The 72089-nt window shown below is 44.7% G+C and overlaps 2 protein-coding genes and 1 long non-coding RNA gene across 4 annotated transcripts; 2 read left to right on the forward strand and 1 right to left on the reverse strand.

The window, feature by feature from the left end:
* Positions 1-1816: 1816 nt before the first annotated feature.
* On the forward strand, positions 1817-27180 carry mcf2a (MCF.2 cell line derived transforming sequence a). The gene is made up of 27 exons (XM_056296680.1): positions 1817-1970; positions 3045-3164; positions 3494-3610; positions 3880-4029; positions 4244-4359; positions 6602-6716; positions 6884-7003; positions 11963-12154; positions 12252-12443; positions 12757-12928; positions 14452-14528; positions 14773-14858; positions 15102-15168; positions 15393-15508; positions 16644-16713; positions 18644-18736; positions 19236-19328; positions 19661-19786; positions 20101-20322; positions 20655-20747; positions 21543-21621; positions 21745-21811; positions 23202-23302; positions 23858-23970; positions 24243-24355; positions 24768-24871; positions 24991-27180. The coding sequence occupies exons 1-27, from the start codon at positions 1905-1907 to the stop codon at positions 25029-25031; spliced, it is 3021 nt and encodes a 1006-aa protein (XP_056152655.1). The 5' UTR covers positions 1817-1904; the 3' UTR covers positions 25032-27180.
* A 2205-nt stretch (positions 27181-29385) lies between these two features.
* f9a (coagulation factor IXa) lies at positions 29386-32503 on the reverse strand. 2 transcript variants are annotated; one of them, XM_056289336.1, is made up of 8 exons: positions 32411-32503; positions 31989-32176; positions 31875-31899; positions 31463-31576; positions 30872-31006; positions 30476-30774; positions 30174-30297; positions 29386-30063 (listed from the first exon to the last, which is right to left on the reverse strand). In XM_056289336.1, exons 1-8 carry the CDS (start codon positions 32475-32477, stop codon positions 29474-29476), a joined length of 1542 nt encoding a protein of 513 aa, XP_056145311.1. In that variant the 5' UTR covers positions 32478-32503; the 3' UTR covers positions 29386-29473. The 2 variants fall into 2 exon arrangements, with proteins under 2 accessions (XP_056145311.1, XP_056145321.1); XM_056289346.1 differs by having other exon boundaries at positions 32294-32426.
* Positions 32504-36197: 3694 nt separating this feature from the next.
* Positions 36198-38564, forward strand: LOC130125889 (uncharacterized). Its single transcript, XR_008811693.1, has 3 exons — positions 36198-36428; positions 37613-37716; positions 38381-38564. It is a non-coding gene; the product is annotated as an uncharacterized LOC130125889 (long non-coding RNA).
* Positions 38565-72089: the final 33525 nt, after the last annotated feature.

A 72089-nucleotide genomic window follows, 5' to 3' on the forward strand; every position in this document is an offset into this window, starting at 1 on the left:
TCAGATTCCTTGTATTTGCAAACTTACTTGGCATCCAGTTAAAACTTGACCTTAAATCTGAATTAACGGTGTGCTAATAATCAGATAAACGGGCTGGATAATGATGTTTGGTGGGGAATAAACCTGCATATACATAAATCTCAATTGCCTTGGGTTTATGACGAGACATAGGAAAGCTGTTTATCTTTGCCTCACAAGTCGTGTCTGTGTTTGCAGGGGGTCGTGGAGAAGACTCCAGCGTGATCATCACCCTCCCAGAGTGTTCTGCTTTCACAGACATTCCCGAGGAATCTTTAGCCAAAGTCTTGACGTACCTTACCCTCATCCCTCGGTGTGTGCACCTAGACACATTTGTATTCCTGCCTCTCCTCCTCCTCTCCTCCTCTGCAGTGCAGGGTTTTACAGGCTGCAGTTTGTATTCTGAGCACAGCGGGCCTTAGAGACTCCTACACTTAAAAGTCCACTTATCGGCAACCTTTAGTGGTCAAAGAGCACATGATCCTGTCCATGTCCACATCTTCTTGCACACATGTCATTACTATGACATTTAAAACATGATATGGTGCTGGCGCTGTTGTTGTACGTGCTGTAACCTAAAAGTACCAACAAATGATGCAGCATTGCAGCCATTCATGCATCCCCTCTATCTCGTCTAGCCCGGTAACCCTTTGAAACTGACATTTTCTTAGCTGCAAGATTCAAAACATACACACACCTACAGAAAATATACTACTCTTATACGATTACCTCATTTATGCCTCCAGAACAAGGCAACCAGGAGTGAAATTTATCATCATTTTAGACCGAAGACTGGATACCTGGGCCTCTATCAAAACGGCACTTGCCAGAATAGCGGTGAGCAAGTTACACTTATTTGAGTTTTACAAAATTCTTTTTCTTTTCTATTCTTATTTTTCCCCATCTTTGTTGCTTCAGAGCATACAGCGTTCACAAAGCCATGGGATACCGAACGGGCCTACTGGGCACAAACCAAAGGGTCCCGGGGGTCCTAAGCCAGACCCTCTGCGTGAAGTTGATTGATTAACTTTCAGTTCTCGCTACAGAGTTGAAAGACTCAGTAGTTTCTGTCAGTTTACAATAGTTTACTGTTACTGCTTGTTTTTATTTTTTATTTTATTTTTAGGCTATTTTGTTGTTGATTTCAAAGGTGACTTTCACTGGGCTCATATTTGTGGTTAAAAGATGTAGTGCTGTTGGTTTTCAGTATGTGTGTGTGTGTGTGTGTTTGTGTGTGTGTTTCATGCAGATTCGTTTATTATGATTCCTATGTTGTCGTCGTACAGCTGACCTGGCAGATGATGCGGCGCTGTCCGTGGTGCTGAACCCCCCCCCCCCCAAACAGCTGTTATTATTGTTTGGAGGGCTCCACGTTGACAAAACAAGTCACAGAAGTTGAGCTTTTGTTACGCATAACCATATTGCTTCTGCGTATTTTATGTATTTATTTATTTATTTTTGCAATAAAGTCGTTGCGCCCTTGACAAAGTAAACGTCCCGTTTGTCTGAACCGCAACTCTGTAACTCCGCCCCCTTCCGTAGCGCTGCAACGCGAGCAGGCAACAAAATAAATAAATAAAAAATCAGTATGTGACGCAATACGTCGTGTATCGATGAGAAAGAGGACAAAATGAGAGAGAGAGCGAGAGAGGGAGGGGGGGTGGAGGTGGGCGGGTAGGTGAGAGGGGGGCGGGTAAAAATCGCAGTAAATCGCTGCCCCCTCCTCCAATTGCATCGACAATCGCATGCTGCGGCGGCGGCGGCGGCGGCGGCGGACGGGGGCGGACGGGGGCGGACGGGGGCGGCGGGAGGAAGTAAGCTCACCTCAGCCATCGGTACGCCGCCGGTCGAGGGGTTCGCCAGCCTACTTTCTAAGCACCTCCGAGATGGCGTCCAACATCATGGCTGAAAGTTTTCGACGCCCGGGATTGCCCAAGATGCGGAAGAGCCCGGTAACGAGCTGCTGGTTTACTCTTTAGTCTTTTTTATTCGGCGTCTGAAGAGTTGGAAGCTGAAGTTTGGGGTGAAATGCGGCGGCTGCTGCAGCAGCACTGCGGTGCCCCGCCGGTTCTGCTTAGTCATGCAATCTCTTCGTATGAGTCCTGGGCAGAAAACCTTGATAGTTTGTGCGCAGAGAGAAAAAAAATGGGGCTATTTCGGTGCATGTTCTTCGGAAATTTATTTGCTTACGTTATTGGATTCTTGGAGAATGACGGCCAACCAATGTCAAAAGTTGCATCCCATGCGAATGCGTTGCTGTTATGTATAAACGCATGACGTCCACGCAGCATTACAGTGTATAGTTTAACTGTTAGCATTTCATAGAAACCACTGCAGTATTAATAACAAGGTCTGTGGCATGATAGATAGATAGATAGATAGATAGATAGATAGATAGATAGATAGATAGATAGATAGATAGATGGATAGATGCTAATGCTTTTGGGTGCAAAATAGTTATAAATTAATATTTACTGATTATTTATCTACTTTATAACTATTTTCTTCGCCACAGTATTTGCTTTGCTCTTTTACTGCAACCTCGTCCCTCCTGTCTTTGGCTGGTGATGTACCACACCACAAATTCCCACATAGTCACACGTCATTTAAGTATCCTTGACTGTGTGACCTCACAGTGTACAGTAGTCTAATATGACATCTGTTCCAAAAAAGCGCGTGTAGTGACTGAACCCTGAATCCGTTAGTCTGACTGTAATCTGTTGAGTGACAGGCTGGAGGAGGTTTAAAGGCACTTTTATCGGATATAGAAGCTGGTAGCTTGTTAATTCTGTCTGTGGCAGATGCTTTTTTCTCCTTCGGCCATTCACGCAGTCCTGTCTCGGTGTGTATACAAGAAGGCACCTGTGCAAATGCAGATGCCCAAGTAGGAGGGCAGCTTCTGTGGAAAGATTATGTGACTTTTGACTGGTTCACAGTAAACTGAAGTGCAGTGTTTCACCATGGCGTGTGCCTTCCCTCATTAATGCCATCATGGATGCGACAGTGGTCTCCTCTTCCTTCTCTAGGCTTCTTTTCCCGGCAACCTCCACCTGGTCTTGGTGCTGCGGCCCACCAGCTTCTTCCAGCGCACTGTCACAGACATTGGCTTTCGCTTCAGCCAGGAGGACTTCATGCTAAAGATGCCAGTAAGGCAGCTCCTCCTCAGTTACCAAACATGTCGCACCTCACCTCAAGGTACACCCCATTTTTGTTACATAGCTTATCCATGCTGATGCCCCCGAGCCAAAAGCATTGTGGACTCAGGACACCCCCCTAGACTTTGATTTAAATGGATAAATCAAGCCTGAAAAGCAGCTGCAACAAGGAGGCAGTTTTGCATATGTAACTCGTGGTCTGACTATTGTAAAAGGGGATGATGTTGTTTTAGACATTTAGGTGAAAATCATTCATCATCCAAAGACCCCTGCAAAACATTTTTGAGACCTCAGTGTCTGTCTAATCCCCCCATCCTCAGGTGGTGATGCTGAGCTCTGTCACAGATCTGTTGCGCTACATTGATGAGAACCAACTTACCTCTGAGTTTGGTGGTACTTTGGACTACTGTCACAGTGACTGGATAGTCCTGCGAACGGTAGGCCACAGATCAATTCCGTGCCAGACTGGTGCAGGAAATACTTATCCCTTCACAATTCAACTCATTTAAACAGTTATTTCCACATTAATAACGCAGTAATTGTCTTAATAGTAATTTCACTTTTTTTCTTGCAAAATCACCCCCCCCCCGAGAGATGTAACTTACTGCATAATACACGTATAACTTGTTTCTCAACATCTCGGACGCTGTCACAGCGGTGACGTCATTGTGCTGCTGCTGTTGTGTGCTCCCTGCTCCCCCTGCAGGCTATTGAGGGTTTTGCTGTAACAGTCAAAGATATTGCTCAGATGCTGCAGGCCTTTGGCACAGAGCTGGCTGAGACAGATCTGCCTGATGATGCCAGCTCCATCGAGTACCTCCTCAAGGCTCACAGTGAAAAGTACAGGAAACTCAAGGTAATGTTTTATATTCTGTTTACGAAGGTACAGTTTTAGAATCGCCTAATATTGTGAGTTGTGAGTGTCGTATGGACTAGGAGGACTGACGCTTTTCCTGTGTCTTCAAGATGATTACTGCACTGCAGCATCGTTCATCTGCAGTGTTGTCTCTCTGGAACAGAAACACACCACTAAATGCACTCCTCATTTACAATCCACTTCTCTTTGGCAGGATGCTATCAGATCAGTGTCAAAGGAAGGTCGTCACCTCCTCTCCAGCCTGGAGACCTCATGGAAGGAGGACGACTCTCACTGGGATGTCAAACTGGACTGGGACACTGTGCAGAGGTACCAACTCTATATACTGTCTTCCACTATCTCATGGCTGTAACTCCACTTTATTGTAACGATAAGTAAATACTATCTTGTTATTGGAGTAAGAGCACATCAAATGCTTTATAAGGTGTAATTTTTAGAATAGAAATCAAAGCTACAATCCTGAAGATTTACATGCAAACAGACGTTTTTTTTATACTTAGACTACACAAAATCTAATTCACAAACATTCAAACTGTGAATGCCACTGTAGCCACTCATTTAATTAATTTAATTGACATATTGGCTATAGCTCACTGGATCATCACAATCACAGAACTTAGTGGTAAACTAATACTTTGATCAAACAATGGTCAATGATTACCTAAATGGAATTATAACCATAGACACAAATTAACTACAATATTATTATGAATTAGAAGTCAATATTTCATACACACACACGCACACACGCACACACACACACACACACACACACACACACACACACTTAGAAGCTATATATAAAAGGCTGCTGACTTACAATAGAAGAATATTTTGTCATTCTTGCTGTTTTGAGGTCTACAGATACTACCTGAGAACCATCAGCGCTAATACGAAGTATGTACTAAATAAAACCAGTGGGTAAAAAACATGGGATCAACTTGGAATTCTCTATTACACGGCAGGCATTTTTGTGTACTTTCTTGGGGTTATACTCACTGGATAGTCCCAATAATTGTGCTCAGCAGCAATCTGTTACTTCTTGGGGTTTTTTTTTTTTTTGGGGGGGGGGATTCCCCATTAATCTCCCCCAATTGTACTTGGCCAATTACCCCACTCTTCCGAGCCGTCCTGGTCGCTGCTCCACCCCCTCTGCCAATCTGGGGAGGGCTGCAGACTACCACATGCCTCCTCCGAAACATGTGGAGTCGCCAGCCACTTCTTTTCACCTGACAGTGAGGAGTTTCACCAGGGGGACGTAGCACATGGAAGGATCACGCTATTCCCCCGAGTCCCCCCCCCCCCCCCGAACAGGTGCCCTGACTGACCAAAGGAGGCACTAGTGCAGCGACTAGGACACATACCCATATCTGGCTTCCTACCCACAGGCATGGCCAATTGTGTCTGTAGGGATGCCCGACCAAGCCGGAGGTAACACGGGGATTCCAACCGGCAATCCTCATGTTGGTAGGCAATAGAATAGACTGCCATGCCACCCGGATGCCCATTACATCTTGTTTTTGAAGAGACAATGTCAGTGAGTACCTGAAATGAATTATTAGCATAGTTGGGTTCTAATCACAGTATTATTAGATTAAGATTAAGATTAGAAGTGAGTATTTCTCAGAAAAATCAACTGTTTGATATTTCCACCTACAATAAGGCCTTATATAAAAGGCTGCTGATTCACAGTAGAACCGTTTTCCCCCCCCTTTTTCACCTCAATTGTATCCGGCCAATTACCCCACTCTTCCGAGCTGTCTGAGTCGCTGCTCCACCCCCTCGGCTGATTCAGGGAGGGCTGCAGGCTACCACATGCCTCCTCCGATACACGTGGAGTCACCAGCTGCTTCTTTTCACCTGACAGTGAGGAGTTTCGCCAGGGGGATGTAGCGTGTGGTAGGATCATGCTATTCCCACCAGTTCCCCCTCCCCCCCAAATAGGCGCCCCGACCAACCAGATAAGGCGCTAGTGCAGTGACCAGGACACACACCCACATCTGGCTTCCCATCCACAGACACAGCCAATTGTGTCTGTGGGGACGCTCAACCAAGCCGGAGGTAACATGGGGATTCGAACTGACAATCTCCGTGTTGGTAAGCAATGGAATAGACCACCACACCACCCGGACGCCCATCAGTAGAGCCGTATTTTGAAAGTCTGATTGTAGACCATCAGTGAAAATATGATGTAAATACAACCAGTAGGTAGAAAATGACATGGCATTAATTTAGTACTGAATCATTTCATTTATGAATTTAAGGACGTTTGCAGTAAAACTAAAAATTATGAAGGGGACATGTCAAAGTTATATAAAAACGAGGTCATGTTTGTTCTACCCTGAGTAGGAGTATCTCAAAATTTTGTGGGTTTGGTTCCTTCTCTGAGGTTTTGCTGAGGATTTGACTGTGCAGCTTTGTCAAATTCTATCGACTCAAAAAATGTTAATTATTCGTTTTGAGTATAGAGAAAATTCCTAGTGGGGAAAAAAGCGAACGTACATGTCAAAGCTATCATACAAAGTCCTGAGCATCTCCTTGTGGTCTTTAGGCTTCTCACTCAGCTCCGAGACATGGAGTCAGCCTTTGACGGCTACTTTGAGAAGCATCATCTGAAACTGCATCAGTACCTGCAGTTGCTGAGATATGAGCAGAGCTTTCGGGAGGTAAAAATTTAATGATTCTTTTTTTTTGTGTGTGTGTTTGTATGAGTCTGTTTCCATGTGTCTTGATGTGTGCATGCAAATGTGTATATACTGAATGTGTCTTGTTTTTGCATTCATGCATTCACGAGAGTATTTCATTTGTGTGACCATGTGTGTTGGTGGTTTAGATAGACTTGATGCTGAAGCGCTTGCTGGCTCAGGAGAGAGACATGTCCCTGTCAGGAGAGACTCTGGCTCAGACAGAACAGGCTCTCAGAGACCTGGAGAATCTGGACTCACATGCTCAGGTCAGTGCTTCACAACTACAGTAGATGCTCATGCCATCTATGATACCATAAATGTGGCTCAGCTGGGTATCTTCCACACAGCAAAGACTATACAGTGGCTGTCACAAAGTTTAGACAACCACAGGAAACATTTTTTGAAACTGTTTAGCACAGTTTTCTGAGATTGACAACTGGCTGACACAATATTAACTGACCTGGAGTCTATATGGAGTGTATGCCCTGCCAATTTGCCAATCTGGGCAGACTTCAAATAATGCCGGCAGCCATACCAACATGTACCCTGGCTCTGCTGAATGACAGAAGCTAAGCAGGTGTGGGCTTGGCTAGTAAAAAGATAGTAGACCTCCTGGAAAAACTGAGTTGCTGCTGGAAGTGGTGTTGGTGGGCCGGTAGGAGGCAGTCTTCCCTCTGGTCCTAATAAATCAAAACAAAACAAAAAAGACCCAATGCTCCAGTGCAGTGACGGGGAGGTCCTGACTCACTGTGGACATTAAAGATCCTGTTGCATTTATCGCAAAGAGTTGGGGGTCCCCCAGTGTTCTGGCAAAATTCCCAACCTGGCTCTCGCCATCTGGCCACCTAAGCATCCTCCCATATAACTGGCTCAGTGATTCCTCCCTGTCCACCTTAAGCTGATGTTAGGTGAGCGTTCTGGTGCAAAATGGCTACCATGCATCACCCAGGTGGGTGCTACACGTTGGTGGTGGTTGAGGTGAGTTTCCCCCCCTTCATTATGAAGTGCTTCGGGTGTCTAGATAAAGTGTTACCCTTACATTACATTACAGTCATTTAGCTGACTCTTTTATCCAAAGCAACTTACAATAAGTGCATTTAACGTTGGAAATCAGGAGATCTACTAGTCATCAGAGGTAATAAATGCATCTTCTCTCTAAACAAGTTTTCCACCTGCGCTGAAAAATGGGCAGCGACTCCGCTGTCCTGACATCAGTGGGGAGTTCATTCCACCATTGTGGGGCCAGGACAGAAAAGAGCCGTGAAGGGGTCGATCGGCAGCAGGGGCCTCTGAGCGACGGGGCAACCAGGCGGCCCGAGGCAGCAGAGCGAAGTGGTCAGGCGGGGGTGTAGGGCTTGACCATGACGCCTGAGATAGGAAGGAGCTGTTCCTTTCACTGCCCTGTAGGCTAGCACCAGAGTCTTAAACTGGATGCGAGCAGCTACTGGGAGCCAGTGTAGGGACATGAGAAGGGGAGTTATGTGGGAGAACTTAGGGCAGTTGAACACCAGACAAGCTGCAGCTTTTTGAACAAGCTCCAGAGGTCTGATGGCTGACGCCAGGGTGCCAGCAAGGAGAGAGTTGCCGTAGTCCAGCCGGGAGATGACCAGAGCCTGGATGAGCACCTGTGACGTCTTGTCGATGAGGAATGGGCAAATCCTCCTGATGGTATAGAGGAGAAATCTGCAGGAGCGAGCAACTGATGCAACGTTTGCAGCAAACAACAGTTGGTCATCCAGGATCACATACATGAATACAATCCATTATTATTAATGTATTTCAAATGCAAATTTAAGATAAGCTTTGCCTTCATATGCTAATATGTGAGGCCAGTTCCTGAATCCTTTGCTGAAAACTTTATTGCGACGTTATCATAACATCTGTTTCTTACCGCCTCTCCTTATGTTTTGCAATCAGTGTCCCTGAGTGCAAGCGAAAAACGATTCTTCAAATGGAAATCGTGAGTTTGTGGTTTTAGCATGGGAAGTTAAGCATATGATATGTGTGGCTAAAGTCATGAGAACACCGTTGCTTGGCAAGTGGATGAACATTACATTGTGAAAAGATGGAGGCTAAAGGTTAGCTACCTAACAATTACAGTCAATCTCTTACATTTGAACAGGCAATGCAAAGCAAAGGCATAATGTCAAGGGAAAAGACAGGACCAATGGGAATATCAATATTGGGTGGCATGGTGGCCCATCGGTTAGTGCCGTCGCCTCACAGCAAGAAGGTCCTGGGTTCAAACCCCAGGGTTGTCCAACTTTGGGGGGCATCCCAGGTCGTCCTCTGTGTGGAGTTTGCATGTTCTCCCCAAGTCTGGTGGGTTTTCTCTGGGTGCGCCAGTTTCCCCCCCCCATCAAAAAGACATGCATGTTCGGGTTAATGCTGCTGTTTGTCCCCCTGACCAAGGTGTGGCAAGACGAACTGGAGTTGGTCCTCGGGTGCTGCATGGCGGCTGCCCACTGCTCCTAGCAACACAGCCGGGATGGGTTAAATGCAGAGCATAATTTTCCCACAGGGATCAATAACGTATCTCATTTGTAGCAGATTACAAATGCAGCACCCCACACATCAGCCATGACAGCACACTCCCCAACATGCTTAACCAGTTCTTTGCATGCTTTGAAATGCAGAACAGCAGAGTGAGGGCCCAAATGACCCTGCCCAAAGAAGAGCATGCACTCGTCCTACAGCACCTTCAGGTAAAATCCACTCTGAGGAGAATCGATACCTCCAAAGCGGCAGGACCAGACAGGGTGATGGGCCACACACTGAAGACATGCACTGACCAACTAACAGGGGTGTTCACTGACATCTTCCACCTGTCCTTACAACAGGCTGTAGTCCCCACCTGCCTTAAACCCACCACCATTGTACCAGTACCCAAGAAAACAGCAGTCAGATGCCTTAATGACTATCGCCCAGTTGCCCTGACCCCAGTTATTTTGAAGTGCTCTGAGAGGATTATACTCTCTCACATCAAGGACATCATCCCCACAGATCTGGACAGCCACCAATTTGTCTATCGGGGGAACAGATCTACAGAGGATGCAGTCTCAATTACACTTCATACAGTCCTGTCCCACCTGTAGCATCCAAACACATATATGTCAGGATGTTTTTTATTGACTTCAGCTCCACTTTCAATACGATAATCCCCCATAAACTGGTGCACAAACTCAGCAACCTAGGATTAACCACCTCACTGTGTTCATGGATTATGGACTTCCTCACTCACAGACCACAAAATGTCAGGATGGGTAACCATACATCTTCAACCCTCATCCTGGACACAAGTGTGCCGCAGGGCTGTGTGTTCAGTCCAGCCCTCTTTATCGTTTTGACCCACAATTGTACCCCATTCACTCCTCAACACTATAGTGAAGTTTGCTGATGATACCACTATAGTGGGACTCATAACCAGCAACAAGGAGACACACTACAGAGAGGAGGTCCAACATCTGGCTGGCTGGTGTTCGGACAGTAACCTGGTCCTGAACACCAGTAAAACAAAGGAGATCATTGTGGACTTCAGGAGATCAAGGAAGACCCCCCCCGCACATAAATGGTGAAGAGGTATATGGTATATATTGTGGATAACAACAAATTCCTGGGAATCCACATAACCAAAGAACTCACATGGTCACTCAACACCTCCCACCTGGTGAAGAAAGCAGAAGAGAGGCTTTTCTTCCTCAGAAAACATAAACAAGCCGCTCTCCCCTCTCAGCTGCTGGTCAACTTTTACAGAAGCACTATAGAAAGCATCCTCTGTCAATGTGTCACAGTGTGGTATGCCAGCTGCACAGCAGAGAATAGGAAAGACTTGGCCCAGGTGGTAAAGACAGCACAGAGGATTGTGGGAGCTGTGCTCCTGGATCTGGATGCTGTGTATGCTGGCTGCCTACAGAGGAAAGCCAGCCACATCAGCAAATACACAACACACACAGGTTACTGTCTGCTTGTTGCCTTGCCAACGGGGAAAAGATACCGCACCATCAAAACCCAGACTTAAAGGCTGAGGAACAGCTTCTTCCCCAGAGCTGTAGCCTCCATCACCCCCCCCCCACACACACACACACACACACACACCTGCCTATATAGCTGCTGAGGACTAACTGGTACTAAAGCCAATATGGACAACTATGTGCAATAATCCCATGCACTATTTTGAACTTTGTGTTCGTCACATGAATGCGTCTCTTCGTGTCGGAAAAAGCAGTGGTTCAGCCTGGATTCGCCTTGTCATGAAAGTGGCGAGGCGTCTCCTTCGAGACTGCCGGCTGGAGAGATGCAGTTGGCGAGCACATGCAGTATGAGGGTGGGAGTTTGAACTAAAATAGGGATCGATTGGCCACTAAATTGGGAAAAATCAGGGGAAAAAAGCTGCCGCTATCTTTTATTGTCTCATTATCATTTTTGCTACCTCACTTATTTTTACTACCTCACTTGTTTATACTAAATGTTGTTTGTCCTTGTTTTTATCATGTTTTTTTTTTTATCATTTACCTTGTCTAGTGTTGCTGGTCTGAGAGTCACCAAACAAAATTTCGTTGTATGTATACAATGACAATAAAGTATCTATCTTATCTTACCTTAAAATCAAAAAATCAAAAAAAAAAAAAATCAACATTTTCCTCAAATACGTTATTTAACTACTAAAGTAGACTTTATACGACTTGAACTACATTGTATTTAAACTTATCGCCCATTGCAAAATGGACGTCCATGAGTTCTGCTTTCTTTAAAAAAATGTAAGGATCGCCTTGCAACTCGTGAACATGGAGCTAACAGAAAATGTTCTCGCTTTGAAGCCAGTAAATACCAATACAGTGGTTGTTCATATGGACTGTTCTCGTAAACACGACCCCATTTGAGGGCACTGATAACCAGTACCACATCACCCTACTCGCTCAGATAGTTAATTACACTCATGTCGTGCCAGGCCTAAAAAAAAAAAAACATTGCTGGAATACCTGTCACAACAGATGAATGTAATTTACTACCTGGCAGAATAGAACACCAGCAGTACTGGGGGTCACCTTGAACTGGACTGAGAACCACCGTTACAGCATCCATATGTTATGCAGTCTTATAAGGATGTCAGATTTCTTCCAACAAACCATTTTTTGGATGTCCCACTGCCAATTTAATCACCCACGCACCATAAAACTGAAATGTCCTGTTTCCTGTTGTTTGTGGTTCCTCATCGCTGTTGTCAGGAGGTGATGGGTCATGCTCAGATCACCATCCTTCATGGGCACCAGCTGGCAGCCAGTCACCACTACGCCATGGCCCTTATTGTGCAGCGCTGCAATGAGCTTCGCCACCACTGTGACACACTCAGTGCAGCACTCAAGGCCAAGCAGGCGTATCTCACCCACACACATCAGCTGCTGCTGCGCCTCGGACAGGTATTGGGGACACATGTATGCAAAATATTGGACACTTCTTGACACATGGACAAATACATGTTTGAATTTTATTGTACATCCCTTCTTCACCCACCAGGCCCAGAGTTGGTGCGATGACGGGGCCTACCTGTTGGCTAACCAGCTGGTTGATAAGTTCCAGTCTAAGGAAGGGGCCCAGGCGGCTTTGAGGGAAATTGAAACGTTCCTGGAGGGGGCGCCATCTATGCTCAGCTCAGGCCCTGACATCCTGGTCATGGAGTATGAAGCTGTCATCACACCTCATTTACACGTACGCCAAAATAACGAGGAACATCAGTCTAAGTAAACACTGGTCTGTAGTGAAAATGTCTCGACAATATCCTTCCTCAGGCAAATTTGGCTGAGGAAGATCTAACTGATGGAAACATTGCTTAATAAAATTGCTTTTGGGAGTAATTTAGTGTGCAGATCTTACTTCTTCATTCTAGATTTGCTATTTTTGTCTTGCACCTTAATATTTTCTGGTTATATGCATACTTGGTTGTCGCGGTCCAGCCAACAAAAGTGAGAATCCCAACCCTACGTCTGATCCCTTGTTCCCCGCCTCCTTCTCTCCTCTTAAGGCTCAGATAGCTAAGGCATTTGAAAAGCATGGAACAGTGCAGCAGATGATTCAGAACCGACAGGCCTGTCTGAGGAAGCTGGCTGATAAACATGTTCGTCCCGTCCAACTGGTCACCCCAAGGCCTGAGAACCCGCCACGCTCTAAATCCCCACTGTTCTCCCCTAAGCATGGTAAACACACACACACACACACACACACACACACACACACACAAACACACACACACACACAAATGCACAGAAGGTTGAAACACAAACACATTTAAACACACTCTTATCCCTCCTGTTTATAAATTCTGCCCTTATTGTTGCAGTATCAGGGCATGTTAAAGTGCATTAGCCTTTCATTAGCTGCACTAGTTTGAAGCTTATATGCCTTTCGCCACCTTTGATAACTTTAAGACCAATGGGCTTCCATGCAGGCCTTCTCTGTTTACCACACACGGTAGGGTGTTCTTGTTTTGGCCCTGGCCTGGCAGCAGTCTTACTCCCCTGGGCAACCTCCCACTGCCTCCATGGTGACATTACCACATCACACGGCAGCAGCGAGTTAGCCCAAGGTGTTTCTGTATTGAACCCTGGGCTGAGCAGCCCACCTTTGCAAACTGTCTGCAACAAAAGTATGAGGTATAATCCGTCCATGGGGATGTATATCCCCTATTAGTCGGGATGTTAGCTGCACCAGAGCCATATGTGGTTCATATACATTAAAGGACCTTTCATCTCTCTCAGGTCCCCGGGGGACGTGGCATGAAGCTACTCATACAGCACCCAATTACTGTGTGTGTGTGTGTGTGTGTGTGTGTGTGTGTGTGTGTGTGTGTGTGTGCACATTGTGTGTTGCAAATATAAGGAATTCCACACTGGGTTTTTAGATGGGTGTAGACTTTTGGTGCCCTTACATATGTATTCATTAGTTTCATTCATCTGCATGTGAGCCTGTAAAAAAACACACACACATATCCCATTTGAAAGGAGAAAGGGGCTTTTTTTCTATCTTCTATTCAAAATGGTTTTGTTTCTCCATGGACGGGCTCAGCTCTGTGATGTCAGGCCACAGTGATGAGTGTAGTAATGAGAGTAGGTTTTTCTGTGAATCGTCCTCTGGCACCCCACATACTTGGGAGGAAAAGGCCATTTGAGAGAGGAGATAAAGGGTAACACATTTTCTTTGATATGACACTGAACTTGTGTATAGTACAGCACACACACACACACACACACACACACACACACATAGCGCAATATGGCACATGCAAGGGCCCGACACATGCTAGAGCTTGGACTGTATGAATTCCTTGGCTAGGATCAAACAGAAAGTCAGTCAGCCATGCATACTGGATCTTTTAATCCACATGATGGTTTCAGGAAGAACCTCTGTCACAGGCTGCTTATTATCTTTGATTGTGTCGAGTGTGCCTCTCTATACTGATTAGTGCCCTTTAAACATACGCCAGATCATGGAGGATCAGACCATATTTAAGAGTTATGAGCAGGGCAAGCTCATAACATCAGGTAGTGGCCATAGAGGACTAATTCTGTTCGATCCGCTGTACGGATCCCCCGTCTCGTCAGCAGCGTGGTTAAAAGACGAGCCTCATCAAAGCATATGGAAATGCACCGTACCGTACACGTGTTTGAGTCACCAGGCTGGATCATTTTTATCTTCTGCTGGCGGCTTTGTTCTTTTGCAGGGGACGGTTTGAAGTTCACCTTTGACCTGCCTCTGCCTGGGAAGAGGGCGTCCAGAAAGAGCCCCAACTCTAGAAAGGTGAAGCTACAAAGACAATGAGAAGGAAAGAGCTGTCCGAAAACCCTCCTTTCTTTTTTTGGACTATCACAGCTACAGCGAAAGCTAAATGTGCTAAATCAAAAATGTTATTATTTCATTATTACTTTATTCTGTGTGCAGGTTTTCCTAGGTGACTAAGTAGCTGTGATTGAACTGATGTGAAGTATTTGCCCCAACTCCCCACAGAAAATCAGTCTTGTCCTTCTGTGGTTGGTTTGTCCAGATCGAGGTGATGCACGACTACCAGGAGAACAGGAGCAGTATGTGGTACAGTCTGGAGGGAGAGGATAGCCCAGATCTACTGAAGCGGTGAGGAGGAGGCATCTGTCCATCCTCATTGTTCATGTCATTGTTTATTCTCTGATTCTCTTTGTTGAGTACTAATGATGCCCCCTGGCCCTCTCTTGCTCCTCTCTCTCTTATTTTGTTTCTCTCTCTCTCTCTCCCTCTCTCACCCTCTCTTTCACTCTCTCTCTCTCTGTCTTGCCCTCTCTCTCTCCCCCCTCTCTCTCGCCCTCCCCCCCTCGCCCTCTCTCTCTCTGGATTTTATAGTCATGTGATGAGGGAACTCATAGAGACAGAGAGAGTCTATGTAGAGGAGCTACTGTCAGTGTTACTGGTGAGAAAAACACATCTACATTTAATATCGTGTGTGTGTGTGTGTGTGTGTGTGTGCATGCTTGCATATGTGTGTGTGTGTGTGTGTGTGTGAGAGAGAGAGAGACTGTTCCCAATGTTATCACTCCCCTGGTTGTATGACCTTTCTTAATAACTCCCACTGACATACCTTGTTTTGCCTTCACTTCAGCCTTATAATGATGCTGTTGTGATTTAATCTTGCAGGGTTACAGGGCCGAGATGGACAACCCAGCTCTGTCAGGCCTCTTCCCTCCTATCCTGCGCAGCAAAAGAGACATTCTTTTTGGAAACATGCCTGAGATCTACAATTTCCACAGCAGGCAAGGACATTTGCCTTTCCTAACTGTGTGCTCATTAGAAATGCAGAAGCACACATGTAGCTGCACATCAATACAGTTGATATGGTGGTAAACCATTTGCTGAAGACGGAGGGACAATCTGCCTATCCAAAAACCAATTTTGCAATTGATTTTCTTTCACACTGGGTAATAATACAGTAAACTGAAAGTGGGAAACTTGAGCAACAAATAATAAATATGATGTCTGAAATGGCCACTTAAGGCAACAACTTGTGGTATTACATGTGTGGCTACAAATGGTGCTAAAAATACATTATGCACCCAGATCCAAAAAAACAGGAGCTTATTAAAATGCAGTCAGTGGCAGAAAATGATGGCAAACTCAAGTTAATGAGTTGACATTTGTTTTTCTGGTTGGTGTATGCTCATTTCAGCAAGTTTTTCCGAGGGAGAGCCAAAAGTTTGGGGAATTTAAGCATAGCCTGCCCATTTTTTTTTTCTTATTTTAATGATGCAATTCATACTTGGCCTCAATTCCGGGGGCTCGGATTCTGCCTATTTATTAATACAGGGTCAAAAGTTAACAAGAACTTTTTGCATTTATGACCACAGCCTGGCTGAACTACGGTTTAGTCAAGCCAGTTTGGCTTTTTTTCACATATAAACGTCTTACATTTAGCATTTTCTAAGTTGCAAAACTTTAAAACTATTCAACTAATAGTCTGTTGACTATGAAATTTTTACATCATCATGAGAAAAAAAAGGTGTCCCATTACAAAAACAGTTCTCGACTTTTTTCCCCTAACCATCTCCATGTGTCTTACTCCATCTGGATGTTTCTGACTGCGTCCTCATCAGCCTTTCCTGTGCAACTGTGCAGCGTAACACCTTCAAGAGTTTCTGCGTTGTATGCGTCCCCCACTGCACTGAATAGCTCTATGCGATGAGTGAGGATGGAAACCAATTACACATCTTAACTGGAGATAAATGCCACTTGCCTTAATAAGCTTTTAATAAGATAAAGATTGAAGAGACTGAAAAACCCACTGGGTGATGTAAGGAAAGTCTGTGTCTGTGTCAGTTGTTGCGCTAGGAAGCCACTCTGTTTGGATTTCTTGGAGTTAACTCTTGTCCTTTGACTTGTCTGGTGATCCAGGATGTTCCTTCAGGACCTGGAAGGATGCCTGGAGACCCCAGAGGCAGTAGGAGCTTGTTTTCTGGAGCGGGTGAGAGAATGCTTTTCCTTTTTTTTGATGAAGTTTGCAAATGGCTGCAATTTCCCAGTGCTTCTTTTGAGTGGTGCTAAACCAGCAAGGTTAATTCTAAGTCCAACAGAAGATAAATGAGTAAATGAGGTGAAGTGGCACTCTCATATTTTAAACCAGTACACAAAAATCTGTGCATGCTCCGATTGAGTTCAATAGACCAAAAAAAAATGTCTGATAACTTGGCTAAAATAAAGAGATAAACAGATGTTTTTTCTGCATTTTTATCTCAATCAAGTGGTAGCCTGGGGGCATCCAGGTGGTGTGGTGGTCTATTCCGTTGCCTACCAACACGGGGATCGCCGGTTCAAATCCCTGTGTTACCTCCGGCTTGGTCGGGCGTCCCTACAGACACAATTGGCCGTGTCTGCGGGTGGGAAGCCGGATGTGGGTATGTGTCCTGGTCGCTGACTAGCGCCTCCTCTGGTCGGTAGGGGCACCTGGTCGTTCGGGGGAAGGAGGAACTGAGGGGAATCGCGTGAGCCTCCTACGTGCTCCCTCCCCCTGGTGAAACTCCTCACTGTCAGGTGAAATGAAGTGGCTGGCGATTCCGCATGTATTGGAGGTGACGTGTGGTAGTCTGCAGCCCTCCCCGGATCAGCAGAGGGGGTGGAGCAAAGACCAGGATGGCTCAGAAGTGTGGGGTAATTAGCCGGATACAATTAGGGAGAAAGGGGGGGGGTAAAAAAAAAAGCGGTAGCCTGGAGCTGGGATTTGGTCACGTGTGTGTGTGTGTGTGTGTGTGTGTGTGTGTGTGTGTGTGTGTGTGTGTGTGTGTCTGTCCATGGCTAATGTCACAAACTACTGAACCTGTCGGCCCAAAATATTTGTGCAGTTATGAGTGTATGATGAACAGCCTCTCTTGGTTGCCGTGATTGAAAACCTTCGAAAAATGTTTGTTCTCGCTACCGCCACTCCCTCTCTTCATGCATTTTCTAGCTTGCTCAACCGATGTGTTTTCTGTTGCTGCTCGATCTGAGTCACCCTTGCGCATACGTCTACAGTTGACTCAGATCGGGCAGCGACAGTGTCAGAACTCCAAACATTATGTATTCGATTCGTGAACGTAAATGATAAGTCGGTCGTATTTCACAAGCCAGCAAATCATTCACCGCTGATCTCGGCCCAGGAGAACTGGAGGAACACTGGATGAACCAAAAATAATTCACCTTATTCACCTTGCCGCTGTGTGGAAGTGCCATAGTTTCCAATGTTAAAACTCCGCTCCAGAAATACGGTTTTAAGAGTAGGATTAGTCACAGTCACAGCTGGAAATCACCTCAGTACCTACAATAAAAAAAATTCCCACGGCTGAGCTACGTTTTCGAAGGAAAGTCAATCAGCACAGAAGCAATTTGCCTTCATTCATGTTATATTAGGAAAACCGCAACAGTTTAACACATTTGAAGACTTTTAATAAGGGCTTTTGAATTATGATAGCCTGATCTCTGTCATTTCATGTCAGACTTGGTCATATTTGTGCGAGGAGGCTGCACATCCACAGACTGACAGGCAAAACATTTTCATCAGGTAGATTTTTTAGTTTGAGTGCTGCATATTAACAACTTTTTTCCCCTGTATATTTCCCATTCAATTGAATTGGGCACTGCGCAAAAGTCTTATAATGGCAAGAAAAACACTGGTTTTTCTGTCCGTGTGTTTGCTTGTGTTTCCTGTCTCCCGGTAAGTGGGAAAAAGGGTTGGCTTGTCGCCAAGTTGGAACACCAGAGAAGAGGAGATACGTACGCCTGGCAGAGCTCTGCACTCTACTGAATGCACTCCTCTAGCTGTTTTTGTTAAACCACCAGTTTCTATTGTGACAGTCTGCACACCTCCGATTTGCAGTATCTCAATAAACAGACGCATGTGCATTGTGTTATCTCTTCTTCAGAAGGAGAATTTCAAGATGTATGAATGCTACTGCCAGAATAAACCTCGCTCTGAAGCCCTGTGGAGGCAGTTCTCAGACTGTGCCTTCTTCCAGGTATGGTTTTATTGCATGGCTTTACCTTCTCAATCATTAGTTCTGTTGAAGTCATTTACGATTTTGCTGATCTTTGAACTACTGTCCCTGATTTTCACACATTTAAAAGAAAAAATATTTTTCATGTATTGTCATGTATTTTATTTATTTATTTTATTTTATATATTGTATATTTTATATATTATTTTATTTTTAATTTATTTATATTTATTTTATTTATGTATTTTATTTTTTATGTATTTTTTATTTTTTCTATTTTTAATGAAATCAGTTATTGAGTACTTTAATGCCTTTCTGATGAACTCATACAGCTGAGAATATCTTCAGAAGATGTATTTATAATATTGATTGCCACCCCCCCAAAAAATAAAAATAAACAGAGAGCATTTTAGAAACGAATTCTTTAGTTATTGTTAAAGTGATGAACAAGTGATGATTGCGATGCACACAGAGCATTCATAACCGTTTGCATGTTATTTTTTCCCCCCTCCTTATTAAGGAGTGTCAAAAGAAGCTGGAGCATAAACTGGGCTTGGATTCCTATCTTTTGAAACCGGTCCAGCGACTCACCAAATATCAGCTTCTACTTAAGGTTGAACAAATGGCAACATCGAAAATACAACACAACACACACACACACACAATCGATCACTGATGCATGAGCACTTACGTTTTTGAACTTTTTCTTTTTAGTTTTTATGGCAAATTTCTGTTTCCAAAACTTGTAACACAGCCATTACAGTTATAACAGATAATGTAAATAGTTGTAAAATCCCATCTAAGGGATGATCCCCAGTCATTATACTGTTTTTGAAGGTTTGTGTATTGAGGTCTAAAGAGAGTAATTATCTGTATACTGTGGTGCACAATTTTAGCCATTGTGTTTGTGTATATCGCCAGTGTGTTGTGCATGTGTGTGTTCAGGAGTTGCTGAAATACAGTACAGGTTGCAGTGGGACCTCTGACCTGCAGGAAGCGCTATCAGCCATGTTGGACCTACTGAAATCAGTCAATGACTCCATGCACCAGATAGCCATCACTGGATATGAGGTGGGATCAGCATCTTATAATTGATGTTTATTTGAGATTCTGCAATTCTGTTTTGTATCCTTTAAGCCATTTTCCTGGAAAAGACTTCTTCAGAATCCATAAATCAGGGATGCTTTAGCATAGAGATTTATATATCAAACTTGTTGACATTTTTTTAAACTGAATGCTTTGTTGTTATTATTATTATTATTATTATTATTATTATTATATGAGCTGTAGTTTTAACTTGCATTTTGAAAAGAGCAAACTTGCGTTGAGTTTCCTGCTGGGTGTTATGCCCATCTCACTTTAAATGTTTTCTCCATCACACCCAGGGAGAGCTTTGTGAGCTGGGCCGTGTGTTGATGCAGGGCTCCTTCAGCGTGTGGATCAGTCATAAGAGAGGTCCCACCCGCATGAAGGAGCTGGCCCGCTTCAAGCCCATGCAAAGGCACCTGTTCCTGTACGATAGAGCTCTGCTTCTCTGCAAGCGCAGGGAGGAGCACGGAGAAGGCTCTGACAAGACCCCCTCCTATAGCTTCAAGCATTGCCTCAAGGTGTGTGTGTGTGTGTGTGTGTGTGTGTGTGTGTGTGCGTGCGTGATGCGTGCGTGCGTGTGTGTGTGCGCTGCATGCAGTTTTTGAAAGACTTGTTTCCCTGTTTCGTGATATTGTCACACCAACAGCTGCTACTGGTCTTGATATATTATTGAGTGTGTGGGGAGGAAGGAGTGACACAGCGGAGGTGTGTGTGTGTTTGTGTTCCGACGTAGCATATGTGTTACATGATGTAAGGCTGATGTACATCATGATGCTCTGCGCGTGTCTCTTGTCCCCATTAATGCCGGGTGGTGTGTGTTTGTAAACAGTGTGTGCGTCTCTTTTGGCAGATGACTGCTGTGGGGATCACAGAGAATGTCAAGGGAGATGTAAAGAAGTTTGAGATCTGGTACAGTGGCAGGGAGGAGGTGTATGTGGTTCAGGTGAGAACATAAGCATTTTTGAAGTTTGCTGCATGTCTCGGCACAGGGCTTACACTTTCTGGAGATAATTCACAACTTTCACTCAACTTGTGCTCATATCAAGGCCTTTTAGCATTATTTTGAGCATATAGAACAATACAATTTATCCATAAAAAATACACGTCCTCTCTTTTCCCCTTGTATTATCTACAATACAGTTCATTCACGTGATGCAGAACATTTTGATCCACTTGCCATTTGTGAGGTGGCATGGTGGCGCAGTGGTTAGCGCAGTCACCTCACAGCAAGAAAGCGCTGGGTTTGAGCCCCGGGGTAGTCCAAACTTGGGGGTTATCCCAGGTCGTCCTCTGTGTGGAGTTTGAATGTTCTCCCCATGTCTGCGTGGGTTTCTTCCCACAGTCCAAAGACATGTAGGTCAGGTGAACTGGCTGTACTAAAGTTGTCCCAAGGTGTGTGTGTGTGTGTGTGTGTGTGTGTGTGTGTGTGTGTGTGTGTGTGTGTGTGTGTGTGTGTGTGGGCCCTGTGATGGACTGGCGGCCTGCCCAGGGTGTCTCCCCACCTGCCCCCCAATGACTGCTAGTATAGGCTCCAGCATCCCGTGACCCTAACTAGGATAAGCAGCTTGGTTAATGGATGAATGGCTGGATGAATATATAGCTAACCTGATTTGCCACCATGGCCACTTACACAACGTTAAGCCTTAAACAATGCCCGTTTGTTTTCAGGCAACGTTGAAGCCCTCTGACTCCCTTGTTAATTCAGTTGTAAAGCAAGCTTCGTTTCTATCTCTCCAAGGCTCCTACAGTGGAGGTGAAGATGGCCTGGCTCAATGAGCTGCGCAGGATTCTTACAAACCAGCAGAAAGTACTGAAAGGTTTGCCGAGTGTGACTGATGTTGCTATTTAACTCGGAATGACAGCGTAATCTGAAATGAAACAGTTTTTTTCCCCTCTTCCTTTTATCCTCTTCCCTATTCTCCTCTTTTGTGCCGTTACAGATGAGGCATATCAGCAACATGGTCAGATGGTGGAACATGTGCCGCTTTCCCCGCCACTCTCTCAGAGGTCAGTGCCTGTTGTCATTACCTGTCATTACACACACGCACTTGTGCACGTGACACAGATGCATGCGTGTCACGTGCATCTGCGCACACTCAGATGCACTCACACAAAGTATCACACCTGGATCAAATTTCATAATTGCAGCTCCACCACCAACATTTGTGAAGTTTATTATATCCCGTCTCGTGGCTTGAGTTGGCAGGGATGTTTGATGGCGTGTAAGTAACAGGCAGTGTCTGTGTGTGGGAGTGTGTGAGAAAGAGCACTCTCTGCTCTGTTGGTTTGGTTGCCTATCCCCCCCCCGACCCCACCCCTCCTCCCCCTCCCACTCCCCTCCTCCCCCAACCTGCAGGGGTGTGCGGCCGTCCAGAGGGGTTCCCAGGGGCTGTCTGCCGGGGCTGGACTTTGTCTCGTTGTCCGCCGACGTGTTTCTGTGCCTGCGTTCACGGAGCCCTCGCCCCAGAAGTCCCCGGCAACGGCCCCGGCCACGCCCCCGCCACCGCCCCCAGCGCCACTGATGTGCCCTGACGCTCAGTGGTAAACTCAGCCTGGCCCGGCTCAGCTTGCCTCGCCTTTGGCATGGCCCACCCAGCCCTGCTTGGTGAATCAAACCCAGGGCTACTGTGTTTGCATACTGACCGTCATCGCCCCCCCCCCCCTTTATAGCCTCCATTGTGGCTCATTACATAAGCCCAATCACTAACCTCCCAACCCTGCCAGTCGCAACTGCTCTGAGTCCACCCTGGGAGGTCAGTGTCTCAACCGCGCTCCCACCTCATAGTGTCTTATGTATTTGCCCTTATCTGTATCCCCGATTTGCAATTTTGCATGTAATGCAAAGGGGGATAAAAGTAAACGAGGCAGTTTTTTGGTTTGATCCATGGATTTTCATTTCTTCATGGCAACTGCTTGTTTAGATGGGGCTCGTGTTTTGAGATCTGATCAAAATTAAATGCCTTAAGGACAAGCCATGTTGCTCAGAATCTAGTAGAACAATGACTAAGTTCTGTAAATTTGGATCTTGATAAATCGAGACCAGATCTTGCCTTGTGTTGACACATGCCTTTTCTGTGTTAACACTATCAGTCAGTGGGCCATGAGTCCCACTGCTGCCCTCTACAGGGAAGCTCGCACATGGCTGCTCTGTGCCGTGCCTGCTGTCTGTTGCCTGAACGGCCATGTGTTGCGTGAGATACAACAGGACAGAGTTGCTCCTCGACACTGATCTGGGACCAGCTTTATGGTCTCCTCACGTTAGGATTATTGACTGGACTTGACTTGAAAGCTGATCCAAGATTGTGTGGCTGTGGAGGATAATCTCGATCCTGAGCGTGTTTGCTAAATCCGCACAGTGTGTGTTGAGCTGTCACAATTCCTTCTGTTGTTCTCCCAGCAAGCAGCAGAGGGCCTCAGTAAGTTCAGATGACACCGAGTCGGGGCAGAGCAGTCCAGACCCCCAGTCCCACTCACCTCAACACCACCGCAACCGTAGGAGTGAGTACAGTGCATACATCTGCACCCTTCCATACCATGTCACCTTAATCAAATAGATACTTGGTAACTAAATGACTTGACATGGGTGATTAAGCAAGTTCACAGCCGTATCACCAGTCTATTGATTTTTTCATTCTGAAACCCAAACTGACGCAGATGTTTGACTTCTTCCTATTCAGCAGTACAAGTATATTTTGATCTGAAGCAGCACTGGGTGCACTGAGGAGTTTTGGGGAAAAAGGCCAAGCTTCTGAAATTAGTTTTTGATTCTTCCTTCCTGTTAATTACCCAGTAAGTGGTGTAGGTCTTTGCAATGTTTATGTAGTTACCAAGTATCTACACACTATCCCTTTCAGATCTGCGGCTCCAAACAATGTATTTTCTAATACCTGTAACTGTTAAAGAAACATGGCTCTTGTGTGTGTGTGTGTGTGTGTGTGTGTGTGTGTGTGTGTGTGTGTGTGTGTGTGTGTGTGTGTGTGTGTGTGTGTGTGTGTGTGTGTGTGTGTGTGTGTGTGTGTATGTGTGTGTGTGTGTGTTTGCCTGTGCTCCCAGGCTGGCCAGGCGCGCCTCACTCAGTAGACATCTGTGAGGGTTTAGAGGAGTGGTCTGCAGGCCGGTTCCCCTCCCATCCGTCAGACACTGATGAGGAGGGCATGGCCCAAATGGTGAGACAGGGTTATGCCTTAACTTCACCATCACCAATCACCATCCACACCTATCTAGCTTGTCTATCTCAGAATCAGAATCAGATTTATTGGCCATGTAAGTTTGCACACACGTGGAATTTGACTCCGGTTTCATAATCTTATCTATCGGCCCTTCTGTCTGTCTGTCACACGGTTGTGAAGCGTATGATATAATAGTTGCTTTAAGTGACAGGGAACCACAGTGGACGGGGGAGGTTTGGGATGTGCTGACAGTTTTCATCCTGTGCCAGTCTCCAGGCAGATACAGAGCTCTGGCTGACTGCCCAAGGAATGGACCAGACAGCATCACCATCAAATGTGGGGATGTCATTCAGCTGCAGCATGAAGATGGCCAGGGCCTCTGGTGAGTCTTTGGCCTTTCACCAGCACATGAACGGTAAACCGGGATGGCCTCATTCTTAGAGAAACTGCCCTGTAACAGAAAGATCTGTAGCCATGCAAACTGTCACAGTGTCCTTGAGCAAGGCACTGAACCAGCACCCTAACTTGTGCTCCATTTTATTTAATCTTTCCTATGTTACCGTCCTGCTGCTTTTGCGATATACTAACTGTGAAGAACGTTGCGAACATCACCTTAAAGAATTACTATATAGGGTTTTTGAGGGGCTGCAGTGAAGTGAACTGGAAACGGCTCCATTTCCCTGCTGGCTTTCAAACTGAGCTGGCAGTGATGTGAAAAGAATACTTAGGTATACTTATTCTCTCTCTTTCTCTCTGTCAGTCTCAACCCCCTCTCTCTACTCCTGATCCCTCAGGCTTGTGAAGAACCTCAGTCGGCGACAGGAGGGTCTCATCCCAGCAGCTAACCTCCAGCTGATTCTGGGAGACAGCAATCGTGGACACTCCTCCAGACTAGGGGGTAAAAAGAAACAACATTAGCCTCGTACATGCTAATGTCTTGCTAATGCTAATGTCTTATCTGAAATGGATATGAAAATTTTGCTGATGTTAATTTGAAAAGTGTGTTTTCTCTTGTAGACCCTGGGAACCTGAAAGCCAGAAAGCTCAGCTCTCCATAGGAAGAAAAGCACAGAATACAAAAGTAAGATTACCCTAAGAGCCGGCAAACACACCTGGAGACGTGCAAACAGACTGAGCCATTGCTGTCTCACATGTGACGGACTATCGGCCATCCAATGTTTACTCCTTGCCACAGTTGGACTTTGCTCAATACAGTCCAGTCATTCGGAAAAGAAAAAATACATGGGACTCTACAGATTGGACTGTTCCAAGTTTCTGACTGACAGTCTCCTGGGCCAATTCTTTCTCACTCTTCTGTCTCTGTCTATGGACACACTCATTGTATGTGTTAGCCGTTGCACAGAGGGACAACAAAAGATGGCCCCAGCACAAAGGCACAAAAACTATTAGCCCTCTTGGACAATCAGAGGCCTCCCCTGGATCCTCCATTTTTTTATTGGTGATGTATATCTTGCACTCCTCATGCAAAGTAAAAATAGTCAGGATGTGAGACAGGCCAGGCCATAGCTTTCAGAGTGGGACAATTCACTTATATTGACTCTTGACTGAAACATTATTCACTCCATCCTTAATTTGATAGGCGAGACTGCAGTGTGTGTGTGTGCGTGTGTGTGCATATGTGTGCACGCACGTGTGTGCATGCATGTGTGCATGCATGTGTGTATGCGTGTGTGCGCATGTGTTGGTATTTGTCAGGTTGTGTGTTGTATGGATGCTAACCCAGGAATCGCCTGAAACTTTTCTTAGAAGAGAATTTCGGTCATATGCAGTACCATCCATTTTTAATATGTACCTCTATATGTTTGTGAAACTGTGGACATTTTCCATTGATCTGTATGTGTATCTGGTTCTTACACTTCATTCCTCAAGGCACTTTCCCTCTTTACTCTGTATGAGTTAAAATGCCAAATGTGCCGTGCCATAAAGCCTTTTTTTTACCACTTTTTCGGGATTTAACCTCTCCTGTATGTACTGTTTGTTAGGAAATGGCAATTACTCTATTCTGGCTTCTACCTGATCTAACCAATATCAAACAGGCACTTTAATACGGTGGAAGGTCATTAGGGGGAAAACATCAACAATCAAATTATGGTATTGAATGGCGAGATGTTGTATGCTAACTGCTTTACCTCCAGGGCTGTATGTTTTTCCTTATTAATGCTATTATATCTGCTCCTGTAATTTTCTTTCTGGAATTGTTGTGGGTTAGTAGTGAAGACAGGTGAAACATGCCCCCCCACACACACACACACACTGCAGACAGCAGTCTACATGTCAGGGATGGCAATCTCTGATGAAGGCTCAGATGAAGATGAAGATTGATAGGAATGTATTCCACAGTGTAGGCTGTGCTGTAGATGTATGGGGAGGTGCTTGGCACAGAGCACCAGATGCTGTCACTCTATTCAGGATCTCATCCTGTCCCTGTTGGGGTCTGGCTGTCACTCACAGAGAGAGAGAAAGAGAGCGAGAGAGAGAGAGCATGCTGCCTGTGCCCCTCTGGTAGAGGTGGATTGCTTCCTCCTCTACATTACAGCAGAGTTAATCTTGGGTTTCCCATTAAAAGAGATCATACGGCAAACATAAGATATACCCAGTGTGTCAAACGCTTAATTTAATATTGATTGCAGGCTTTTATGAATTTACCATATCAAATCAAGCCCCCAGTTGCAGGGCTGCCTTTGATATGCCGCGTTTGATGTGGAAATGAGGCGGGGGGGGGGGGGAAACAGTGGGGGCCACTTCCCACTACACATTTCCTATTGTTGTTTATTTATTTATTTTGCTGACATGTTGTTCCTTCAGTGTGAGGTGCTGCAGCCCAGTCGAAATGATCTCTCTGTACATTTACAGGGAGAGATGCTTTAACTGCACAACCATGCATCAAGATTTTTTTTCCTTTTTTATTTTTGCTTAGGTGACAAGATTAGATAAGGTTTTCCTTTTGTACCTTCAATCCCAAATGCTGCAGATTTTTGCACTTTTTTCCAATATGGAAAGTAAAAAAAACAAAGAAGCTTGAATTGTGCGTATCCAGACAAGCCACGTATGCTTGTTGCTGAAAGTTTATTTTGGAAAAAAAATTGCATGGCAACTGGAGAATTTGTGCAGGTTTGTATTGTATTTTGAGACAGTCATTGTTATTGGCTGACCTCTTTTTTTGTAAAGCTTCAGTATGATACAGAAATAAAGTATTTATTGAAATAGTTGTGAAATTCTTTTCTTGATATAAATGTCATGTTTTCATGCAGTCATATATGGTTGGCTGGAGACAGAGGTGTCACTTGACCATTGAAAACGAGACCAAAATTCTGCAAATGCATCTGCAATTAATGTCTGTTCAAATAATACTTTAAAAAACTGATTTACTATAGCTGCATAGATGTAAAAATGTAGAGCACATAAGCCTGTCCAGGGTGTCTCCTCGCCTGCTGCCCAATGACTGCTGGGATAGGCTCCAACATCCCCGCGACCCTCAGCGCAGGATAAGCGGTGTGGATAATGGATGGATGGATGTGCATAGCCTTTTTGTATGACTACTGTTGATAAGTAATTATCACATGTAATGCATTTCTTTGTCAGCAGATGGAAGTGATTATGTTCTGAAATCCATCTAAAATCAGTTTCAGTGATTAATTACATGACTCTCTTCCTGACCAATTTCCCTTGTTAGTTATTTGTGTAAGACAAAATTTGTCATTGAACAACTTTAAATCTTGAAGTGACTTGAAGCATACAGTTATCTTTTACAACAGTTTATTCCTGGTAGAAAATCTTTGCAGGTAATAGATTTCTCTGTTTTGCTTAAAGAAAGGAGTAATATTCAAGGCTAACTGGTATTGTATAATCTCTCAGCTCTTCAATCACCATGTCATTCATAGTGTATAGGTTTGTTTGTTTTTGTTGTTTTTGCTCTGATATGCATGCATTTACACTTTTCACCAGCGTGATCTCCCAGGACCTAAGGTGTGCATCCAACATTAGACACAATCGTCAAAAAGGCCCAGCAGAGGATGTACTTTCTCTGCCAGCTCAAGAATTTCAACCTGCCTCAGAAACTGCTGATTCAGTTCTACACTGCAATAATTCAGTCTGTCCTCTGCACATCCATCACTGTCTGGTTTGGATCGGCCACCAAACAGGACAGGGACGGACTACAATGGACAGTTAGGTCTGCAGAGAAAATCATTGGTGCCAACCTGCCCTCCATCCAGGACTTATACACCTCCAGACTCAGGAAACAGGCAGGTAATATCACTGCAGACCCATCACACGCTGGTCACAACCCATTCCAACTCCTTCCCTCTGGTAGGCGCTACAGAGCACTGTACCTCAAAACAACCAAATATAAAAACAATTTCTTTCTGCAGGCTGTCCTTCAAATGAATGCTTAACACTGTCAATAAATCCAACCATTTTGTACATACTGTATGTATGCTGGTACGCTCTGTCATGTCCATCTATCTCAGGCATGTACGTAACCTGCTAACATCTATTTCAGCATCTCTGATATATTCTCTGCACCGTTGCACTTTATCACTGCTGATTTCGCCTGTATATAGTCAATCCTTGTGTATCTATCTGATAATTGTTGTGTTGTTATTCTATGTTAAGTACACAAAGAGAGCCATGAAACCGGAATCAAATTCTATGTATGTGCGAACCTACATGGCCAGTAAACATGGTTCCGATTCTGATCCAAATGCAGGGGAAGATGGGCACCATGCGTCTGGATAGAGAGGGATTCAGTGTCTTTCTCTGAGAAGCTTAAACAAGGAATAGACACCCTGAGTATTGCAGGGTTTGAAACCTGCACTGAGGTTAGGGTCTCACTATCCAGTACACCCATATAACCCCTGCCCCTGCACCATCATAATGTCTAGGGTGGTTAATTTTCTACCATCTACTTCTCAGTTTCCAACCAAATTCACTGGGCACGCATACTGGTTGGGCAGCATGGTGGCCCAGTGGTTAGTGCTGTCACCTCACAGCATGAAGGTCCCGGGTTTGTAACCCTGGGGTTGCCCATCCTTGGGGGTTATTCCAGGTCATTCTCTGTGTGGAGTTTGCATGTTCTACCCGTGTCTGCATGGGTTTTCTCCGGGTGCTCCAGTTTCCCTCCACCATCAAAAAGACATGCATGTTAGGGTTAATACTCCTGTCTGTGCCCCTGACTGAAGCATGGCAAGACAAACTGGAGTTGGTCCCCGGGTGCTGCACGGCGGCTGCCCACTGCTCCTAGCTACACAGCTAGGATGGGTTAAATGCAGGGAGGAATTTCCCCACAGGGATTAATAAAGTATACCAAAAGATTTTTAAAAAAAATTAAGAAATATAAAAAAAATTTCAAATTGTGCTGTGACTTGGAAAAAAATGACTGTGAAAGTCAGTCAACTGAAGAACATTTTATTTGTGATGCAATACATTTCATTTTCGGTTAAATTGTCAGTGTGTTAAAAATGTGTTTCGGTATTTTCACTTATAGATCAGGCTCGTCCACATCAGCTTCCAACCTGCGATTAGTGTCTCTGATAACATAGTGGATCCAGCGGTAGTAGTGGGACACCCTGGTGTACACACCGTACTTGCCGTCCTTGGCGCACTCCTCGCCCCAGCTCACGATGCCCGTCAGGAACCAGGTGTTGTGGTAGCGGTTGGTGTGGGGACCTCCGCTGTCCCCCTGGCACGCATCTTTGGCTTCACTGTCATATCCCGCGCAGAACATGTAGCGTGTGATCCTGTCGCTGCTGCTGTCCTTGCACTCTGTTCTGTCCGTGAACGGGACCTCGACCTTCAGCAGGGTGTCAGCCGTGAGCCCCAGGAAGCGGGTTCGCCCCCAGCCGCTGACTATGGCGGGGGAGGCCGCCTTCACCAGGGATTCGGTGAAGGATTTGGGCCCCAGGCAGATGGGACGGGCCATGTCGGAAAAGTTGATGGGGCTTTTGAGGCGCAGCAGGGCAATGTCATGGTTGTACCTGCTCACCGTGGTGTCGTAGCGTGGGTGTATGTGCTGCTCCAGCACCTCGTGGTCCTGCTCAGTGCCCTCATTTGTGAGGATGTTATGATCCCCTGCAACGAGACAGGGTATATAGATTCACTACACAATGCACAACCTGTGAATGAAAATTGCATATCACAAACTAGGTTTAACTATTGGCACTAAAATGAACAGCGGTTACCCGTTCTGATGAAGAAGGAGATCTGACCCTCGCCCAGGCAGTGGGCAGCGGTGATAACCCACAGCTCATTAAGAATGGAGCCCCCACAGAAAAAATGACTTGTGGGACGTGCTACCAAGGCCACCTGTCCGAGAGGGCAGAGGTGAACTGTGAAAAGCTTACAAATAATAACATAAAGAACAACTCCTCTTTCATTTCCCACATTCATTTGTGCCCATGCCCTTTCCCCCCTGAATTACCCTAGCCATCCTTGGCTTGCACGCGTTCACACCGAACACAGCATATCCGCTTTCATTCTGTACCTGCCATGGGATCTCTCCGGGGATTACGGCATCTCCTCCCACGATACGCTTGATACTTCGAGGTGGCTCCTGATTGTGCACCCACAGTAGCTGCTTGTTGAAAGAGTTGGCTACAACAGAGGCATTTGACGCAGGAGAGGACACTGCAGTACTCGCTGAAGGTAAGACAGGGGGTGCAGTAGTGCTGATGTTGGTGGGTGAGGCGAGGTCCTGCTGGTTTGCATTGACGTCGCTGAGTAGAGACCTCGAGGACCTCGAGAGGATCACAGTCAAGATGTTTCTACCACAGGGGAATTCAGCTGGTGTTGGAAGAGAATAATATTGATCTTTGTTCGGAAAATTCTGTCGAAAAAAACTCATTCCAATATTTAGAAAGGTACCCAGGTAGGATATTACCATTCGGTTCACAGGTCACCCCGTCCTGTGCCAACAAGTACCCATCAGCACAGGAGCACTTTGCTCCAAAGGTACCCATTACTTCACAGAAGTGCATGCAGTCCCCATTGTTCAAATCGCACCTTCTCACTGTCGCTGAGAAGAAAAATCACACATACAATTAAAACATACACTGTATGTTCATGAAATCCCTCTTCTATCTATCTATTCCAAAAGGTCTCAAAGGTACTCGTGCATTTAGCCTTCAGCAACACAATGCATCTCATCTTGGTTTTAATCAAATTATTTTACTCGTGTTTCAGCTGTAGTGTGGAAGCAAAAGTAAATCTGTCTCTGATATATTTTGTCTTTACTCCTGCAGAAGATATTTTTACCAAAGGGTGGCAATCTAATTTTGGAACCCGGGACCTGACTTGGGTTTGTTGTGTGCCACGCACTGAATTTACAAAGACGCAAACAGTATCTACAGTGTATTTATGTGTGACTGCCATCTTATGATCTGTGATCGGATTTTGTTCGAGACCAGATTAGATTGTTCTTGATGCCATTTTTTACTGCAGTCACACGTTGCTATTGCACATTTTTACTCACAGATCTCACAGTTCCTGCCAGTGAAGCCAGAGGGACATCTGCAAATGTAGAAGCCGTGGCTGTCCTGACATGTCCCCTCATTATGACATGGACTTGACTTACACTGGTCCCCATCTGATGTAGCAGGTACACACAGACACATAATATACTTAAAACATCGCCATCTGACAGAGACACAATTCCAACACAGTAAAAACAGACACGTTTGTTTTCCTATACTTGTGAGGACCCTCATTGACTACATTCATTCCCTTGCACCTAACACTTACACTTACCTTACACACACACACACACACACACACACACACACACACACACACACACACACACACACACAATCAGTTCTGAATCACCACCATTTCTGCCATTATCGGTTTTGTTATTGGAAGTAAATAATGACACATGGGCTTACCAACATATCCCGCCCAGAACGCCATCTGAAATTAACAAGGAGCGAAGCCTCAGGTGAATGCAACAACATTGATCGCTATCTACATTTGTAAAAACAAACTAAACACAAACACACTGTCTGCTCATCATTCTCAAAGGTCTCCCTGGCCTCTTCCAGGTCACATTTTTCCTCCCGACACTCTCTTTCCAAGTTGCCTTCAAAAAACTCCTCAAAAATCCCGCTGTTGTGGCGTTTCTGTCTCCGTAGGACGCTGTCTGCTTCCTGGTCAGACAGGAAAACCTGGCCCGGAGAAGTAGCCGGGGCTGGAGGAAAAGGGAAAAAAAACCACTCACTGATCCCATGTCGACAAATCTTTCTATGTTTCATGTATGTTTGTATGATAAAAAAAAAAGAAAGAAAGAAAAAGAAAAACCCCAAACCTCTCACATTCCACCTGTAACTTGTGCTGGGAGCATAAAAAGTTCAACAGTGGAAAGCAGATTCAACAGCCAGAATAAACTAAACTCAGTCAGTCATACGGTCCATTCACATTATACCTCCAGAGCCCAGTTGATGGTCCGATAGTAGTGCACACCATAGGAGAAACAACAAGAGCACAGCCATTCCTCTCTTCTCTCATATCTTGCCCCACACACACACACACACACACACACACACACACACACACACACACACACACACACTGGGCGACCATTCCAAAGTACAGCATTTTGTTTGCATTTATTCCTACACCAACGCACACAACCAGCTTTTTGTTTGCCAGAGGAAAAGATCCAGATAGTGTCACTGGGAAGTTGTGTGTCACCATACACCCCCGGGTTATTTCCTTTAGTTTGTCTCTGTGTTGTTATGATTCTGTATGTATGGTGCAATTTTACATTCAGGAGCGAGGGACAAATAAAAAATATGTGCACCTTAGAGTGTGTACCACAAGATGGCATGCATACGCCTCAAATGTATTTGCTGTGGTTGATATGTCTGTGTGCCAGAGAATCCATATAACTTTGACAACCTGTATCCGCTGTTATTTATTTGGGGTCAAACTTTGCAGATATATTTGATATCTTAAATGCAAATCTCCACTATGACCAGGAAAGCTCTCAAGCCTTTCCAGCTTTCCTAACTGATCCTAAATGGCGCCATGTATGTACACGTGTGTGAGACTACAGACTGTAAGGCAACCCAAAGGCATACCTGTCATTACCACCAATAGGAGTTGGTGCTGCATGCTCTCCATGCAATCCAGTGAAGATGTAACTATTCAAGAGTACTGAAAAAATGTGTTTTAATACTCAAAGTTTGTGCTATTCTCATAAATCACTGGTTTGACTGATGTGTGGGAATGTGCACCGTGCACGACTGCTTTTTTTTTTCCAATACTTTTTAATTCAGGATGAGTCAGAGTGGTGGAACTCCAGCAGCATAAGCAGGGACAGTAAGAGGGATGCAGAGGTTACTGATAAAAGGGATGCAACAGAATCCCCCCCCCCCCCGAACCGGTTTGGCATATTATGTTGAAATATCAATTGCCCATAAGAATAGACAAGGTGGGGGATGTCTCCCTGTAGTTTTTCACCCTTTGCAGGATGCCTCAAGCCAACAAGAAAGTAAACCTCTGGTATTATACAGAGTTTTGAATGAAGTGATATTTCACATTAAAACACTCCAGTCAGCAATGATTGCATGTGTGCTATAGCAATGGAACCTACACATTCCAGTATTTCTTGCCAAACTTTGAGAAAACAATCAGGGACAAATTGTGCCACAAACATTTAACTGTTAGTTCTGAAAAAGGAACTGAGTATCTACGTATGCACTGCATATCGGATGATAGGGTCATCTAAACACCCACTGAGGTATCAGATTTTAATTTTTATCATAATGACAAATATTGCAAGTTATGATTAGGATGCAGAGTAATATTTTTAATCAGTATATTTTTTCTTTCCCCTTAAACGACTGTCACCACCCACTGTGTGATGAGCACTTGGATCTCTTGGGGGACAAGCTACAGTTTAAAAGTACAACTTGTTCCCAAATTCAAATATATAATAAGCTTTGTTAGGTTGTCTTTCGTGTATTTTTAACACTTTTCAATTCCTCCCTGTCCATGCAGAGAAACATCATGGCCCAGTTCCTGGACTTCACAGCAGCAATAACGTGCCCTTCCAGCTTCCTGAAGACTGGCTGATGAAGCATGGCAGGAGAACGTTCCCAGAGGAATGAATGATACCTATAATAGCAATACTGCCACATCCATGAGCCATCACTTACTCTGATCATGTAAAATCAGGATATTTATAAGAACATCAGAAATAAATGAATCCTGCTCTTGTTATTGGACGCATGTGGATGTTAACAGAGGGCTTAATGAAAGTATCCTTCAGTCTCTATGCTGGTAAGACCACAATCCAGACCACCAAATGTAAAATGATACTTTAAGGCATTATGACATGGTAATATTTTTCTTTTGAGTTACAATATAACTATTAAATAGTGCATTCTATTTCCTTGTTCAGACCTGGAGACTGCAATAAAAATGAGCAATGTTGACTTCAAAGCATGAATCCTGCTTAATTCATCTGAACTTGACAGCCCACCCCGGCAGTAATAGACATTAGTCAGTAACAAGTAGTATTGATTATTCGGGGTGGGGGGGGGGGTGTTCGGCTCGATTTCGATTCAATTTTGGAAAGAAATGTTGATTTCGAGTTCACTTTTTACATTTATTTCGACCATGACAAGGGACACTTAAATGATGGTCCGTCAGTTTTAGTCAATATTTACAACCAATATGAATGTAAATCAAACATTTTCCTGATCCCTTCTCCCTCCCTCAGGTGTAACAAATCTTCAACATAGTTACACATAAAACGTTCATTTCTCTTATTTGCAGTTCCGCAAAGCCACGGACACTGGGTTGTGCAGTAACGCTTTGAGGAGAATGAGATGCGCTCTTCAAACCCGTTACCTTCGGCACGTGCCGCCGCGTGTCTACCGGAAAGACGGCTAGTGCGGCACGTAAACGAAGTACCACGGCTACCAAACGCATAGGAAACAATGGAGACTGGTAAAACACGCCTCTTTAACACAGCTTGGCATGGTTGACCACACCATTGTTTGGATAATCAGCTGATGAGCATTCAATGCATGCCGCCAGCACCGTACTTAAATAGTTCCTCCCGCCCTTACCGCAACGCAGAAGGACAGCATGGCGGCGACGCCAAATGGAGCGGAGTTTTCAATGACCAATAAGGTCATTGTCATTATTTTGACACTTCCATCCATCCATTATCCAAACCGCTTATCCGGCTCTCAGGGTCGCAGGGATGCTGGAGCCTATCCCAGCAGTCATTGGGGGGCAGGCGGGGAGACACCTTGGATAGGCCACCAGGCCATCAACCACACACACGCACACACACACCTAGGGACAATTTAGTGCGGCCATTCACCTGACTTGCAGGAAACCGGAGCACCCGGAGGAAACCCACGCAGACACGGGGAAAACATGTACACTCCACACAGAGGACGACCCTCGAGGTTTGACAACCCCGGGGCTCGAACCCAGGACTTTTTTAAATATTTTTTATTCGTTTTTATTTGACACTTAACTGTGGTAAATAGCCTACTTTTGAAACTACAACGCTCAACAGGCTAGGCGCTGCAAAGTGCGCGCCATCTACTTCCGGATCACTGAGCTAAAAAAAAAACCGAAAAAACCGATCTCGATCAAGTAATTACTTAAACACTGAAAATTAACCGAAATTTCGGTTAATCACTAAGCACTGGTAACAAGACATGGCTAGGACAATAAGGTGAAATAGCTAATGTTGACGTCAGATTCATAAACTGACTTGAATTCAATTTTTCATACCTGACAGTCTGGTAGGACCCCTGAGTTGACCTAGTCAGCAGGCAAACAGCAGCGTGATGGAGACGTACGGGCGGTACGCCCCAGCTCCAGAGAAGTTTTCTTTGAATATTTCTCCAGAGTGCTGTAGGGCTTCGAAGTTCATCCGACTGGCCTTTCAGTTGTAACGCCTTCACAGCATCCTTGCCATCTGGCTATTGGGCTGTTTTTGGCAATTCCCCAATCGCGGAACCCAGGCCAATATTTTGGGGCTTCCGGTGTAGCTGCTCGCTTCCGTTTCCTATGAAGACTTCCTTTTTCGTGCGCCCGTCATTGTTCACAGTCGAGCTGGCAGTTTGAGATTAGACCCTTTTACAGCCTACGTCATCAAAAATATGCGCGCGCATTTAGGCAACGGAAGTGAAATGTGAACCCCAAGTCTCCCGTTCATTCACGGATTCAGACGAGGAAGAGGAGATTACGAAGTTTATTCAGAAGTATAACCAGAACAAAATATCCGGTTGTTGTGTGTTTGGCTGTACGAATCGCTACTCTACCAACAGCGGACTGAAGTTTTACCGATTCCGACGGGATCACGGCCATTTCAGAGCAACCGGAGGTGCAAGCCATCAAACGTATTGATGAAAACTGGACTGAGGACACGATCCAAAATGCTGGCGTTTGCAGTGCCCATTTTATATCAGGTAAGTTATCTATCTACTCTTTGGTTTCACTGGAATGCCTGGTTTATCTAAAGTAACCGATAAGCAGCGTTAGCTGGTATTATTTGGCTAATGTGGTGTGTCTGGCTATTTACATGCGAGGCGTCACGGGACTCACACAATCCTGATTTTGTGCCCTCTGTGTTTAAGTACACAAAACAAAGTCAGAACCCGAGGCAAAGGTGGAAAGGTAAGAATAATTAGGCCTAACACTTCCTAATCGTTTTAGAATTACTTTCTCCCTCCTTCATTTCATGCTATTGTAAACTACTAATAAGACACGTTAGTCCTTAGCTAACGGGTCTGACCCTTTAGCCGAGCGGTTAGTGATGTCGCCTTGTGGTGCAGTACACCCCGTATCGAATCCCGCACCGGGCAAGAAAATAACCGGTTACATTGGTGGCAGCGGTGGGATCCGGAAGTGTGCAGATCCTCAGAAGTCTCTTCGGAGCGCGGGAATAACAAAGCGCGAGGGCGCGCTTCCGGGGAGGATTATGACTGTAAACTACTAATAAGACACGTTAGTCCCTAGCTAATGGGTATGGCGACAGGCATGGGCGCAAGTCCATGAATACTGGAATGGCATCCAGCGCTTTACCTGTGCCCCCGTCCATAGGGTTAGTGGTTGTGTCAGGAAACGTAAAATTTTGCCAAATCAATATGCAGATTGACAAGCCCATACCGGATCGAACAACGGTCAGCATTGGTGCTGTGCCCTCACAGGGTCCTGATGGAAACTGTAAAATCTGCTGTGGCGACCCCTGAAAAACAGGGAAAAAGCTGAATGAAGAAAAAAAAGTCCCTAGTTAAAGGGTCTGATCCTTTAGCCGAGCGGTTAGTGACGTCGCCTTGTGGCGCAGTACACTCCGTATCGAATCCCGCACCGGGCAAGAAAATAACCGGTTACACTATTCAGCGCACTTTGGATCTTGCAGCTGCTGGCTTTGAGAAAATGGGGCTGTATTACTAATATTTACCGTCTTAAGTCTAAAGTGAAGATAGGGATATCTAAGATAGGATTTTTCTCCAATTGGTATTAAGCAAATCATAACTTAATATCTAATCGTAACCAAACAGTTAAGATAGGATCTGCAAGTTAGGAATTTCCTGTAATATGGCCTCTGATCAGTATTTCTGTTCATTAATTTTAGTTTTTTTATGTTAAGGTACCATAGGAAAAGGAGACGAGATGAAAGGGTTTACACTCCACCAAATCAGCCTGCTCCTTCTGAAACTCCAGGACAAGTCATCAGCATGGATCACTGTCCTGGTAAGGATATATTTTTGTTGTGCAATTAACCAATTTGTTGTGAGCTTGTGCCGGCATATCCTAACTGCACCATTATCTTTGACTAGCTGTGTGCTAAAATAACAGACACTGTAGAAAGAATTAGCCAAAACCTCTCTCTACAGGATCATCTATTGGTTGTGCTAATGAAATTAAGGCTGGGCCTAACTAATACTGAGTTAGCCTATAGATTTAATGTATCAAAAACCACCTTATCAAATATTTGTCGGAGTTGGAAACCTGCTATGGCCATAGTCCTCAAGCCACTCATTAAATGTCCAAGTAAGGGAGCTATACTAAAGAACATGCCTAAAATCTTCAAGCAAAACTTTAAAAGATGCCGGTGCATAATAGATTGCACAGAGGTTTTCATTGCTAGACCCAGTAATCTGACAGCCAGGGCCCAGACATGGTCAAATTATAAACACACCAACACCATTTAATATTTGATTGGCATCACTCCAGCTGGAGCAATTTCATTTATGTCCCCTGGTTGGGGTGGGTGGGTTTCTGACAAGCAGATAACAAAGGAACCAGGGTTTTTGGAACTTTTGGAACATAACGACGAGATTCTGGCAGATAGGGGATTTCTAATCCAAGATGAACTTGCAGTTTATGGTGCCACCCTTCATATACCTCATTTCAGAAAAGGAAAAAAGCAACTCTGCACAGGAGGTGGACTCATCGAGACAACTGTCTCGTGTAAGGATACATGTGGAATGAGTAATTGGATGATGGAAGAACTTTAAGATTTTGCAAACAGTAATTCCAGTGTCACATGTTAACATTCTCGATGATGTTGTGATAGTGTGTGGCACTCCCACAAACCTCTGCAAAAGTGTTGTTTCCAAAAAATAAAAAAAATGAATGAATTCTAGCATTCATATGTTGCCATTTCACAAACAGCACTGCACTGTCAATTGTCAGAACATGTAACATTGTTTTTGTTTTCCTCTCCAAATAATTTAGAACTGCAACTACTAATTGAGAGCTGTTATTAAATATACATTTTGACAACACCTTGATCCTAGTCATTTATAAGAAAAAATGTGCAAATTATCTGCTTTTAGCCTCTTAAATGTGAATATTTCTCTGGTTTATTCCCTCTTCTGTGTCAGTAAACTGAATCTTTGTGTTGTGCACAAAACAAGACTTGGCAAGACTTCGGATTCAAGGACACAAAACTCAGAGTCTATGTCATGGTATTTTACATTTTGTACGTGACCACAGACAACATAGTTGTAAGCATCCAGTGACTTGTATGCCCGCAACTTCTCTCTTGTGTATACGCTCGGTTTCTCCACCAAACATGTACGTATATATATCTGGCCACTGGATATTAGGCCACTTAGTTACGTCTTCCACCCACTCGGTAATACCACACGGATCTGGAAGTCGGTTGCCGTTCGCCAAAGTTAATTTATTCAAGTAACTTTCACGATCTTTTGTCGTTAATCCCCTTGCATAGTTTGACAAACTAGCTAACTCTGCCATACTTCCGTTGCCTAAATGCACGCGCATCCACACCTACGTCATCACTGTTTACAAACAGTAAAAGGGTTTATAAACTTCTATTATAGTAGAACTACTGGTGTGACAGAGGAAGACGCAGAAGACAGGAAGAAATGGAAACGGATGATCCGCTGTGGCGACCCCTAACAGGAGCAGCGGAAAGTAGTAGTAGTAGTATAGTAGAACTACTATAAGACATCCATGCTTGAGACGCAAGAATGTAGATGGAGTTGAGAGACAACGTCTACGACCGGATTGTTTATCACGTAGTTGACATGAGTCGAACGTTTGTCCACACAGTACAAAAACATCAATACTTTTTTGTAGTTATTTTAGGTCCAGACGACATTTCGGCCAACGAGTTCCGCCTCGTTCGCTCCCCCATATGGACTGTTACACATGCAACCAAAGCATGTTCCTGTAGAAATCACCGCCTACTCAAACGTGATTGGTCAATACTACTCGAATTTACAGAAACGTAAACTAGAACGCTTCCATAGCAAAACCTTGGTCTGTGACTACAGATTTTACGGAGATTAGGCAAATTCCCAATTTCAGGGACCGCAGGATCACCATTTACTCCTCCATTCTGGATGACAAGGTGATTTATATCCAAAGGGTCACAACACTGTTCACTCCACTGGTCTTGAAGAGAGATTGCTGCCTTTGTTCACTTACAGGTCATGGTGGGTGAGACTGCTTTAATGTGTGAGCTCTTCCTGAGGGTTTTCCACCAAAGAGGTAAGACACTGTGCAGACATCATGAATGGCAGACTGACAACACTCAATTCTGCACTGTAGGAAATATCAGAAAAATGACGAATGTGTTATTGCGGGTTTCAATATTTCAAAAATCACAATGCCTTCTCTTCATTTTTAGCCTGAACCGGTTGTTGACTTGATCTTTGCTCACGTAGTGAATGAGGCTTTAACCTCCATGCTTTGCTCTAGTAAGAGTATGTCATTCATGACCCTTCTTCAGATTCTCTGCCTAGGAACTATAAAGGAGAACTTGAATGTTGGTGACAACAACCAAGAAAATTATGGCAAAACATCTTTAAGAAATTAGATTTGATCAAACCCAAATGGTCAGAGAATGAGGACACGTTGGGGTTTAAGTCTGGTGCCGATTTTTTTAAAAAAAATTTTATGATACTTCGGAGTGCAATAATATGTCAGTACAAATTCAAATCATCTTGTTTACATCTAGGTCAAGGTAATCTTTATTATCTCCGACGGACAATTTGTTGCACAGTCAGCAGTAAATACAATCAACGTCAATGATCAACACACACCGATCAACAAACAAGTCATACATCGAAACATACTAGAATTACACAGTGTTATTCAAAAGGCCAATAGCAGCAGGGACAAATGAATTCTTAAATATATTGGTCCTGCATCTTGGCAGATATCTGCAACCACATGGAAGCAACCTGAACTCACTGAACAAGGGGTGACTTAGGTCAGCAAGTATTGACTGAGCCTTTGTAGCTCTGAATTTGTACACATAGGAGAGGTCATTTAGATTTGTGCAATTTTTCCTGCACATCTTAACAATTCCTTCTACCCTGTTCCTGTTTTTTAAGGTAAGGACCCAAATGAGCAAATAAAAAAAGGTTAGAACAGACGCAATATAACAAGAGTAAAACCTTCTTATAAATGTGGATGTCAACATTAAAACTTCCGAGCTTCCGATAAAAACACATGTGCTAATGGGCCTTTGCACAAACAACATCAGTATTTGGTTCGAAGGTTAACTTACCATCAACGTTTGTCCCCAGATACTTATACTGTTGGACAACTTCAACAACCTGTCCATGAATAACAGCAGGAAGAATAGGGGGAAGGCTTCTCCCTTAAGTCAATTATCATTTCCTTTGTTTTGGATACATTTATATCCAAGAAGGAGCGTTTACACCAGTCACTAAAATCATCCGCCAGTGGACCACGGTCAGTTTCATCATTACTGAATAGGGACACAATGACGAAATCATCCGCAAACTTGATGATGTGTCTGCCCTTCATAATGACTCTAACTCATTTGTGTATAAAACAAATAAAAGTGGTGAGAGGACACACCCCTGGGGGGAATCGACAAAAGATAAAACGGTATCAGATAAAATACCACTGACTTTCACCTTTTGAGACCTATCAGTTAAAAAGTCAACCAGCCAACATATTAATCCAGAGTCAATTTTGTGGATGCTGGTAAGTCCACCTGCTAAAATATGAGGTTGTATGCAGTTAAAAGCTGAGGAGGAGTCAATAAAAAACAATCGTACAACATTCTTTGCACCATCCAGATGATCTAGGACCATGTTAAGTTGGGTGCCTGTGGCATCCTCAACACCCCTGCCTGCCCTGTAAGCAAATTGGAGTGGATCCGATTTTGTCTGAGTTGTACCAAGCATAGAAGTTAATCTTGAGTAAGTATGATAACAATCAGATTTAGTCAAACCACATAAGAATCTAAGTGTAAACAGACCCAAGATGCATTGAAGAATAATTTAAATCTGATTTCTCAACACATCTGAGAAATCAGATTTAAATCTTTCTTTGATGCATGTTGAAGTCTACCAGGAAGACGACCACACACAACTGGTGTCCTTGAGATAAAAAGAAAAAAGGAAAAAAAAGTATTTCTGTGTGTTACGTAGGTGTATTCAATCTGTGTTTACTTTTGCAGTTTTTTTTTAAATCCATGTCTTTCTGTCCTTTCATAATAATAAAATATGAATATGTTAGCCAACTATGTCAGCCAGTCAATAGCCAAACTGATGCTGTGGTTAAGAGTGATTTGAGTTTTGTGCTGATTCAGCATGGTAATGGAGTATCTGTCTCTATGCATCTTCCCCAGTGTCACTCTGTGGTCTGGACTATAGAGATCAACCTAACCCGGCCTCCAGAATATCCTCCGCAGAGGGAGTCCCAAGGCTGTTTGGATGGAGACAGTTATTGACTAGAGACATTTATATTTCATCACATCGTTAAAAGGCCTGAATAATTCATGATTGGGCAATTAACACCGCCTGTTCAATAAAAGCTCTTCTCAATCATTCCGCCTAGGATGAAAATGGGAGCAAATAATTTGTTCAGTAGTTATATTAAATTTTATAGCCATGGTTTTGTGTTGTGCGCAACAACAGAGGTCGATGATGAAAACATTTTATAGTGTTGCTATAGGTTTAGTGGCATGCTCAGATGATGACTGGCTCATCCATTACATCCAATACATTACCTTATATAGAAGTAATTAACTACTTCTATAAAATATTGGCTAATGTGGTATTGAGCTGTTATTTGTTTCGCCTTATGTTTTTAAATGACACAGGCTGTTGAGTTTGTGTATGTGAGCAAGCTGCCCAGCCACTGTGCAAGAAAAAGTGACGCGTGGATATGGCCGTAGTGTAATCAGTAAATTTGGGAGAAATAACTATTTGTATTATTAAGATTAATATTCATCCCTCAGCTTGTGTTACTAGAAAATAAAGCAGTTATGAGCGATATAGTTGTAAAGTCACAGGATGTTAAATATCATGTTAGGCCAACGGTAACGTTGATGATAGCAAGTGCTGGTTGACAACACTGCTGCAATAGTGGCTCACTAGTCAGCAACGTCATCCATTTGTCAGTCTGTTTGACTTGTTGAGTGACAACCAATTTTTATGCATGTGGTTAGCCTGGCATGCGCTGAAATGATTAAATCTATTGGAACAGTTAACGTGGAGACCCATTCGGCTGTGTTGATATGCAAAGCCTGTGTGCTATTCAGAGGCTCTGATTCATTCCCACGTGGTAATAGTGGAAATGGCAATGTCAGGTGCAGGAAAATAACTTTGTAGTTTCTGGTGACCATTCCACTGCTGTCGACAATCCATTATCTGCATACCGACTAAGGTCGGTCACTGGGCTGCTTAATGTCAATGGTCTCAAACGGCCCGTGTCAAATCCTTTTGTAATACACATATGAATAAGTTAATCGTTGTAAATCACATTTCGGTGGCCTTACGCATACAAAATAGGTAGTGATTGTACAGAAAACGGCTTGTGTTCTATTATAACAGGTGTCTGAAATTCAGATTTAACCAGAAATGTAAAGCGCGTTGAGTGGCTGTTGCAGCTAGAAAAGCGTTATGTAAAATGCAACTTGATTGATTGATCCCTTTGTAATCAGTAGCACCGTAGCCTCATGAAGCTGATGAAGCTGCTTTTCTGAGATGTGTGATTTTCACATATATTTAGTCTTAATCCAAGTTTAACTCTAAAATTGTGCAAGTTGAACTGCATATTGTTCTTGAAAACATTCTCTCTCTCTGTCTCATGATCCAAGCCACAAAAGAGACTAGCTGAAACAGTAGTCAGCATTAGCCTATGGTGACTGGTAGCTTTTCACATTCAGCACTCACCGGGCTAACAAGGCTGTGTTAGATGGACAGCATGGATGGATGGATGTTAGATGAATGAATGGATAAATGGACAGAGGAGAGAGCAATCTGTCTTTGACTGTGACTATTGATTCCGTAGATCTCCCTGACATCTCTCTCTCTCACTTTATGTTTTCTCACTTTTTGGCAGCAACCAGACTGCTGGGAATCTGTGCCGGTTCCAATTAGATTAGTCACTACAATGGGGGATCAAGCCATGGCCTGGCAGATAATAAAAACTCTGATGCTTGCTCAGTGCTATTGATTGTTACTGTCGAGTAACTCCTGGGCTGTGGAGGAGGTCCAGAGGCTTGTAGAGTCCTGGGAATCTCTAAGGCCCTGTAGTACTTTTATTGATCCCAAACACACACTCTTTCTGTGACCTTTCAGAAAGAAGGCTTTTATCACAAAAATAACGTCATCTGTGGAGGGCTTATGCTTTCTGTAAAACCTTCGCGTGGCCGAGGATGGAAATGTTTGCAGAGCAGAGCATAAAACAACACCAGTGAGATGTAGTCTAACCCATCTGAATGATTAGAATGAAAAGAAAAGCAATGCAGCAATGTTTTAGCAAACCCCATGTAGATGAGGATGCAGATGAGGATGCACTTTATTAGTGTACATTTTCAATAAGTTTGCATCTATGTACAGAGGTGGTATTTGCTTGTATTATCTCTGTTATTCTTGATATTCTTTTTAATAGACATGTTTGTCCAATACACATGCAAAAGTCATTCTAACGCCCCCCCAAAAGAAACAACAAAAAATAACAACAAAAAACAACGCAAAACCGCAGTAGCGACAATTAGGATGTCATTTGTGTTTAAGGCAGGATTTTTTTTATTTCTACCAAAAGAAAAAAAATATATATCAAAAAACAGTAAACTTAAGCAAGTCTCAGCTTTATATAAGTAATGGGGGAATGTATAAATGACCTATGAATCTAAAACTAGTAGAATTTAGCAACTCTTCTTCCCATAACACATTCCTCAAAAGTGAAAAAAAGAACACTTTCACTTGTTGTTTGCTAAACTTTCTCCATAAGAGGGCAGTATGGACACCCAACATCAATGTTGAATGGTGCTCCGCCACACCTCTCCTTTCCCATTCACTGTATTACTCATTTTTAAACATGTTTTTTTTTACCCGCTTTCATTTTTTCTACTAGATTCCATACACACCAATATACACTACATGGAAAGATTTGTGACACATATTGTTCAAGAACAAACATACCCATAAAATAGTGGGCTGACTAAGTTTTGTGTGTGTGTGTGTGTGTGTGTGTGTGTGTGTATGTGAGGGGCTGCAGTCAGAGCTGTCTTTCTCAAAAAAGCCCATGGAGACCTAGCAGTCCAGCATTACCCCCTGGCTGACTGTGTTGATAATGGCGGATCACTGCTGTCTCTAGGCCACTTTTATATAAACTATCAATTGAGTGAAAAGCCTTAGGAGCAAAGCGCTGCCTAATCCCTCACTGAGTTTAACCTGGCACATCAGTATGAGCCCTACCACACTCTGACTCTTACAGGTCTGATAGAATAGGAGTTTTCAGCTGCTGGCTACGCTGACCAATACTGTGCTATTTTATATTACATCTTCATGTCCGTAAAGAGGGGCATTAACTGGGTTATTCAGTCATCTTTATCTTAATTTTTCAATTTGAAACAGACTTTAACTATGGACCATTACCTTTGTCAAATTTGTGTGTTTTTGATTTTGATATGAGTGATACGAGATGATCCATTGTTAGATATTGAGGGTTAAAAGTGTCAAGTAGATAGATGCATGATCCCTCTGGGCAACAGTGTAAGGTATAAACTCGGGGTAGTATCTAGGCCATAGCATGTTAAGCATGATGATCTCATGTTTGCTTGCAAACACAAGCCATTTGTGCACATCACAGGCTAAACATTGTGAGCACTTTGCCAATCTAGGTTAGTTTATGATCACCTTTGAACCTCTCAGCTCGTCTTTATATAATCAGCCTGGTGGTGGATGATGAGCTGCTGTCACTGGATATTAAGGGAAGTGAGTGCTGAGAGACTGGAGGTAGCCTGACTTGCTTTGTTCATCAGTGTGTGTATATGCATGCATGTGTGCATGTTAGAGAGAGAGAGAGAGAGAGAGGGAGAGAGAGAGAGAGAGAAAGAGAGAGCGAGATATGTTATGGTATGTCATTAAATAAGTATAGCATATTCTTTGGGCAAAAACCAATTAATTTTCCTCAAGAGCAACCGAAACTGACAGTTTCTATCAGAAAACTGCACTTCTTTGCTCACAAACAGGAGAAGGCAGAGGTTCTGGGAAGGTGCTATAATCTTGTTCACTCAGGGTTGAAAATGACTGTTTGATGTGAAAATTCTTCAAAGTATGTAAGGTAGAAGCCAGTATGAATCACTAAGAATAGCAAGTATTTCTCAAACACCCTTGATGTTGGTGTATGTTTAATTTCTGCCTTTTTTGGGGAGTGCCAGTGATTTATTTGGAATTTCAACTCCGACTTAAATAAATGTTCGTTAAGTTGCTATCTTTCGCCGAATGAGGTGATACAATGATGATTCAGCCTATCAGATGCCGATGAAAGCTCTTACATTTGCGGTGATATGGAGAAGTGTGTCTGTGGTGACATTCCCACCAAGATTCCCAAGAGTCGCATAGTTAGAGACGCGATTTCCATCACCCAGCAGCGGTTGGTCCACCAGAGAGGATAGGTGGAACGAACACTCTGTGTTCTGGTGTTTCGGCAGATAAACTAGTTAGCGGTTTAACAGACATTCCCAGAAAGTGTCTGCCAAAAGAAGAACGCAACCGAAATCTTCAAGACTGCCCAAAGGAGGCATCAGCCATGTCTGTGTGAGCCATTTTGAGCAGGCCTGCTGAACGTCTTCCTTGGGGATGCCCCTGTCTGTAACCTGCAAACACCATTTGCTCTATTTTAGTGGAACTCAAGACTTCTTAGGCTATAGGAGCAGTGATGTGGTGGCGAAATCAGGAATCAGGAACACTGTATTTGTCATTTCACTTCATGTACTTGCGTACATTAAATGAAACGGAATATTGTTTCCCCCAGCCCACAGCAGTGCAACACAAAGACAAAAACACATATCCAAAAACTACAATGACACATATATCCAAACTAAGAATACGTATATTCAAACTAAGAACAGTGATTAAAGTGGGCCGGAGCTACCCGGATCCCGACACCGGCACTTCCCCTCCTCCCCCAAATCAACCGGAGCTGAGATCCGGCACTCTGTAGACGGGAGTAATTTCAACCTTTTTGTCACAGTAAAATTTAAAACAAAAAACATGATGCAGCCAATTCACAAGCATTACAAAATAAATCGCAAATAAAGTCGTTCTTCTATTTTTATACTACTTTACTTTTTCTAACAGTTTGAATGATATCGTGTCCTCACGTGACCCGCACCTGCCTGCTGTCTGGCTTCACCAGACTTGACATCAAAAGAGACTGGCTTCACACTCACGGGTCAGGGTCAGTTCACCACACCAGGCAGACAAGACTCGAGAGAGCGTCAACCTGCTACCTGCACTATTATCTTGGATTGGGGGGCATAAAGAGTGAGTATCTTCAGTGTATTTCCAATAGTATTTCCAATAGTTTTGTCTAGCTCTGCTTTGGTTTTCATTCAAGCAACTAACGTTAGCGAACGTAACGTTAGCTAGCTAGCTAACTAGCTATCTTCCACCCGGTAACGTTGCTAGCTAGTTGCTGACGTTGCTGGCTAGTTGTTTGAATGCTGCTAGGCAAGCTAACTATCGGTAGCGTCCGGTAACGTTACCGGTAGCTAGCTAGTTATGTTTGTCCAACCTTAGCTCTGACCATGCAATATTTTCATTCAAATAACTAACTAGCTAGCAAACGTTAGCTACCGGTAGCTATTATTAGCTAACAATGCTAACGTCGGGACTACTGGACCAGTGGTTAGCTAGCCTAACGTTAGCTAGCTACCTATCACTCCCGCACTTTTGCCCACCTCTCTAATACAGAGATCCCCACTTACCAAATCCCACTTTAACCCCTGACTAAGAACACATATATCCAAACTAAATGCATATATCCAAACTAAGCAACAAAAGAAATCACTGTCCAAGAAAACGAACGCCAGCCAGGATGACTGTTGGAACTGCCGGTCTACATGGGCTAGCAGTTAGCTTAGCCTGCCCCGCTTCTGCATCCTGTCAGACTGCCCTCGGTGTTTCCTCTTTGGGCGCAGCTCTGGGCAGGGCCGTGGTCCTTTGGCCCACCGGATGCAGCAGATCAGGCTCCCCCAGCTGATCCAATGCCAGCTCTCTCAGCCAGACACCTTTGACACACCTCCTTGCACTCCACATGATGACACCAAAAACACAGTCAATGCCAGGTCAAACCGCCCTCCATGTTATCGGAACTGCCGGTCTGCATGTGCTAACAGTTAGCTTAGCCTGCCTCGCTTCCACATCTTGTCAGACTGCCCTCGGTGTTTCCGGGCAGGGCCGTGGTCCCTGAGCCCACAGAACGCAGCAGACCAAGCTCTCCCAGCCAATCCAGCGCCAGTTCTCCCAGCCATCAACTGAAGACAAAAACGTAGATGCAGACGTGGACAAAGACACTGCATGGATGGTACTGGGTGAGGCCGCCGCACTGCCTTCTTCCTACACTGGGATGGGGTGAGGCCACTGCAAACGTGAGTTTGTGCCGCCATCTTCCCACACCGGAAGCAGAAGCGCGGAAGATGGATGAACTGCGAACTCGGATTGGTACAATATGACTTTTCTTTTCCTAGACTGAATGCGGGCTTCTGAATTAGACTGCATGGTTTTATGAGCTTGTAGTATCTACAGGGATCTCCTCCAAGCCATGAGCTCTAAAAAGAAGAAGCCCTGCAGGGCTCAAAGCAGTGAATCCCCTCAATGTACTCCACCAAATCCTCTGGACACCATCAATGTCATTCATGTGATATTTGAGGAAGTCCAGCTTGGTTAATTAGTCCAGCTATTCCTGTAATCTGAAAGCTGAAAGTTTCGAGCACACTCCCCTGCTTTCTCCGCATGTGTGTCCACCGAAGCAAATATTCTGACATTTCAACAATCGGCTTGATATTTTACAAGCTCACAAGACTTTGTTTCAGGCCAATAATCTTGATTTATACTCTGCTGGAGGCCATTCGGGTGAAATCCAATCAGGAAAAAAAATGTAAATGTGAGAAGATATTCAGATTCTATTGTGAATTTCTATTGGCTCAGAAAAAGTGTGAAAATGAAATTAAAAGTCTTGTGCAATATTTCTGCTCGTATTCATGCATTGTTAATTTAAGGAATGTTCATGTCTTAGCTCCAAAGGCAGCATCAATACAAGAAAAAATTGAAATATTCTAGCACTGCAGTGATGTTAGCAGTCATTCTTAACTTTATGTCAAAATAAAAGAAATATATAGTCAGCAGAGTAAGTAGGTATTTCTGCACTATTAAGGGTTCAACATTGTGTAGCCCTGGCTAAAATGCATTTAGACATTTGGTTAAAATTCATTTAGGATATAAATAGTTTTAAAAATGAAGTTCATAATGTTTAAATATGTTAAAATATATATAGGGAAGGATAAAATAGAGAAGTCATAATCTTTACAGTTAAAAGGTTAGAGTTTATGCAAATGAGCATAGTTTGCTTAATAATATAACGATCACGGATGAATAGGCTCGGTAGCCCTTGGTTAACGGGTCGAACTCTTTAGTCGACTGGTTAACGTTGTCGCCCGCTATTATGTTCAGTCAATGACCACACGGAGAGCCACGTTTACAACTTTTTCTTAACCAACATCAGCTCACGACACTTTTCACCTTGCCGTAAATCACACTGCTTCCTGCCCCTCTCAAGGCACAGTAACTGCTAGTACTCAACCATACAAGTCAGACTTGGGCATAACACCACCCAACCAGACACAACATTTTGTCCCCCCACCCCCCTTGAGAAAGTAACATAACATAACATAACATAACATAACATAACATAACATAACATAACATAACATAACATATCAGTCCCTACCCTAGATGTCCCTTAACCATTCATAACATAGTCTCTGTGCCACACAGGCGGAACCCTCACCCTCTGAGGGCGAGCAGGCTGGGGAGCAGGGCGTGGCAATGGCGGTGGGTTACCACCCACCTGGTTTGCTTCCGGTCTGGGCTGCCAACTGAGAGCAGCAGCTGGGGACAGGGATGATGCAGGGTTTGTAGGGGCTACAACCCTATGCAGGCGGTCTGAGTGCCAATGAGTCCCATTGTTAAGTCTGCAGGTAGCCGGTCCCAGCTGCTGAGTCACCTGATGGGGCTCCAACCAGTATGACCGCAGCTTGTTCTGGCAGTGAGCGTGTTTGATCCTGACCCAGTCCCCCACAGACAGAGAGGGAGTCTGTACTCGGCGGGAGGCATCGAACCTGTTTCATCCGGGCCTGTGAGCTTCGGACCCGAGTTCTGGCTTTCTGGAGCCCTGGGCTCTCGTGTGCAGTGGCTGGCTCCGCTCTCAAGCGGGCCAGTGGTTGCTTTAGTTCCCACCCGATCATGAGCAGAGCCGGTGTCACCCCCGTGGTGGAGTGCTTGGATGCCCGGATGGTCAGGAGAGTTTGGCTGAGTGCAGTGCTGAAGGTTTTCCCTTCCTCCAGACAGGCTCGAATTCCATTCTTGAGAGTTTTGTTCAGTCTTTCCACCCCTCCGTTACTCTCCGGGTGGTACACTGCTGTCCTGATGTGCTTGATGGACCACAGTGACAGGAACTCTGAGAACTCCGCCGATGCAAATTGGGGTCCTTTGTCTGTCGTGATGATACTGGGCAGGCCCCAGCGCCCAAACAGCTTGTCGAGTTAGTCGATGATGGTGTGTGAGATGATGGAGCCCAGTTCGATGGCCTCTGGCCACTTTGAATGAAGGTCATGCACGACCAGCAAGTAGCGGGCATTTGTGGGTGCCCCGTGGAGCTCTCCACAGAGGTCGATCTGGATGTGTTCCCATGGTGCGGATGGCCACGGGGTTGGAGTGAGGAGTGCTGTGGTAGGCTGGCCGGTTTTCCCACTCAGAAGGCAGCAGGTGCAGTTACGCACCAGCTCCTCTGCGTCAGAGTCTATGTGAGGCCACCACACGGTGTCTCTGCAGCACTGCTTCACCTTGACCACCCTCAGATGCCCATCATGCGCCATTTACAGCACTATGGCCCTTAAGAGTCTCTGATACAATGGCGTGGTGGCCACAGGAGAGGCATACCTTCCCCCCAGCAGGAGAGCTCACCACGGATGGTAGGGGAGCAGCCAATCATCCACCTTGGCAGGCCAGCCATCCTGGACGTAGGCATGAAGGGTTGTGAGTGTCTCATCCTCAGCCGTGGCCTGCTGCAGCTCAGCAAGGGTAATTACTGTGTTGAGGGGCCCATGCAGCATGTGGACACATTGTCGTCATTGTCATCATCCTCTGGCGTCGCCCCTCTTACCTCTTTGGTCAGAGAGATGGCTCGGGACAGGAGGTCGGCCACCGTATTGGTACGCCCCGGCATAAACTCGAGTCTGAAGTTGTACTGATTCAGCCTATCCGCCCATCTCAGTAGTCTCATGGGCCTGTGCCCCGAACCTCGGGTCGCCAGCAGAGCCATCAGCGCCTGATGATCTGTGAGGATAGTGAAAGCCCTGCCGCACAGGTAGACATGCCAGCGTTCGCATGCTCACAGGCAGGCAAGAGCTTCCCTCTCCCCCACTAAGTACTTCTGCTCTGCCGGAGTGAGTGCCTGTGAGGCAAAAGCCACTGGACGCTCTACTCCCTCATGGACCTGGGAGAGCACTGCACCAAGTGCCACCCCAGAGGCGTCACAGGTGACCATGGTGGGCGCAGTCAGGCTGAAATGGGCCAAAGTGGACGGGGATGTCAGCTGCTTTTTGATGATGCCTACAGCTTCCCAGCATGCTGGGGTCCAGTCCCATACAGCATCCTACCGTAGCAGCTGGCGCAGGGAGGCCGTTGAGTCGGAGTAGTGTGACATGAAACGGAGATAGTAGGCAGCCATCCCCAGAAAAGAGGACAGCTGGGACGGTGACTATGGGTCGGGCAGGGACAGAATGGCCTCCGTGTGGGACATGATTGGGGTGATACCCCCCTTGGAGAGCTGGAAACCCAGGAACTCGACCTCCTTGGCACTAAACACACACTTCTCAGTGTTCAGTGTGACGCCGTGTTGCTTGAAGCGCTGGAAGACCTGTTCCAGGCGAGCATCTTGCAGTGTGGCAGAGGGTGCATGTACCACCACATTGTCCAGGTAGATGGCGACCCCCTGAATGCCAGCTAGGATGAGTGACATTATTTTCTGAAAACAGCTTGGGCCTGATGACAGCCCGAAAGACATGCACTTGTATCTGAACATCCCTACATGTGAGACGAAAGCTGTGTGGTCCATGCTGGCAGGTGCCAGGGGAACCTGCAGTTAGCCGTGGCGTAAATCAATTTTGCTGAAAGCTGTGGAGCCATGGAAATGGTTAGTCAGCTCCTCAGCTGTGGGGAGGGGGTATTTGTCGGGGATAATGGCTTCGTTGACGTCCGTCAGATCCACGCAGAGGTGCAGTCCACCACCCTGCTTCTTGGCTATTACCAGGTTGGAAATCCAGGGTGAGGCATTGACTGGTTCGATGATGTCCTCCTTCACCAAATGGTGTATCTCCTCTTCCACCCCATCCCGGAGGGCCAGGGGAATGCGTCGTAGTGGCTGAATTACCGGGCGGACCGATGAGTCCACAGTAGGCTGGTGCACAAACCCAGATATGCAGCCCAGTCCTCTGAACAGTTCTGGGTAACGTTCGGGCCAGGAGGTGGAGACCTGCAGGACACACAGGCCTACAGCATCAGTCAGTGTAAAGCCAAGGGCATGGAACAAGTCTAGCCCCATGATGTTAGCCCCTTTCTGTGTGATGTAGAACCTGGTTTCAGGGACGTACTGGTGATTGTACTCCAAGGGAAGGCAGACTACTCCCAAAGTGGCGATGGGGGCATGGCCGTAGCCCGACAGGGAGTTGGCTGCAGTGGGTTTGTTCAGAAGTGACACTTTTGCCGCCGTGTCAACAAGGAGCGGTATGTAGGCTTCGCCCACAAGGCATGTGCAGTAGCTGTATGAGGCCCGCTGGCTCTGAACTGTGTTGATAGGAACTGCAGCAGCCTGTGGGTCTGCAGGGGGGGAGCGGCACCAGCGTGCAAAGTTTATTCATCTTGTTGCAGTTATGACTTGCCCAGGGCAGGACATGATTTGTCCCGAGATACATGCTTTGTGGAGCCACAGTTAGTACAACGCTTGGGCCCACTCTCCCTAGATCCCCTGTCTGTCACTCTTTGCACATCAAACCTGTCACTGTTCATGTCAGCCGCCCCTGCCGTCTCCTGGGCAACAGTAGGTACTTTCAGCAGAGACGCGTTTAAGCGGTGAACTGCCGGTAGCAGTGACGTCACGGGCTCCTGCACAGCGCGAGAGAACTTGTGCGCTTCCAGTAGAGCCATTTCCAACTGCTTCCCAATCACTATAGCCTCAGATAATGTCATGGAGTCTGGTTCGAGTAACACTCTTTCCCTCAGCTGAGCACAAGACGTTTTTTGTATTAGCTGATCAACAATAAGTCCATCCTCCAAAGCCCCGAAGTCACAATGTTTTGCTCGCCCACGTAAGGCAGAGATAAACTAGCCCACTGACTCACCAGACTTCTGGGCTCTCTGACGAAACTCAAACCAGTGCATGCGTCGGCTCCTTCCTGAGCTGAAACGGCACTGTAGTGCGTTGGTAGCTGCAGCGTAGGTGTCATCCGCCTCCAAGAGTGTAGCGAAAATACGTTGCCCCTCCTGACTGAGGCAGTGCCGTAGAAGTGCACACTTCCTAGCTGCTGCTAAATCCGAATGCCGCAGAGACAGTAAATAGTCATAAAACGACAATATCCATCGGTCCCAGGGAACAGCTGGGTCACCGGGAACGGGTAGGAAAGGTGGCGGTGGCGACAGAACGAAGCCATCCCATCCTCGTCGCCAAATATTATGTTCAGTCAATGACCACACCGAGTGCCACGTTTACAACTTTTTCTTAAACAACATCAACTCACAACACTTTTCCCCTTGCCGTAAATCACACTGCTTCTCACCCCTCTCAAGGCACAGTAACTGCTAGTGCTCAACCATACAAGTCAGGCATGGGCATTGTGGCGTTTTCATATGCGTAAATGAACTATATTAATGAATGACGGACGTAGACACACGTTGCTGATTTACTGACTTGTCTTGTTTTATTTCCTGCTTGTCCTCACGTGCCTGTATCGACTATGCGCGTGCACAGACGTGCCATTCAATATTATAACTTTATTGATTCACTTCACGTGACATCTCCCCCCTAAAGTAAAGAGTTCCCAATGTAAAAACTTCAATTTACAATTACAATTTTTGGCACAATTAAACTTCAAATAATAAGTAACTTTTCTTTCCCATAACTAAATAAACTTCTGTCAGTTAAACCCCCATTTTCTTTCTGTACTTATTATGAACACAATGAACTGTAAATAATATTATGCACACAACCTAACTAAAGGGTGTGGGTAGACTGCCACAGTCCCTTGTAAGAGAGGAGGCAGGGATTATTCTGCCCTATACGACATCCATCTCTGTCCCTAAGTATCGAAATGTCTGTTTGGTTTCACCGTTCTACCATTCCTGGTGACAACAGGACTTCCCCGGCCTGCCGTTGGGTGGCTACTGACAGGCTGTGTGACACTCAGCTCTGGGTGAACTGTCTCTGGGTGCACCGGCTCAGGCGGGACTGCCGGCAGCTCCGCAGGAGATTCTTTGTTGACCAGCTGGACGCACCTGCGGTTCCTCCTCGGTGTGTTACCTCGGTCTGTCTGCAGTGTGAAAGACCACGGCGCCGCTTCCTCATGCTGCACCACGGCTGTTGTCTTCCACGTTTTCTCTCCATCGATCTTGAGACGCACCTGGTCACCGCAGCTGAGAGGAGGGAGCAGCTTTGCAGAGTACCTGCGGTTGTAGTACTTCTCATAAGACTGCTTAGCTTGTTTGTCATATTCTTTAACTTTCTCCAGATCAGGCCAGGCAGGTCTCAGATTCTCTTTGAGGGTCGGTAGAGTTGTACGCAGGCTTCGTCCCATCATGAGTTTGGAAGGACTCTCCCTGGTTGGCTCTGTTGGTGTTGAGCGGTAGCTCAGAAGTGCCATGTGAGGGTTGGCCTGCTTGAGGATGGCTTTTGCTGTTTTGACTGCGCGCTCAGCCATCCCGTTCGACTGGGGAAAATGGGGACTGGAAGTGACATGCTGGAAGTCGTACTCTGCTGCAAAGTTCTTGAACAGTTCTGCAGAGAACTGTGGTCCATTGTCGATCCTAACTTCCTCAGGTATTCCCAAGCGGCTAAAGGTGCTTTTCATTTTTCCAATTACGGACTTGCTGGTCGTCTTTGGTAGATTTAGAATTTCTAGCCATCTAGAAAAGTAGTCGACAATGACAAGGCAGTTGTGGCCATTGTACTCACAGAGATCGGCTCCAATTTTCTGCCATGGCAGCTCTGGCAGCGGTGTTGTGAGTAAGGGCTCCTTATGTTGGCTAGGTCGGTTGATATTGCAGTGTTGACATGACTGTATGAGTTCTCTCACATCATTGCCATGCCAGGCCACCAAATGGCGTTCTTGTAGCGCTGTCCACATTTGGTCAGGCCCTGGTGACCCTGGTGTATTTTCTGGATCATGTCGTCACGCATGCTGTATGGGATCACAATCTGGTTGCCATGCCTCAGGACTCCGTTCAGCTCGCTCAGTGTCCCTCTCTCAGGAAAATACTGCTTGGCTGACATAGTCACGCTTTTGATGTGGTCGGGCCAACCATTTCTTGTGTAGTTAAGGACACGCTGCAGCTCGCTGTCCCTTTCTGTCTGTTCCTTAATCTGTCCCAGGACCGGCCTTCTCACTCCAACACTCTCCTCTATAGCATCCACGTGTGCCCGGACTTCCTGTTCCAGGTCACCCAGCTCTGTGCTCTGTAACGGGTGTCATGACAATGCATCGGCTGCGACAAGGTTCTTCCCTGGAACATATACAGCAACAGGGTTACATTTCATCAGTCTGATGAGGAGGCGCTGGCAGCGGAGGGGTGTTGTATCCAGATCTTTTGAATTGATTAATGGAACCAAAGGCTTGTGGTCTGTTTGGATTGTGTATGACTCTAAGCCACACAGGTACTGGTAGAAACGTTCTGACGCACAGATGGCGGCTAGACATACCTTCTCGATCTGCGCGTATCTTCGCTCCGCGTCAGATAGGGTGCAGGAACAGAATGCCATTGGCTTCAGGATCCCATCATGCTCCTGTAGCAGTAGGGCTACGAGGCCATAACTGCTGGCATCAGCACTAACTACTGTGGGTCTCTTTGGATCAAAATAGGCTAATGCTGGTGCTGAGGAGATCAGTGATTTCACATCAGTGAAGGCCTGTTCTTGTTGAGGGCCCCAGGCCCACAGTCTGTCTGACTTTAACAGGTCATTCAATAGCTGGAGATTGGTGGACAGATTTGGCAGGTAGCGGCCTACATAATTCAGCATTCCTGTGAACCGCCGTAGCTCCTCTACATTTGTGGGGGCGCTCATTTCTGTGATAGCGGCAACCCTTGCTGGGTTTGGCCTAATGCCGTCTTTGCTTACTATCTGACCCAAAAACTCCAATTTTGGCTGTGACAGTTTGCACTTCTCCTTATTCAGCTGAAGGCCAGACTGTTCAATGGACTCCATCACCTTTCTAAGTCTCATGTCGTGCTGCTGCTCTGTTTCGCCAAAACATAAAATGTTGTCCATATAGACAATAACGCCTTCATGCTATTGTAGTAGCTCTGACATTTTCCTCTGAAATATCTCAGGCGCGGAAGTGATGCCGAAAGGCAGCCTCTTGAAGCAGTATCTACCCTGTGGGGTGATAAACATGGTTAGAAGGACACTGCCCTCTTCTAAGGGAATCTGCCAGAATCCGCTGGCAGCGTCTAGGCATGAGAAGACTGTACTCCCTGCAAGCTTGTGAAGAAGATCATCTAGTGTGGGCAAAATGTACTTTTCTTGTTCTACTGTTTCACTCAGTTTCTTTAAGTCTACGCATATTCTGATTTTTCCGTTTTTCTTTATAATGGGAACCATCGGTGAGCACCATTGTGTAGGATGCGTGACTTTCTCTATTTATTCATATTTGGGATTTAGTCCTATTTGTCTTTATTCATGAATGTGATTTTGAGAAATTCTGTTTTTTTGTTGTTGTTTTTTTTTATAAATTTATTTCTAGTTTTTCCCCTTATCCCACCCGATTAACCCAATGGCATATGGCCGGAACTCTTGTTGAATAACTCCCCTGGCTCACGTTTCCACAGGAAGGAGATAGTCATAACACCAGGTTCCTTCAAACTCGTGGTGGCTTCTCTCGCCATTTTACACGCTGAAGCCTCGCATGGATTGCATTACCCTCAGGCCGCGAAGGAGACGTAGGGAGAATGCTTTCGGTTGCTTGGCTGCAGGCGCCCAGGTGGGCCAGAGGGGTCGCTGGAGAACGACGAGTCCCCGATAACGACACCGATCTACACCCACTACACTTGGGTAAGGGTGGCCTAATGAATGCCTTACCCCGTGGACGCTCTGGCCGTGACCAGTTACGGCGAGTCTGGGATACGAACCTCCCAGCCACATGACGAGCGGGTTGCAAGAACGGCGGGTTGTTCTGCTCGGCCGTCAGAGCGGCCCGAGAAATTCTGTTTTATATAAATAAATAGCCCACCATAATTTGGCATTACATTTAAAGAAACCTTGTGTCATAGCTCATAGGTAATTCATGTTTAATAACTGTTAAAAGGATAGATAAAATGAGGACAAGAGACAAAACTAAAATCTAAGTGATATATTTTTACTATATATACATTTATTTGGAGGCACCGCCAGTTATTTTAGTTCAAAAGAGAGTGCCATTAAAATAGTTTAAGAGCATATAGGTAATAGCGCCATTTATTTTGAAACCGTACCCAGGCCTTGCCCACAGTACTACTTACACATAGCAGATTTTTATATAGCTACATGGGACGGGTGTTACAATTGGGTGTACTGAACTCAGTTAGGTTAAGCTAAATGTGACAGTGGTCCCAGTCATGTTATTTTCAATGACTTCATCACGTGTTTCGAGAGAAAGAAGAAAGCCACTTTATTTTGTCATTGTATTCTTACAACAAATTGTATTCTTACAGTGATTTTGTTCTCTGCATTTAACCCATCCTGTAGTATAGGAGCAGTGAGCAGCTGCAGCGCCTGGGAACCAACTCCAGTTTTTCTTTCCATTGCCTTGGCCAAGGGCACAGACAGGAGTATTAGCCCTAATATGCATGTCTTTTTGATGGTGGGAGGAAACCGGAGTGCCCAGAGGAAACCCATGCAGACATGTGGAGAACATGCAAACTCCACACAGAAAGGACCTGGGATGACCTGGGGTTCAAACCCAGGACCTTCTTGCTGTTAGGCAACAGTGCTAAACACCGGGCCACCATGCCACCAGCAGAGTGTTAATACTAAATGTCAGTATCGCAGCATTTGTCTGAACTCTCCCACGCAAGACTTTTTTTTCAAATTTTACTGAAACTGCTGCTGTAAGATAAATAGAATAAGAAAGGAATTGTTTCCTTTTAAAATGTATTTTTTAGTAAAGGAGATTATTGAAAAGCAAAAAACAAAACAAAACTCTCAGGTAGAGTGTGGTAGTTGAATAGATGCTCTTATTTTACCCCTGCTCATGTTGTCCAGGATGACTCAAATAGAACCACAATGCTAAATATGACATTGGGAAAAGAAGTAGCTCAGACTCCTGTGCCTGGTGCTGCGAGCCGTGATGCAGCTGGACTGACAGACGCTGGTGGCCTGGAGATGTTCAGCCACCGTTAAACTGAAAGTGGAGCTCCCATCCCTCCCAGTCAGAGCTGCCCTCAAAGCTGCCCCCCCCGCTGAATGCCAACCCACAAATCGGCTAAGAACGAGTCGGCTAAGAGCAGCAGCGAACAGAGGTGAGGATGGAAGTGGGACACGTGATGCCAGGGAGTCTCAGTGGGGAAAAATGTATCCCACAGTGTGATGGATAATTTTTAACTTTATTTTTGAACAGATGTACTGAAACAGGTCTTTCTTTAATTTGAAGATCTCATATGGTTTATTGTGTGGAATATTCTAGTCAATGTTTGTGAGAGGAATTAAGAAAAAAGTTATCACTTACACTATTATTGTTTTGTGCTGTGCCAATTACCAACGTGGCACCAGTCAATCAGTTGTTGTTTGCAAACTACGTTGGTCTCGACTCCTTGTTTGAGGCAGTCTTATGACAGAGGTCACATTGAGAACATGGTGAATCCACTCAGGCGTCAATGTATGTCCTAAATTCAGGTCCAAGTAAGCCAGGGATGTTTATTGAGGACCTTACGGTGCAGGTGGTCATAACTCAGCCACCAGTAGACCGGCTGATGAAGACTTCATCGCCAGAGGTAAATGGTAGACTGTCAGCTGCTGTGATTTCTTCACACCAAATGCCTGTAGATCATCTATCTCAGAGCTAAAATATACCCCGACTCTGACATGAGAGGCATGAAAATGCAATCTGGGGACCTGCCAAAGCAATTAAGTGTCGTAGGATAGGGCCATGTGACAGAAATACATCGTGTCACACCCTTTGACTCTGGCCCACTAGCATAGAAACAACTAGAGAACCCCATACTAGCCTCTGGAACAAAGGTCACACTGCTGTGGCTCTGTCAGCCTTTTTTAGATTTTAGTTGTAGTGGTAATGAAAAAGTGGGTCACCTATAACCTGTTGTCAAGTCTCATAAAATAAGAATCTCCAGTATAAGTGAATATGTGTTTCTTTTATCCTATCCCTAATGATTTATATTGATTCTGATTGACCTTGATTCTGATTCTGATTGTATTTGCTTGATACCCCAGACTATGTGCATAGTAGGAATTTTTGTTTGTTTATTAGGAATTAATGTCAGATTAAAAAGGGAAATAATCTCTATTCCACAAATGAAAATGTGAGTAAATTGTGTTAAAGTGGACTTTTCCCCCACTGCATGTCTAATTGTAATAATACTTTATGATGGATTCTGACCTCTTTTGCATAATGACCCATTTTCCCCTCCCTAGTTCGTTGCTCAGCTTTCTAATTATGATTAAAAACTACTATTTTGATTTCTACTTTGACAAAAACACAAAAAAAAAACCTGACATGTGCTGTTGATAGTGGTTTTGTATGCCTGCAGTTCTCTGATAACTGGGTAAATGTCAACAGATGTAATAATTGGCATAACTTGGCACAGTGTGGACTGGAAGTTGTGCCTAAATTGTTCAGTATGCACAGAGACACAATAAACACCTACAGACCTGCGGGTTGTCTCCCCTGTCACTGGCACTCCTGTAACAGAACCATCCTGATTCCCTTATCAGCCACTTCCAGAGTTTTAGTCATGTATTATAGTCGGAAGCAGAGGGCTAAACCTCCTGCACATTATTGGTGCATAACTCACCCTTCGTCGTTGCTCAGCTTGTCACAGAAAATTATTTTAAGACGGATTCTTCACAGAACCTGCACTTGCTCTCCCCAAACATTACCTTGGGTGATTTTCAGTTCTGCCAAGTTACAAATCAGGCGTTTCCCTTGGGTCCAGACTCACTCTATTTTATCCTATCCCACTGATTTACAGCTCGGCTCCGAGTCCAGATGAGGTGCATGGCTGATTGTGAATTGATCACTATGGTCGCTTTGGTTCTCCACAGCTGTTGGTTATAATCCACTCTTAGTTTTAATCTTATATATAGATATATATATATGTATATCAAGATAGATGTAGGGAAAAAAACTTTTGATACATAGCGATACAAGCTTGTTTCATGCAACACACACGCCTCAGCTTCTCATTTGTCGAGCACTTTTATCAACACCATTGACAGTTAACGAAAGAAAACGGTATATATATCATCAGCTGTCAAATTACAACTGATGATTGCTTATGGCATGAAACAGGCTTGTACTGTTCATTAAAGAATTTACTTGAATTACTGGATTTTATATATATATAATTTATCCATCCATCCATTATCTGAACCGCTTATCCTGCTCTCAGGGTCGCGGGGATGCTGGAGCCTATTCCAGCAGTCATTAGGCGGCAGGCAGGGAGACACCCTGGACAGGCCGCCAGGCCATCACGGGGCCGACACACATTCATACCTAGGGACAATTTAGTATGGCCGATTCACCTGACCTACATGTCTTTAGACTGGGAGAAAACCGGAGCCCCAGCGGAAACCCACGCAGACACGGGGAGAACATGCATACTCCACACAGAGGACGACCCGGGATGACCCACCAAGATTGGACTACTCTGGGGCTCGAACCCAGGACCTTCTTGCTGTGAGGCGACCGCGCTAACCTCTGTGCCACCGTAAAACCCAAATTAAGATGAGCATGATTAAAAGCATGACACAACAAAGGTAAGGGTCTTTTTGCGTACTGTGAATTATTTAGCTGGGGTCAAAGGTGAGGGAAAGGTGGGAATGCGTGTCAGTACAGTAATGCTTTCAGCACTTTGGTGTCTGGTGATTATAGGTTGTCTGTAATCCTTGCATACTCTATTCACACGTAAAGGGATTCTGTGTGCGTTTGCTCCTGTGTGTATGCCCGTTTATGTGCATGTTCATGGAAACGCTATTGATAAAATCAGGACATTGATGTTGTTTGCAGATTCATCCTCAGTTGCACCGGAGTAATACACTGTGAACAGGTCGCCAGTCTTGCAGGACCAACACATACCCTTTGGCAATGATGGGCTATTCACCTGCTGTAACATAGACATGTATTTGGACTGCGATTATTAAGAAACCGGAGTACCTGAATGCAAATGCAAAGACTGGGATTGAACATGAGACCCTTTTCTATGTATGAGGTATGAGACAGTGGCTACCACTTAGCCACCATACCGCCCCAGTGCATATTCTAAGAAGCAAAAATCCTGAAATCAGCAGGTAAGCAAAGGCTTTTCTGGGATTAAATTGTGGGTTTGGTGGATACAGCCTGTGACGTCGGAGGATAGAGAATATAACAGTGACTTGGAGTGGGCTGCAGGGCAATGCTTTCAGCAAGCTAGGGGAGGGGGATGTCACACTATGTAGTATGGTGCCATACCGGAAAGGTCAAAGGCAGCTACAGGCTAAGGACACAGTGGGAGCACCATCTACTAATATTTATTTTCTCTTTCTCTCTCGCTCGCTACCTCAAACACATGCTTAGAAGGTGGCAGGGGCTGGGCTACCTCATTTTTGACCACAACATTGCTGGCTAACACCATCATGCATGAGCTCCTTTTTTTGCGATGTCATAGTATTACCGATCTCTTTAACCTCCTGTTCTTGAATTCATTCTTGAGGGATAAGCATTGAAATACAGTGGCATTAATTGTTTATTACAGTATTGTTGCTAACAGGAATTGATATCATGCTTAGTTGTTGTGATCACTCCAAATAAAAGGCAGAACTGCTAGAACAACACAAAGAAAACAATTATAAAAAGCAGTATTTCCTACTACAATGACATTACTGATTGTTCGATAAACCTCTGCTCCACATGTTTGCTGTTCAGGTACTAATTAGTAATGGCCAAAGAGTGGTACACAGTCCAGTGGGAAATATGCTTGAATATAGATTTACACGTTGGTGCCGTAATTCACAACACTTCCTAGCATCACACATACACACTCATTTGACTGTTATAAAATCGCGAAAAAGTGACAGATACTCATACATATCATATCACGATATCATATCAGAATAATTTAAAAGCAAGACAGATCTCAGGTATTTTGCAGGTGGAAGACAGATCTCAGGTATTTTGCAGGTGGAAATGAGTTTTGTTTTGTGCTGTTATTTTAGATAGAATTGGGTTGTACGGTTAGTTTTAGATGTGATGGAGTCACACTAATTTCCACTGCAGTGTTGGGCCAACATGATTAATACTTGAATATTCCTTTCATTTCTGCATCTACATCAACTGTAATACTGTAGCTATATGCTAGGGTTAGGTGGACAACAATTTGCTGAAACAAACGTGCGCACGATGGGTCACGAGAAATGTCAATATTCCTCAATCCATGACCTGTGTGTAAACATGTCTTTGTCTCTGTATATGTGTGTGTGTGTGTGTGTGTGAGAGAGAGAGAGCACATATTTTGTGTGTGTGTGCGTGTGTGTGTGTGTGTGTGTATGAGAGCACTTGTAATGCATACAGTATGAAAGTAAGTGTTATGTAACAAGCGTGTGCACTAATGCCAGGATCTGTATAGGCGTGGTGAGTGATGGCGTCTCGCGACAACTGACCACATTCAGTTGTCGACCCCCACGCCTCGTGTGTTATTTATCAGGGCCAATGTAACCTTGTTGCCCCCAAGCTCTGGAGTGTGATCAGCTTCTATTGATTCCCAGTCGTCTCAGTTCTGCGTTGCTAAAATAACCTCTTTCATTTAAAAATAACACCCTCTTTGAAATGTAATGATGATCAATTGCATCTCGTAACCTGTTGAAGAGTTTTGAGGTTTTTTTTTAAAGTTTCCAAATAAAATATCCACCAACTACCAGAAAGAAATGCATGAAAATACCACCATTTTTTCTCACATTAAGCGATTACACAAGGTTCAAACTAATTAAACTGGCTTGCAAGTTGGTTGTAAGTAGCTTGAGTCATTTAGCATTTAGCATGCTAACATTTTGCTAACAGATTCTCCTCCACTGCCGCCTGTCAATTATGTCACAATGTAAGGCCAATAACATGTACTTCATATCAAACTGATGACAAAATCGACATTTTAACAACTAAATACAGCTCATGATGATATTTCCGCCAGAATTCAACTTGTTTTGCAATTATAAAATGATAATTTCTCTGTGTAGCTACAGCACAAAAGTTAAGCCAACACACAGACAGACACACACACACACACATACACACACACACACACACCCACGTATGTATGAAGTACGCTGTGGTCATGTACCACCCATTAGGCCCCCTTGGTGAGTTTCTGGGGGAGCTTGACACACTTGTCTCACACTTCCCTGTTGATGACACTGCACTTATCCTTCTCGGTGACTTCAACATCCACACTGGCAAGCTAGATCCTCTTCTCTCTTTCCTCTCCCCCTTTGACCTTCACCTCTCACCCTCCCCTCCTACCCACAAGGCCGGCAACCAGATGGACCTTATCTTTACTCGACACTGTCCTATTTCCAATATCTCTTGTTATTCCTCTCCAGCTCTCTGACCACAATTTCATGTCCTACTCTCTCTCCCTCTCTTCTCCCTCCTCAGCCCCTCCCCCTACCCACATGGTTTCCACCCGTAGACACCTCTGCTCTCTCTCTGCTACTGATCTTTCTTCCTCTGTTACCTCTATCCTCCCTACACCTAAATCTTTCTCTCTCCTACCCCCAACACTGCTACTGATCTTCTCTCTACCCTGTCTTCTTCTCTGGACAATCTTTGTCCCCTCACCTCCAGGCCTGCATGCCAAACTCCACCTGCCCCTTGGCTGTCCGACTCAGTGCATACTGACAGACGGAGCCTAAGAGTGGCAGAGCGCAAATGGAGAAAAGGCAAACTCCCAGAGGACCTTCTCAACTTCCAATCTCTTCTTTCCACTTTCTCCTCCTCTCATTCTGCTGCTACAGCTGCCTTTTATCACTCTAAAATCCTATCCTCTGCCTCTAATCCTAAGAAACTCTTTGAAACCTTCTCTACACTTCTTCAACCCCCACCTCCTCCTCCTACTTCCTCCCTTCTCCTTGATGACTTCACTAACTTCTTTGACAAGAAGGTAAAAGACATCAGATCCTCCTTTTCTCACCACTCGGTTAGTGCTCCTTGCACTAGCCCACCCTCTGCACCCTCCCTCACCTGTCCACATCCCATCCTATCCCTCTTTGCTCCCCTCTCCACCGACGAGGTCCTCAACCTCATCACATCCAGTCGCCCCACCACATGCTCCTTTGACCCGGTCCCCTCCCCTCTTCTTCAGTATATAGCACCTGAACTCCTTTCCTTTCTAACCCACCTCATCAACACCTCTCTCCAGGCAGGATGCTTTCCATCTGCCTTCAAGACTGCTAGAGTTACCCCCCTTCTCAAGAAACCATCACTTAACCCCTCTAACGTCAAAAACTACAGACCGGTTTCCCTTCTACCCTTTCTATCCAAAACTCTCAAACGTGCTGTCTTTAACGAACTTTCTTTGTACATCCACCAGAATAACCTGCTGGACCCCAACCAGTCTGGGTTCAGGGTGGGTCACTCGACAGAGATGGCCCTCCTTGAAGTGACAGAATTGCTGCATGCTGTGAGAGCAAACTCTCACTCCTCTGTCCTGATACTCCTGGACCTGTCAGCTGTGTTCGACACAGTGAACCACCAGTTCCTCCTCTCTACCCTCGAGGGGCTGGGTGTCACTGGCTCTGCACACCCAGTGTTTGCATCCCACCTGACGGGTCGCTCCTACCAGGTGACATGGAGGGGATCTGTGTCGGAACCTTGCAGACTGACTACAGGCATTCCACAAGGTTCGGTTCTGGGTCCTCTCCTTTTCTCCCTGTACACGGCATCCCTGGGTTCTGTTATTCGCTCGCATGACTTCTCTTACCATTGTTATGCCGATGACACCCAGCTGATCTTGTCCTTTCCTCCCTCTGACATACAGGTAGAGGCATGCATTGCTGCGTGCTTGACTGACATCTCAGACTGGATGGTGACACACCACCTGAAGCTCAATCTGGACAAGACAGAGCTGATGTTCCTCCAAGGGAAATGTTGCCTGCACCAAGACCTGGCCATCACCATTGACAACACCGGGCTGACACCAACTTGGACTGCGAGGAGTCTGGGTGTGATCCTGGACGACCAACTGTCATTTGCTGCAAACATTGCATCGGTTGCTCACTCCTGCAGATTTCTCCTCTATAACATCAGGAGGATTCCTGGATTCCTCACCGACAAAATGGCACAGGTGCTCATCCAGGCTCTGGTCATTTCCCGGCTGGACTACGGCAACTCCCTCCTTGCTGGCGCCCCGGCGTCGGCCATCAGACCTCTGGAGCTTGTTTAGAAAGTTGCAGCTCGTCTGGTGTTCAATCGTCTGGTGTTCTAAGTTCTCCCAAACAACTCCCCTTCTCATGTCCCTACTTTGGCTCCCGGTAGCTGCTCACATCCAGTTTAAGACTCTGGTGCTAGCCTACAGGGCAGTGAAAGGAACAGCTCCTTCCTATCTCCAGGCCATGGTCAAGCCCTACACCTCTGCCCGACTAGTTCGCTCTGCTGCCTTGGGATGCCTGGTTGCCCTGTCGCTCAGAGGCCCCTGCTGCCGATCGACCCGGTCACGGCTCTTTTCTGTCCTGGCCCCACAGTGGTGGAATGAACTCCCCACTGAGGTCAGGACAGCGGAGTCGCTGCCCATTTATCGGCGCAGGTTGAAAACTCAACTCTTCAAGAACTACTGCCCTGTTACTTGCTCTTAGCACTTATTGTATTCACTCATTTAAAAAAAAGTCTTTCTTGCGCTTTTACGTTAGCACTGGTTTTGCTCTTAGATGCTTGTTTAGAGAGAAGCTGCACTTATGACCTCTGGTGATTAGTAGTTCTCCTGATTTCCTACGTTAAATGGACTTATTGTAAGTCGCTTTGGATAAAAGCGTCGGCTAAATGACTGTAATGTAATGTAATGTAATGTAATACATATATTATACTATATCTCCAGTTAGTCAAGTACATTTTCTATGAGACAGTTATGTCTCATAGAAAATTTATGATTTTTGCCTAAATGGGTGAGGAAGAAGAGAGACGACTTAGCCAAGTGTTGCCAGCATCTAGCCTTTATTATTGTCAGATCACCACCCTCTGCCATGTTTTCCTGCTAGCTGATGGATGGGACGGGAGCTGAGTAGATAACGTCATTCTCCTTGGACACTGAAGACAAGTTGGTCACCATCACCTACTTCTGTTCTCAGGTCACTTGAGTATCAGAGAAAATATTTCTTTGATAACAAGTGCTATAATATATATATTTTTTTGGGTACCTAACTTTTGTTTTGTTTCAGCTGTTTGTTTGCAGTGTTTTCACATGGATCGAGGAGTGTATAATTAAGGATAAAGACATTCTTCCTTTGTAGGAAGTTTAGTTGTCCATTGGTTTACAACAGGAAAAAAAATCACTTTTGATTAAGATTGAAAAAAAATAGTGAACAAGAATTTTATTTTTTTTATTTTCTTAATAGCTAAACTAACTCTTTAATGTCATTCATTCATGCTTGCTTTATTGTCATTCATTCATGTCATTCGTTCTCTTTCATTTATAAGTCATAACTTACAAATTACAGCAGAAGATTTTTTTTAGTGTTATTATTTTATTTATTTATTTTTGTGCGTTTACTTAAAACAAAGGGTTGACTTTTTTTTGTAGGGGGGATACGTTCCAGTCCATTAGTTAGTTATCTGGTCTTAAGTAGCAAACTATTACCAGACCCTGGAATACATTTCCTGTTACAGTACAATATAAATCTGGACAGCTGATGATTGCTTATAGCATGTAACAGGCTTGTACTGTCTCAGAAAAGTTACTTGACTAACTGGATTATTTTGCTCCTTATTTGTTGAGCACTATCCCTACCATTGAGTGTTTCTTTTAACAGTTTTATATACACTACCGTTCAAAAGTTTGGGATCACCCAAACAATTTCGTGTTTTCCATGAAAAGTCACACTTATTCACCACCATATGTTGTGAAATGAATAGAAAATAGAGTCAAGACATTGACAAGGTTAGAAATAATGATTTGTATTTGAAATAAGATTTTTTTTACATCAAACTTTGCTTTCGTCAAAGAATCCTCCATTTGCAGCAATTACAGCATTGCAGACCTTTGGCATTCTAGCTGTTAATTTGTTGAGGTAATCTGGAGAAATTGCACCCCACGCTTCCAGAAGCAGCTCCCACAAGTTGGATTGGTTGGATGGGCACTTCTTTGAGCAGATTGAGTTTCTGGAGCATCACATTTGTGGGGTCAATTAAACGCTCAAAATGGCCAGAAAAAGAGAACTTTCATCTGAAACTCGACAGTCTATTCTTGTTCTTAGAAATGAAGGCTATTCCATGCGAGAAATTGCTAAGAAATTGAAGATTTCCTACACCGGTGTGTACTACTCCCTTCAGAGGACAGCACAAACAGGCTCTAACAGGTACTATTTAATGAAGATGCCAGTTGGGGACCTGTGAGGCGTCTGTTTCTCAAACTAGAGACTCTAATGTACTTATCTTCTTGCTCAGTTGTGCAACGCGGCCTCCCACTTCTTTTTCTACTCTGGTTAGAGCCTGTTTGTGCTGTCCTCTGAAGGGAGTAGTACACACCGGGGTAGGAAATCTTCAATTTCTTAGCAATTTCTCGCATGGAATAGCCTTCATTTCTAAGAACAAGAATAGACTGTCGAGTTTCAGATGAAAGTTCTCTTTTTCTGGCCATTTTGAGCGTTTAATTGACCCCACAAATGTGATGCTCCAGAAACTCAATCTGCTCAAAGAAGTGCCCATCCAACCAATCCAACTTGTGGGAGCTGCTTCTGGAAGCGTGGGGTGCAATTTCTCCAGATTACCTCAACAAATTAACAGCTAGAATGCCAAAGATCTGCAATGCTGTAATTGCTGCAAATGGAGGATTCTTTGACGAAAGCAAAGTTTGATGTAAAAAAATCTTATTTCAAATACAAATCATTATTTCTAACCTTGTCAATGTCTTGACTCTATTTTCTATTCATTTCACAACATATGGTGGTGAATAAGTGTGACTTTTCATGGAAAACACAAAATTGTTTGGGTGATCCCAAACTTTTGAACGGTAGTGTATATATATATATATATATATATATATATATATATATATATATATATACTTAGCACAAAAAGTAAGGACATTTGTGTTTGGTAGATTATTTATTTGTTGTAACAATGCTTCTTGGCAATAAATCTTATACCGTTGGAAAGCCTGTTTATTTCCCTTTTAAATGGTGCCAAATTTGTAAGGAACATGCATTTGTGGGATGAGCAGCAGAGCTAAGTATGTGGGTTGCGCCCATGAAAAATATGCCAAATCTCTGCCAATGCCAAACAGCTTATTTTGCTGTTTTTATTGACTCTTGTTTTGAGCTTCTGGTACCCCAGGTGCTGACAATCAGGTGCCTGATAGAAGATTTATTACCAAGAAGCATTGTTACAACAAAGAAATAATCTACCAAACAAACATTTCCTTACTTTTTGTGCTAAGTTTATATATATATATATATATATATATATATATATATATAGCGTTTTTTTCCCCGGAAACCATCAGTGGTGTTGATAAAAGTGCTGAACAAGCGAGCGGAATATGAAGATAGATGTAGGAAAAAAAACATACATTGCAGTACAAGTAGCTTTATTGACAGCTGATGATTGCTTGTGGCATGAAACAGGCTTGTACTGTCTCATAAAGAATTTACTTGACTCACTGGATTAATTTGTTCCTTACTTGTTGAGCACTTTGTTAAGAGGAGTGGTGACGATTAGCTAGCAGCAGTATGGTTTCATGCCACGAAAGAGCACCACAGATGCAATGTTTGCTTTGAGAATGTTGATTGAGAAGTATAGAGAAGGCCAGAACGAGTTGCATTGTGTCATTGTAGATTTAGAGAAAGCATACGACAGGGTGCCAAGAGAGGTGATGTGGTATTGTATGAGGAAGTCGGGAGTTGCAGAGAAGTATGTAGGAGTCGTGCAGATATGTATGAGGGAAGTGTGACAATGGTGAGGTGTGCGGTTGGAATGACAGATGGGTTCAAGGTGGAGGTGGGATTACGTCAAGGATCGGCTCTGAGCCCTTTCTTGTTTGCAATGGTGATGGACAGGTTGACGGACAACATCAGGCAGGAGTCTCCATGGATGATGATGTTCGCGGATGACATTGTGATCTAGCAAGAGTAGGGTGCAGATTGTGGAGAGCCTGGAAAGGTGAAGGTATGCACTGGAGAGAAGAGGAATGAAAGTCAGTAGGAGCAGGACAGAATATCTATGCGTGAATGAGAGAGAGGACAATGGAATGGTCAGGATGCAAGGAGTGGAGGTGACGAAGGCATATGAGTTTAAATACTTGGGGTCAACTGTCCAAAGTAATGGGGAGTGCAGTAGAGAGGTGAAGAAGAGAGTGCAGGCAGGGTGGAGTGAATGGAGAAGAGTGTCAGGAGTGATTTGCGACAGAAGGGTACCAGCAAGAGTTAAAGGGAAGGTTTACAAGATGGTTGTGAGACCAGCTATGTTATATGGTTTGGAGACAGTGGCACTGAAGAAAAGACAGTAGGCAGAGCTGGAGGTGGCAGAGTTGAAGATGCTAAGATTTTCACTGGGAGTGACGAAGAAGGACAGGATTAGGAATGATTATATTAGAGGGACCGCTCAAGTTGGATGGTTTTGAGACAAAGTAAGAGAGGCAAGATTGAGATGGCTTGGACATGTGTGGAGGAGAGATGCTGGGTATATTGGGAGAAGGATACTGAATATGGAGCTGCCAGGAAAGAGGAAAAGAGGAAGGCCAAAGAGGAGATTTATGGATGTGGTGAGGGAGGACATGCAGGTGACTGGTGAGACAGAGGAAGACACAGAAGACCGGAAGAAATGGAAACGGACGATCCGCTGTGGCGACCCTTAACGGGAGCAGCCGAAAGTAGTAGTAGTAGTAGTAGTAGTAGTAGTAGTAGTAGTAGATTTGTTGAGCACTTTGCCTGCTTTGAGTGTTTCTTTTAACAAAGTTTTATATTTATATATTTTGTATTTTATTTATTTATTTTAAAAATTTCCCCCCTTTTCTCCCCAGTTGTATCCGGCCAATTACCCCACTCTAACGATCCGTCCCAGTCGCTGCTCCACCCCCTCTGCTGATTCGGGGAGGGCTGCAGACTACCACATGCCTCCTCCAATACATGTGGAATCTCCAGCCGCTTCTTTTCACCTGACAGTGAGGAGTTTCACCAGGGAGATATAGGGCATTGAAAGATCTATTCCCCCCAGTTTCCCCTCCCCCCTGAACAGATGCCCCTACCCACCAGAGGAGGCACTAGGGCAGCGACCAGGACACATACCCAGCTGGAAGCAACATGAGGGTGTGAACCGACGATTGTTTGTAGGCAACAGAATAGACCGCCACACCACCCGGACGCCCACCACCAGGGCCGGATCTAGGCATAGGCAAACTAGGCAGCTGACTAGGGTCTAACTGCTACAGGGGGACCCAGACAGACAGATAAAAACATTACTTTTGGTCTAAATTAAAAATATTTTACAAAAAATATTTTAAACTATAAATAGATAATAATAAACAAAAATATATACCTAACTAATTAACCATAATAACCATGTGGCAGTTAAAAGTAATATTGTTTGTTTACAAAGTATCAAAATGTGCTTGTTTGGGGGCCCAAGAAAAATGCTCTGCCTATTGTAATCTACCCATTTAATCCGGCCCTGCCCACCACCCAACATATTTTTGAGGACTGATGATTTTCTCACTTGGAAATCCCCCGCCCCCCCCCTCAAAAGGCTTTTTACAAATTGTATTACAGTTAAAGCAAAACTAACGCAACTGAATCACAAATGCCATACAAGGAGGAAAAGTAGCGCTATGATTTCAGTGATATCATTGACTCATGTTTGAAACACCCGCCACAACACTCCCACCATTCACGGTTTCTTCGCACCATCAAAAAGATATGTCTGTTAGGGTTAGTACCCCTGTCTGTGCCCCTTGACCGAGGCATGGCAAGACGAACTGGAGTTGGTCCTCGGGTGCTGCACGGTGCTGCCCACTGCTCCTAGCTACACTGCTAGGATGGGTTAAATGCAGAGAAAGAATTTCCCCAAGGGGATTAATAAAGTATATCAAAATAAATTAAATTAAAAACAATGCCAGATAAAAACACATCATTAACTGTTTACGTTGTTCATCCACCACCACCGGCTGCCATGTTTTTCCCCTTTATCCTGACACTAGTTGTTGAATTATTTCAGTAATATGCTTACTGAAAACATTTTGTTCCACGTTGTTTTTCCTCTTCAACACTAACAGTCAAACTGTGCAACTCTATTTTAATTCGGTGTCCGTTGTTTAATCATCAGCCCCTCAGTAATTGGAGTTAATTCCTGACCCAGACTTAATGTGGTCTGCACGCGTCCAGCAGAAATATGGTTGGGTAAAGCTGTTCAGCAATGCCCCGGACCATGTTCTCATGGCTCTGAGGAG

This window comes from Lampris incognitus, chromosome 1 (assembly GCF_029633865.1).
Source record: "Lampris incognitus isolate fLamInc1 chromosome 1, fLamInc1.hap2, whole genome shotgun sequence".
In the NCBI taxonomy this organism is placed as follows: Eukaryota; Metazoa; Chordata; class Actinopteri; order Lampriformes; family Lampridae; genus Lampris; species Lampris incognitus.

Excerpts from the sequence above, each read along its gene's own strand:
- mcf2a (XM_056296680.1), top strand. The coding sequence starts at position 1,905 with ATGGCGTCCAACATCATGGCTGAAAGTTTTCGACGCCCGGGATTGCCC. Across the intron at positions 21,622-21,744 it reads CCAGCAGAAAGTACTGAAAG|ATGAGGCATATCAGCAACAT; the intron begins GTTTGCCGAGTG and ends GTGCCGTTACAG. Across the intron at positions 24,872-24,990 it reads ACACTCCTCCAGACTAGGGG|ACCCTGGGAACCTGAAAGCC; the intron begins GTAAAAAGAAAC and ends TTTCTCTTGTAG.
- f9a (XM_056289336.1), bottom strand. The coding sequence starts at position 32,477 with ATGGCTGTGCTCTTGTTGTTTCTCCTATGGTGTGCACTACTATCGGAC. Across the intron at positions 31,900-31,988 it reads TTGAGAATGATGAGCAGACA|ATGGCGTTCTGGGCGGGATA; the intron begins GTGTGTTTGTGT and ends TGTTAATTTCAG. Across the intron at positions 30,064-30,173 it reads CTCCTTCTTCATCAGAACGG|GGGATCATAACATCCTCACA; the intron begins GTAACCGCTGTT and ends GTCTCGTTGCAG.